This window comes from Alosa sapidissima, chromosome 1 (assembly GCF_018492685.1).
Source record: "Alosa sapidissima isolate fAloSap1 chromosome 1, fAloSap1.pri, whole genome shotgun sequence".
Taxonomy (NCBI): domain Eukaryota; kingdom Metazoa; phylum Chordata; class Actinopteri; order Clupeiformes; family Clupeidae; genus Alosa; species Alosa sapidissima.
Genome location: NC_055957.1, coordinates 29,896,414 through 29,966,100, shown reverse-complemented (window position 1 = coordinate 29,966,100; position 69,687 = coordinate 29,896,414). Strand labels below are relative to the sequence as shown.

Here is a 69,687-nt window from a genome sequence, read left to right as displayed (position 1 = left end):
CCACAGATTAGTCAATGTATGGGAAACACTGGACTCTGCTCATGAAAAGGTATCCCAATGCTCTGTATTCTGTTCTTGTAATGTGTTTTTCTTGCCGTAGCTGTGGCCTGGCACCCTGTTCATGAGGGAATGTTTGCTAGTGGGGGCTCAGATGGATCCCTGCTCTTCTGGAATGCAGGGTAAGAGTACTATAAACACGAGCCACACACAATTCACCTCATTATTCATCTTACGAACATTTCTCAGTCCTTCTCGTGTTGTTTTTGAATAGCTCAAGGTGTTCTTTTTATATATTATTTTGTTGTTGAGATAGCTGTTGGAACTGAAACTTGTGTTTGTGTGTTGCCAGGGTTGAGAAGGAAGTTGGTGGCATGGAGATGGCACATGAGGGCATGATCTGGAGTCTCGCCTGGCACCCACTTGGTCACATCCTGTGCTCTGGTTCCAACGACCATACAAGGTTAGTCCCAGTAGGTCTGCATAAAGCACTCAGTCACTGAAGGCAGTGCAATTTACTGTACTGATAGGTAGTAGGAGTATCTACTAATAACTACTCTTGAGAAGTCTTGGTAAACCACCAATTGATGTAAAATTGACCTAAAATTGTCTCTCTTGTCTTCAGCAAATTTTGGACCAGAAATCGCCCAGGAGACAAAATGCGCGACCGGTACAATCTGAACCTGTTACCAGGGATGTCAGAGGATGGCGTGGAATACGGTGAGTGTGTTTGACAGAGGTATCGCTGAAGGTACATGGACTGTGGGTGTATGGTGCCTAACCTGGTTTTCATTGGGTTTGCAGATGACAATGAACCCAACAGCTTGGCTGCCATCCCTGGCATGGGAATCCCAGAGCAGCTGAAAGTGGCCATGGAACAGGAGCAGACTAGTAAGCACTAAAGCACATTGTCATTTCTCTGTAGCTTTTGCTTTGTTTCTCTTTTTTAATGGCTCACATCATTTCTTTAATCATATAATCACCTCTGACTTTCATGGTGCTGCCAGTGCACAGCCATAGTCAGTCTAGAACTTGGACCATATCTTGACTAATCCAGAGAGCCTAACCTGCTGTTGTTTGCCATCTTCAGATAAAGAACCAGCAGCTGAGGCAGAGATGACAATCCCAGGACTGGACTGGGGAATGGAGGACCTCATGCAGAAGGACCTGAAGAAAGTTCCACAGAAGAAAGTGCCCTACGCCAAACCTATCCCAGCCCAGTTTCAACAGGTAAGAGTGCCAGAACCCCAACCCTCCCCGGTGCCTGTTTCTGTTTGGTTCTTTGTGTCCGGCTGCACTTGCTGCCATTGCTCTGAGGTATTTCTCACACGCTCCCACACACTCTGCTCCCTGCCAGGCCTGGTCAGAGAACAAGGTGCCTGCCCTCCCCACTCCTGAGATGCCAAAAGAAAGGAAGGATGAGAAGAAGGTAGATGGAAAAAAGAAGACCCAGGCAGAAATAGAGCAGGAAATGGCTGCTCTACAGTACACTAACCCAATGCTGCTGGAGGTGAGTATTCCACAGACACGCACACAGACACATTATTTCAATATGCAATAAACATTAATTATATTTATTTTATGCTAAACATTGAATGCTTCACTGCCTGATTTATGTTATGTGTTTGTGATAATGATGGAAGCCCTTGGGTTCTAATGTGACTCCTCTTCCACCCTCTTCCCAGCAACTGAAGATTGAACGGATGGCTCAGCTACAGTCCGAGCAGGGCATGCCTCCCCCTGGTGGTCAACCTGGGGCAATGCCCCCTTTCCCCGGCCAGGGAGGACCGATGCCACCACCTCCCCAAGGCTTTCCCCAGAACATGCCCCCACAGCAGATGCCCCCACCCAACATGCCCCCCATGGGTCCAGGGGGAATGCAGGGTCCCTTCATGCCGCAGGGCCCCAACATGGGGCCTCCAGGTCCACAGGGCCCTCCGCAGGGCATGATGGGACCTCCAGACTTTCATGGCCCCCAGGGCATGCAGAGGCATCCGGGGCCCCCCAGGAACATGGGCCCTCAGGGGCCCCACGGCATGCCTCCCGGCCCGCGGGGGATGCAGGGGCCTCCCCCCGGTGGGATGCAGGGCCCGCCTGGTGGCATGATGCCTCCACGGGGCATGGGGCCCCGAGACAGTCAGGGGCCACCACAGGGAGGCATGATGCACCAGGACATGCGGGGCCCAGCGCCCCACGGTAACATGATGGGCGGAATGATGGGGCCTCCAATGGCCAGTCCACCCAGGACTCATGGCAACATGCCCGGCCCAGGAATGGGCAACATGCATGGCATGGGCAACATGCCAGGACCTCCCCCTGGGGGAATGCATGGACAGGGACCTCCAGGTCACATGCAGGGACCCCCTGGGAATATGCAGGGCCCTCCCGGGAACATGCAAGGACCTCCTGGAAACATGCAGGGCCCACCCCCATACATGCAGCAGGGTAAACCAGGACAGTTCAATCAGGTAATCAGTCATGGGAAAGTAAGCCAGAGCCTCAAAGTAATAGCCTTGTGTATAAACAGTCGTCTTCTATAGCTATAGTAATTGCAGCCGTTGCTCATCTGTGTCTTGGTATCTTATATGTAAATTGTGTTTTTCAGGGAGGACAGAATCCCGGTCCACAGTCAATGATGCATGGAATGGCACAGCAAGGACCCAATGGTAAAGACAGTGAAGCTCTGTGGAACTCCTTCGTTTTTGTCCTGTGTTCCTTAGTCTGTGTGTACATGGTTGTAATGGACAAAAGTAACCAGTTTGTCACTTCTCCTATTTCCTATTGTTCGATCCCTTTCTCCCAAGGAGATGGTTCCCGGGGGCCTCCCAACCACCACTTGGGTCCGCCGCCTGATCGCCAGGGCCCCGGAGGCCCAGGGGGTCCTGGCCACGGCCCTGATGGAGGGGGCCCGTACTGGGGAGACTCCAGGGAGGGCCGGCGCGGCCCACCCGAGTTTGAGGGCTCCGACGGCGGCTTCCACGGGCGCGGTGCGGACGAGGGTTGGAGGAGAGGGGGCTCTGAGTACCAGGGCGACCCCAGGAGTCACCGCGGGGGAGCCTCGGGTAACTGGGAGGGCCAGGAGAGGTACCAGCGCGACGGCGAGTTCAGGGGTCACGACAGGTAGCTTGCATACTTCGCTCTCTTCTGTTTCCACTCGTAGGCCATGATGATTTGGAGTGTGTCACAGTCATGAGGGGGTCCTGTGATCCTGTTGTGCTACTCATCTGCTAATGTCACACAAGCACGCACATAGACACACGTAGGACGGCACATGTGCTGAATGTCACTGACTGCTTTGTGGTCTGCAGGTTTGATGTCTATGAGGGCCCTGGGGAAGAGTTTGAGCCGAGAAGGAGAGGCAGAGATGACGGGTCAGTTGTTTGAAAAAGACTGCTTTACCCCAGTCCTTCATTCACTGACCGTTAGCACTCCTCTTTTGAGACAGACTAAAACTGGGCATCCTGCACTGCCCATACTTAATTTACACTCGTAGTTCTCCCAGTCCGCTGCACCACCCTGACATTTTGGGGAGGTGTGGAACAAGACCAGTCATCACTGATCATTTAAAACACCGAACAGCTTCCTAATTTCCAGTTCAAGGCACAATTAAATCCCCCTTCTTTCTTTTTGCTGTGTGAAGTTGTAAATGTTTTCTAAGCGGGGTGCGGCTGCTCTTGTGCACAGGTTCCGGCGGGGAGGACCAGGAGGCCCCCAGGGGCGCGGTGGCCGGGGCTTCCCTGAAGAGTACGGAGGCGAGGAGGGCTTCGAAGCCCAGGAGGACGTTGGCCAGGGCTGGGAGAGTCGAGGACGAGGTCGGCCACGCGGAGGAGGACCACCCCGCGGAGGTCAGTTCACAAACACCACAAACTGCACTCTAGATCCTCTGTGACTTCTCCTCCTCCTCCTCCTCCTTCACCCCCTCACTAGGAAATCACGCAGGAAAGGGCTACCATTGGCCCTTTTCCACTATGGGGTAAAACCCCGGTGTCTGGGGTAAAGCCTCGGACTTCCTCTATTGAGGCCTCAGGTCGACCCTGGAGTAGGGCAGGGCCGAATTGGGGCTGAACCGAGGACTTTTGGAATTGAATACGATGCATCAATAAAATCGGAGAAATTTTAACAGACCGCTAGCATTGGTTTAGGGTTGCATAGCAATAGAAGTTTCCTTATCTGCTTATATTTGTGAAGAAAAACGATCTACAGATATATAAAAACTTTTTAAAAGAATGAAGGATACTGCTTCTTACCAATTCATGACTTGTTTAAATGTCCTTGTAATTCATTTTACGTATGCTCGTGGTGTAGTTGCAAAGCACTGTTTAGAAGTTTCTAGCATTATTAGCTAATGTCCCCGATGTTACAGCTCCGGAAACACAACACCAAGGCTACGCACCGGTGTTTAAGTCCGGGGATAAAGCCTTGGGCCACAGGTGTCCTTAACACCAGCACCTGTATCTAACTCGCGCCACAATAACCTTTTAACTCCACTCCGCGTTCTCTTTTTTTGTTTTTTGGTTCCCTTCTCCTCCCATCCCCTCATAGCTCCCTTCTGTACTTTTGCATGTTTGCTTGCCTTCAGTGGCCCGGAGTGTAGCGGCACATTCTTAACGGGTCATCTTTCTTCTCAGGAGGTGGAAGGAAGGGCTTGCTCCCCACCCCTGACGAGTATCCCCCTCACTATGAGGGAGGAAGAAACCAAGAGGGCTGGGAAGGGGGTAGAGACCCAGGTAAACCTAAACGCTAAGGGCTTTGTGCTGTGTGCCATAGTGTGAGTGCTAAAGACAGCTAACTTTTCCTTTTGGGGAGGGTGGGTAGTGTAGTAATGTAGGGGAGTGTTGATGCATAGATAAGGTAGTGTAGATAAGGCTAGATAAGAGAGGGTGTTGGTTAAGATAGGCCTGTATCATATAGTTTGTGCTTATGCTGGTGCTTTACTGAGACACAGGGTTCACCCTTGGAGTATGGAGTGCTCTGCTCTCTACCTGTGTATACTGATGTTGCTCCTTGTGTTGCATTGCTTTTTTGGCTACCAAGTCCTATGGAATTGAAAACCATCTTGTGTGTGTGTTCCGGCTGGATGTGTGTGCGTTTTTGTGTGGGCACATTTGATTTGTGTGTGTGTGTGTGCATTTGTGTGGTATGTATGTGTTTGGGTGCGCGTTTGTGTGCGTGTGGATGTTCATGTAGGTCATGAGGGCTACAGAGATGGGCCACGTCAGGATCACCACGACAGCCCATCGCCTGCTGGCCGAGAGCGCTCTGGTTCTCTGCAGGGCATGGATATGGCGTCCCTGCCACCGCGAAAGCGTCCGTGGCATGACGGCCCGGGCTCCAACGAGCAGGACTCTCCCGGGGCCGGGCCAGAGGACCGAGGAGCAGGTGAGGGAGACGCACCCCCACATAAATGTTCCTTTTCCTACTGGCTACCCCAAATGCAATCCCACTTAGGTTTATCCTTAATATTGTCTTGCTCATATGTTTGGAGGTTTAAAATAATGGCAGGTTAATAAAGTATTGGCTTCCAAAATAAGGCATTTTTAAGAATGCAGGTGGGGGAAAAAACACAAAAATATTGTAATTGAACAAAAAAAAAAATCTGGAAAAAAAAATTGGATTCTGTCTGATTAGACATGGAATGACCCGGTAGTCTGTATTGGTGATAGGGATGTAACGGTTACCGGTGTAACGATAAACCATGATCAAGTTCTCGACGAGAACAATTACCGTTTTGATTTTTAATTATCTCAATTATTGCGGTGCGGAAAACCTGTGTGGAATTCTTCCCAGCATCATCTGAGTCCCCCAAAGTAGGCGCACAGGTGCAGCATGCAACGTGGGCTTGTTATGTGTTTCAAATCATGTGCCATTGCTACGCATATCTCAGGATGACTGCAAACACAAATAAACCTAGCTATATGTGTGGATCTGTGGTGCATTTTCACAGGCCTACTCTCACAGGAATGGTTCTCTGTTGAATCTACCAAATGTATAGGACAAGTGGCATAACACTTTTGAACGTTTTAACTTTTTACCATTCGTCTATGAATGCACAGTTGCCTACTGCATCTTGAAAGTTTGTTGTGATAAACACTTGTGGCATCTACTAGGCCACAGCGACAACTTGTGACAGCCATTCATTCACGATATGTTGTAAAATATTGAAATTGTCGGAACTTTACATAGGCTAGTTTAAACTGTAGCCTAGGCTTTTCTTGTCACCCATGCCTGCTTCATTTATCCCAACCAGAAGGGACAAATGAAACATTACTCACATTACGCTTTTATTGAAATAATTCCTGAACGGTTTTGTTTAGAGCTGAAAATGCTGAATATATTTGACAGAGGACAGATGAAGGTTGCTAGTGACAAAATATTAACTTTCAGTGTGGCCCGATCTTTTTGTAAATTACGTTTAATTAAAAAGTGTTTCGATCATCCCGGCTCTCCCTTATGGTAGGCTAGTTGTGAGCAACAGGCATGCACAAGATATAGCTTCAGTCAAAGGAGTTGCAGCTTTATTTAGTTTCAACAATTCACTAACTTTACCTCAGTCGCCAGCCAATCTGACTTCCTTTTGCATGTGCGTTTTCTCACTCCCTCTGCACTAACACGCACCAAGTAACAAAAAGGGGGAGCCTTTTTCTCTTAAAGGAGCCACACCACTTTTATGACAAGACACTACGCTATTCTGTTGACTCCGAAACATTTTCAACACATTCGAAAATCATTGCGGTAATACGGACAACAGTGATCATTTTGGTCACTATAATCGTCATGTTAAATTTTCATACCGTTACATCTGTAATTGGTGACTAATTTGCTGATTCTCCTGTCTCAGGTCGACCGCCCCCACGAGAAGAGGGTGGCTACGGACCCCCGGGGCGAGGGGGCCGAGGAGGCTGGGGCCGGGGAGGCGGCTCAGACAGGGGCGGAGGCGGCCCCGGCTCGGGACCAACCACACGCCGCGGGTCCATGCGGGGCGGCCGCGGTCGATAGGACGGCGAGAGCCCGGGGCCCCTGAGGACGGAGGAGTGGACGGCGCTGAGAGGAGCCCGCAAGACTCCCGGACACCACAGACGCCCAGGGCTCTGACCACGGGTAGGAGAAAGGGTGTTTATTGGACATATGACGTTTCCCTTTCCCCGGCAACGTGATGGGCGTGGCCCTAACTTTTCACTCTGGCCGGTTCCTCACGTGAGGTGATGGGTGTGTCGGACTGCTGGGCTCCTTGGGCCTACTCGTGGTGACTGAATGAAGTGAAAAGCTGAAGTCCACTGCTCTCTCAGAGAGGAGTGGATGTCTGCCACAGACCTCTGGACAATGTGCACCCCTCACTCTAGCTGTTGGACTGATGGCTCCATGTCCTTTTGTTTGTCTTTCTTTTTTTTTTTTCTTTTCTGTGTGCGTGTATGGGTTTTTCAGCTGGTTGGTTATGGATGAGTGAGCCTAAATGGTGTGGTGCTCTGATGTCGGTCAGTCACACAATGGGTTCTTTCGTGTCAGAACTTTGTGTATGATGCAGAGCACGGCACAGCTCACGTGCCAGTCACTGTTCAACGTGCCCCCACCGGCTGCCGGCTGACTGGTGCTCTAACCCAGCCACCTTCTCCTTGGACTGATGTGGACCCTTCAGACCTCCATCTCTGGCCCGAGCCATGTCCATCCAGAGGAAAAATGACTTCCAGGCTGAACATGAAATGAAAATTCTGAAAACGGCCTCTAGCCACTCTGTCCCAGCTGGGGACTCTGTTCAAATTTTCCTTTTTGTGTAAAATAATGGAACAAAATTATTCTGTAACATTACCAGGCCACTCATGAGAATCGAGGCTGCTGGCTTTGTTTCTAAATGTACAGTTTGTCAAGAGATTGTCATCGTTTTTTTGTATGAGACAATAGAATTTGTGCAAAATTTGTATAAATTCATCAGTCTGGTTTTTTGTTGTGTGTATGTCACCAGATAAAAATGGTAATGTTTCATCATTGAAGAGAATCTATCTGTTAGCTGCAAACACACATGGAATATACAAACATGTTCCTCTGAGATGGAGAAACACGAGTTCACATTTTTGCACCCTTTTATGCATTGCATTCTTATGTTATAGTGGATGCTTAATTAAGATTTCACCAGATTAAGTGAAGAAGAAAAGATTGAATGAGAACCAGTAGGCATTTTGCAAGCGCCTTACATAAAAGCAGTTCACTTCATCCTTGCAGGACATCACCTATTGTACGACTGCACATGTAGAAAATAGTCAACACTGTAATTGGATTGTCAGAGCAATATAACATTTTCCGCAGTGCTCAAGTCTTAACTCAATCTGTTAGGTTTTAAAATAATTTGCTGCAGATCAGATTGAGTCTTGTAGTACAAAAGTTGTGAAAAGCATACTGAAGAATAATAAAACAAACTAAATATGTGTCTTTTGCAACAAAGTATGAACATAACTCCGATATAATATAGAGGGAATGCACAGCAGTCTGTAGAAAGAGACCTCTGAATTCCTGTAGCATAGCAGCTCTTTTCCATTTGATTGGGGGGTGGGGGGGGCAGCAAACACAGAAAGTTGCTAGGTTGGTAATCTCCGCTCAGAAAATGGCAGAAGTGTCGTTCCTCATGTTATGCGGTTATGTGCCATCAAAATGATTTTGGAAATGTTAAGGTAAAAAAAAAAATTTTGATTTTTAAGATTGTATTTAATGACTTCAACGACATTTCAAATTCCACTCAAAGACAAAAAAAGAGGACAAAGTCCAGGTCCAGCTGCCCTAATCAACAGAGTGTTGAGTATGTTTGTTGCAAGATAGCCCTTTTCTACATGTTCACAAAGAATGAGAACTTTGACCCAAATATGAGGAGGTAAACAACAGCGGTGTATGATGAATTATAATCAAATGAACGCACATCATGAAAAGCCTAGTTTAACAGTGAATAAGGTGCTTTCTAACCTCTTTGAGTGAAAATAGACTTGTCGATGTAGAGGAACACACCTCTGTTGATGTGTCAGAGTTTGGTAAAGCAAACCAGAAATGCCATACAGGTCTGTTTGGGGAAGTCTTCATTTTTTACTGAAATGAGTCATGTCACTCAATTTTCTTTGGCTTCCTACTCCACCATGAAGTACAACATAATTATTTCAAGCATATATCTAGTGGTCTATTTTCCCCTTGAGTGGGCAACAGAATGTATGCACAAGTAAGACCAGCATTCTGAAACTAACTTTATTTTCTCACTCCAGTATTCAGCAACCCTAAACTGCAGCTTATATTACTGAGATGGTGCTGAAAGATTCTATTATTTAAACCAGGTCAGCTACAACAATTCAAAGAAAAACACCAGGAAGCTTAGGCAGTCAGACAATTAAGCCTAATACAAACAGTAAATAACTCATGAATCTAGATTACAGCATTTCACTTCGAGTGATTGCGGAGGCATTTTTCAGAAACTGATCATTGCAGTCTTTATTATATCAACATGCTCTCAAAAGGTCACCACACTGAGATTCAACTCGTTTTCACATTGGCGGCCTTATGTCAATAGTAAGGCTACATGTAGGTAGGCCTAATGGTTCAAACGAAAGTTTCCTTCCCTTCAGGAAATGCAGTTTTAATAGTTTATGGAATGTCACTTAAAAGGAGACATCACAGTTTCTACAGTTCTTGCACAGGATTGAAGTCCGTAGGTCTAACATGCTGGTCACACTTTTTTCAAAACATGGTCCCTTTAATAAGTGGAAATTGCCCCAGAGTCAGTACAGTAGCGCAAGGGTATTACAAGTTGCTATGAGAAAATAGGTTATTTAGGTCTAGACATCGGCGTTGTTTCCCTGCGATATAGGGCTTTGAAAAGAGTCCCAAAGTGCCATCTAAAATAGCTTAGATCAGAGCGCACGGTACGCATCCTCCAAATTAGTCCACAACCTCATATTAAAAATAGGTCAGATTGGCATGGTTTTGCCGGTTACAGTTCTTTTGATGGCTGACGCTGCCATTCCACCAACAAACCGCATGCCTGCAGTCCCACCAGGCAACAAGGCAACCACATAACCCACGATTGCGGCTATCTGAAAGGCTGCTCCCAGTGCTGTGAGTATTGTGCTATGGAGGCTGAGCGCCGCGTAGAGAGTACCTCCTAGAGAGCAGAGGTAAACAACTGCTCCTGGCGTCGGTGTTGCAATGAGCTTGCTTGGTCCTCGCAGTATTGCTGCTCCGAGGAGAGCAAAAAGGGAGCCTAGAGACCAAAGAAGCGCAAACTTCCGTGCTTTCAGCAAGAGTAAAGGCGCATACAAGGCTGAGAGTCCAAAGCACAAAGCCGAGAAGAAAATACAGGTCCCAAAAGCAATGAGCCTCTGCGAACGGCTCATACCCGGCAAACAAGGGTCTGGTTCGGAGGACCATGGCCAGGAAAATCCGCTGCTTGTCCCTTGGCCTGTAGATCCGCGGCTACTAGAATTGGAAAATGGACTTGACCACTTCCCAAACCAACTCCCGGGAACTGACGCCGATTCATCTATGTCTATTGTTGTGCTAGAACTGGACTGAGATATCGTTTTTGCACCTTTTGACTGCGCCAAGTACTCTTGTAGTTGTCGATTCAACTCTGCCATGTTTCCTCAAGTTGCTGTAGGAGGTGCATGGATGGAATGATAACAGGAAGTTGTCAGCTAATGCACAGTCAGAGCAGAGCCCGAATGTAGCAGCGTGAACCTAGCGAAAATAGAATGTTCGTGCCGGATGTATCTATTGCTAGCAAAGGCGGCTAAGAGTTAGCCATTTTTTCAAAATAAAAGTCCCGCTAACCACATTGGGTTTAATGGAGATCGTTCAGAATAATGAAACAAACTTTTGATTTGACTAACCCTATAACATGTGAATATGAAATAAATAATTATAAATATTATAAATGTGAAATAAATAATTTATTAGGAAAAAACTGGTTAAATGTTCAAAAATACGTTTAGTTTATGAAGCTTCTTATGTGTTATGATTTGTATAGTATTATTTATTGTTTATTAGGTTGTTAATTAATTAGACATTGTTGTCAAGTTGTTGAGCTAAGAAAACTAAGTCTTGTGCCCCCTCAACATGGGGGTGAAATGGCATCCTCACATCATCAGCTTTCAGAAAATATACAATTTATGTCTACTGAATCGCCCGGGCGGCGTACGGGCATCATCATGTGCCAACCACATCACAAGCAATGGAATGGTATAGTGACATTCAAGTTGTTGAGCTAAGAAAACTAAGTCTTGTGCCCCCTCAACATGGGGGTGAAATGGCATCCTCACATCATCAGCTTTCAGAAAATGTACAATTTATGCGGATTGAATCGCCCGGGCAGCCTACGGGCATCATCATGTGCCAACCGCATCATAAACAATGGTATGGTATAGTGACATTCAAGTTGTTGAGCTAAGAAAACTAAGTCTTGTGCCCCCTCAACATGGGGGTGAAATGGCATCCTCACATCATCAGCTTTCAGAAAATATACAATTTATGCGGATTGAATCGCCCAGGCGGCCTACGGGCATCATCATGTGCCAACCTCGTCGTAAACAATGGTATGGTATAGTGACATTCAAGTTGTTGAGCTAAGAAAACTAAGTCTTGTGCCCCGTTAACATGGGGGTGAAATGGCATCCTCACATCATCAGCTTTCAGAAAATATACAATTTATGCGGATTGAATCGCCCAGGCGGCCTACGGGCATCATCATGTGCCAACCGCATCACAATCAATGGTATGGTATAGTGACATTCAAGTTGTTGAGCTAAGAAAACTAAGTCTTGTGCCCCCTCAACATGGGGGTGAAATGGCATCCTCACACCATCAGCTTTCTGAAAATGTACAATTTATGTCGACTGAATCGCCCGGGCGGCCTACGGGCATCATCATGTGCCAACCGCATCACAATCAATGGTATGGTATAGTGACATTCAAGTTGTTGAGCTAAGAAAACTAAGTCTTGTGCCCCCTCAACATGGGGGTGAAATGGCATCCTCACATCATCAGCTTTCAGAAAATGTACAATTTATGCGGATTGAATCGCCCGGGCGGCCTACGGGCATCATCATGTGCCAACCGCATCACAATCAATGGTATGGTATAGTGACATTCAAGTTGTTGAGCTGAGAAAACTAAGTCTTGTGCCCCCTCAACATGGGGGTGAAATGACATCCTCACATCATCAGCTTTCAGAAAATATACAATTTATGTCTACTGAATCGCCCGGGCGGCGTACGGGCATCATCATGTGCCAACCGCGTCGTAAGCAATGGTATGGTATAGTGACATTCAAGTTGTTGAGCTAAGAAAACTAAGTCTTGTGCCCCCTCAACATGGGGGTGAAATGACATCCTCACATCATCAGCTTGAGTGTGTGTGTGTGTGTGTGAGAGAGAGAGTGATGACATGACATGAACTGATAACATCAAGTGTGTTTGTGTGTGTGTGAGAGAGTGACAGAGAGAGTGAGAGTGTGCATATCATGCATTGGTTCACATGCACAAGTGACATGAACTGACAACATCAAGTGTGTGTATGTGTGTGTGTGTGTGTGTGTGTGTGTGAGAGAGAGAGAGAGAGAGAGAGAGAGAGTGAGAGAGAGGCTATGCCATGACATGAACTGACAACATCAAGTGTGTGTGTGTGTGAGTGACAGAGAGAGAGAGAGAGAGAGAGAGAGAGAGAGAGAGAGAGTGCATATGTGTGCGAACATTGGTGGTTCACATGCACAAGTGCTATGACATGACATGAGCTGACAACATCAAGTGTGTCTGTGTGTGTGTGTGTGTGTGTGTGTGTGAGAGAGAGAGAGAGAGAGAGTGTCTGTGTGTGTGTGTTAGTGTGTTTGTGTGTGTGTGTGAGAGAGAGAGAGAGAGAGAGAGAGAGAGTGAGAGAGAGGCTATGCCATGACATGAACTGACAACATCAAGTGTGTGTGTGTGTGTGCGTGTGTGTGTGTGAGAGAGAGAGAGTGTGCATGCATATGTGTGTGAACATTGGTGGTTCACATGCACAAGTGGCTATGCAGTTGCTATGACATGAACTGACAACATCAAGTGTGTGTGTGTATGTGTGTGTGTGAGTGAGAGAGAGAGAGAGAGAGAGAGAGAGAGTGTGTGTGTGTGTGTATGTGTTTGAGAGGGAGTGTGAGAGAGAGAGAGAGTGTGCATGCATATGTGTGTGAACATTGGTGGTTCACATGCACAAGTGGCTATGCAGTTGCTATGACATGAACTGACAACATCAAGTGTGTGTGTGTATGTGTGTGTGTGAGTGAGAGAGAGAGAGAGAGAGAGAGAGAGAGAGAGTGTGTGTGTGTGTGTGTGTATGTGTTTGAGAGGGAGTGTGAGAGAGAGAGAGAGTGTGCATGCATATGTGTGTGAACATTGGTGGTTCACATGCACAAGTGGCTATGCAGTTGCTATGACATGAACTGACAACATCAAGTGTGTGTGTGTGTGTGTGTGTGAGAGAGAGAGAGAGAGAGAGAGAGTGAGAGAGAGATATATACTTATACTTATACCATAACACAGACCTATGGTGTTGGGACGGTGTCCACTTGAGTGATGACAGAGGCATGCTTGTGTTGGTGGACCTTCTGCAGTGTGCTTCGTACCTGCACCTGAACCCCCAACACCGCCTCCAGCCATTGTATCAAGGCCAAGGTCCGTGTCAAGAGTAGCCCCCCAGATTGTGGTCTAACAGGCCTTCTAAGTAATGTGTACTTTGCAGTTCCTGCTGGTGGTTTCTATTGTGTAGGTCTGGTGTCCTTTGGCATGGATGACATGTTGTTAGACCTTGTCCGAAGTGCTTTACACTGCTGGACAAGGGTACGCTTTAGGGTAGACTAGACTGTGGTGTTTTCATGCTCCCAAAATATGCAGTACACTAATGTAGTAAACTGATGTTAGAGAAAGCATTGCACATACAGTAAGTTATAAAAAGCAATGCATCCATCATGATTTTAACAGTGTTTTGCGTTTTTGGTGTGGCTGCTCTGAACGCTCACTTGAAAAACTCGCATCGCATGTGTAAGGAAAAATGAACGCCATGTATGGTACAGGATATCGCCACCGTCCTATGCAGTGGCCGAGATCTGAGCTCACAGGTCACTGCCACAAGATGGTCTTTCCAGACCCATTGACAGGTGAGTTAAGTTAAGTTTAGTACTACTTCAGTTAGGATAAGTTATAAGTAATGCAATTTCAATCAGGGTGCCATACGAAGATCGCTATAGGTTTTTGCAGTCTGACTATTCCATTTAGGACTTATAATTTAGAATAAAGACATTGTAATTAGTGCCTTGCCACTAAAACTAAATTTTTGACAACTGGTTGTGTGAGCTGTTTGACTTGTCATTTGCAAATGTATGCATTTCTTTAGTTTGTCATGGTATTTGGGGCTTCCCATCTTCGATGTCTGGTAGATGGGATTGTGACCATGCCGGTCAGCGGTCTGACCTTCAGGTTCGACAGCACGCCGGGGGCTGCTGCTAAGGTTACAGGCAGTCACCATGCCACAGACTCCTGACCTGGTATGTATTACGGCTCCAAGTAATAACATAACTTGGAGTCGCACAATTGAAAAGGCCGGGAAGGTTTTGAGGACCTTGTCCGAAGTGCTTTACACTGCTGGACAAGGGTAAGTACGCTTTAGGGTAGGCTAGACTGTGGTGTTTTCATGCTCCAAAAATATAATTGTAATTGTCAGGCTATGTGTGATGTGAAAAAGATTGCTGAATTCCTGTAGCGCAGCAGCTCTTTTGCGTTTCGAGGTCAAATTCTTATTTTGTAGCACTGTACATCCCTGCTGTTGGGTGTGGTGATACCTGTTGAAAGGTGGTGCAAGGCCATTTTAAAAGTAGATGTTGTCTAGCGATTAAAACCACACTCATCACAGAGCCGACATTTGCCTCAGAGTTATGTAAAACTCCGGCTTTGTGCTGAACAAAATAATACGATAGAACAATATTTTAGAGGGTGTTTCATCTATCCATCTAGGTAACCACAATGATCCAGCAGACCTTATGTACCCCATACATTTAGGCCCGAGAAAGGCAGTTTTGTGATAAAGATGAAAACAGAACAAGTTGAGACAGAGCCAGAGGAAGGCTGGAGTAAAAAACCGAGTATTCCACAAAATTTAAAAAGGTCTTATCAGTCTCCACCGTCACCACAGACAAGAATGTGTGGGTTAAATGAGAAGCAAGCGCATATAAGGCTTAGTCGAAAAAGAAAACTTTGCCCCAAATCTGTCCAACTTGTAACAGATTTGATAATCGTATGAATAATTGCTGGTTTAATGCTGTAACGCAAGCAATTTTAAATGTAGGTGTTGTTATCCAGCACCTTAGAGCGCACCCATCACAGAGCCGACATTTGCCTCAGAGCTATTTAAATCTCCTACGGCTTTGTGTTCAACAAAATAATTGTACAATCAACATGTCACACATAATGCCCGTGTTGGAGGACATTAGTAGGCTGTTCCCATCTATCGATCTAGGCAACCACAATGATCCGGCAGATCTCGTGTACCCCATAAATTTATGGTTTAGGGAGAGAGATTTGTGTATTTGTGTAGGTTAAACATGCATTTCAATGTGGTTGCAAGTAAAGACACCATACGTTTTACACACATTCCTGACATTTTAATTGTAATCATCCCCAGGGCAGGTAAGAAAACAGTAATTAGGAAATCCGTGTCATACATCCATAATGCAATATCAGTCAACTGATGTGACCTATGATCTTAAATCAATAATATATCACAGGGGAACACCAACACATGGACATTATTGGACCATTCTTTGCCATCGAGATCTGGGTATAAAGGCAGACGGTGTAAATAAAGAGATCATAACACGCGATAAACGTCATTATAAGGAAGGTGTCATTTCAATGAGAAGCAAGAAAGCTCAGTGTGTAGGCTTAGTCGAAAAAGGAGACTTTACGCCAAATCTGTCCTATCATTCAACCATATGAATAATTGCTGGTTTGATATTGTAACTCAAGCCATTGTAAATGCAAATGATGTTATCCAGCACTTGGCGTGCCGTAACACTGTGCTGTGGTCAGAGGTAGACTATCAAACTTCTGTTTTCATGTGCAGTTATACATAATACTTATGTCGACAATGGTGAGAATGTATGATCGCAAAGCCATACATGGTTAGTGTAACGGTCAGTATTTTGTAAAGGTCAGCTGTGTGCGGTGTGAAAAAAAATTACAGCGCAGACAATTTGAGGTCAGTAGGGTGAGTAAAAATACAATGTAGGCTATGCAATGTTCTAACTTTCCAGCATGGCAAAGGAATTGTTTTTGTAGGGTTCGAATGGTGGCATTGTTTACCACCTTCTGGGTGTAGATGTGCTCCGCCATCCCTAAGCATTAACTGGGCAGAGAGAAGAAACCATAAGGGGAAAAAAAGGCATAAGACCAGACAGTCAGGATAGGAAGATAACAGGTGTAGGAACAGTTGGAGGAAGGGCCAGTCATACATGGTTACAAGTGTTTTGTAATTGTCAGGCTATGTGTGGTGTGAAAAAGATTGCTGAATTCCTGTAGTGCAGCAGCTCTTTTGCGTTTCGATGTCAGACACCAACACATGGACATTATTGGACCATTCTTTGCCATCGAGATCTGGGTATAAAGGCAGACGATGTAAATAGAGATCATAACGTGATAAACGTCATGATAACAACGGTATCATTTCACCTATGATCTTAAATCAATAATATGTCACAGGGAAACAAATCCCAGAGCGTTAATGTGAACATAGAAGACATCCATGTCTGCCTGTTAAATGAAACCAGCATAAGCATAGGCTTAAATATTCTACAGACTTAAGGAAATATGCAACGTACCTGGCGATGTATACTATACTATACTATTACCTACCTTAATATGAATACTCTTTTTCTATCTGAATACTCTTCAATACTCTGGTTCAGTGTGAATTAGGCCTATGTGATGCAGACACTTGCCACAAGTTGTACAGAGTGTCATGAGTGGTAGCCTAGCACTCTCAGGTCACATATTTGTATTATTATTATTGCCTGAAAGTGTATAACTGCCTATTCCCTGCGTTAGCAGGTTAGACATGACGCTTCTCTGGTCCTCCCAGCTGGTGAGACAAGGAATGGACTATGTAGTTTATTTAGACATCATTTCTGAAGTACATTGTATTTGTTTAGTGCCAGTTGTATGCACTGTAAGGTCCTTCAGCTCTCGGAATAATGTACTAGGCTATGTTGGTAGAAACTTGACTTTAAAGCTACCAAAGGGTACCACACACACATTTGCATGTTATGTCCATGTAGCTTCTTATCATATAATGTCAGCTTAAACACAAACAATTCAGTTTACTGATTAATGTCTACATTTGAAGGCTAATTGGTTTCGTTTTCCCTGCATTACATATGTATGTCATTAATTAGCTTAACACTAGGCTTAATTGTATCATATTGTGTGTAATGCAGGTTTTGCTTTTCCCTACAAAAAGGCAAAAAATGTTGGTGGTGGCACTTCTGGTTTTACCAGGGTGGGGTTCAACTCCCCATGGCATTACCTTGTGTTGGTAGAAAAGTATTTGGCCAATTGGGTCACTAATTGGCTAATTATTATGTATTTTTTTGGAAATTATAATGTACTGTAGGCAACTTTATGTACCATTTACTGAATTACCTGGTAAACTGCCTTAGTGTTATTTTAGGCGTAGTGTCTTTTGCTATATTTAACTACTGTTAACCGTTTTGTACTTTCAGTGCTGTATGACGTTACTGTGACTTGACCCTCAGATTTTGAATATAATGCATGTGTCTTCTAGCTGTTCACTGTTCCTGAAGGATGCACCGCAGGATGAGAGCTACGACTCCAGTGCCTGAGTTAGGTCATCATCATTGACCAAGCATCTGCATAAGATGACCACAAATTCGTTATTACTGAAGTTGTGTGGATTAACAAAAGTATTGATTTTATACCACTGACATGGGGTTAAAACATCAGCTTAATTAATACATGTGCATGTTTTGTACTGTCTCTTCTGTTTTTAAACTACTCTACATTTCAGTGCTGTACGACGTTACTGTGACTTGACCCTCAGATTTTGAATATAATGCATGTGTCTTCCAGCTGTTCACTGTTCATTGGGGTTAAAACATTAGCTTTATTAATAAATGTGCATTCTAAATTGCGGCATTGTATCATTAATTCTTCAGTATTTATGTGTAGCCTAAATAGGCCTAAACAAACAACTGATTGTTGATAAGGAAACAATGAAACTACTCATGCAATAGAATTACACATTCTTAAACCTATTAAATATTTATTGCAAATTAAATGAAGAACAATAAAATTAAATTTAAACAAAACATTTACCACATTTGTTTCGCTTATTTTTTATTGTTAGGCATTTGATTTCTGGTCTTGTGTCCTGTAAACAGTAAAGCATATTAAATGGATATAAAGCAAATCAAATGGACCGATATTCTGTATGTAATTAGTGTCTGCACGGACCCGTTTGGGTGTTGCACCTAGTGAATCAGTACGTTATGAAGAATTACGTGCAGACACTCAGGATAGCGACAGGTTCAAAATTCTCCATTTCATCTGACAAGTCAATCGAACTTGAGCAATTATACACGGGTTTGCGTACCTACAAAGACCGAATCTGCTAAAAAAACAGGTCTAGAACACGTTGTGTATTACGCGACTTTTATTTAGCAAATTCTGCTCAACCGGAAGTCTTATTTTCGCTGAACAATCGCTAATTTCGCTAGAATAACGGAACCCCCGAATGTTCCTACTCTCTGGTCAGAGCGACCTCCAGTGGGGGTTAGATCATAGACAGTAAACGAAAGGGTTGGATAGATCCTATGGATAGATCCGGTTAGATCTTTCAGCGCACTTCCCCTAGCAAAAATAATTGTTAACCTAGTTAGAGAATGTCTACTAAGCGAAACCAGAGAACCAGAATAGGACGGGCTCTGTCGAAACTAGAGAAGGGGTTAGTTAAGGGCGATACATGGCCTATTCCACACACAAAACAATAAAATAAAAAAGTAAAGGAGAGATTAGATTTCTCTGCATGAGAAACATTTCAAAGACCTTGCACCTTTATTTTGACGACAACCTCAACTGCAGATTGCCCATTGATCGGAAGTAAGAGCCGGAAGTGGAGGTCAACAACGAACGATAACGAATTCGAAATCGGGCGGTCTAAGCTCAGGAATGTGGTCACTGTAAACTTTCTAAAACATAATAATGGGAAATTCTGAAGATTTTCAGCGTCAGTTTGCAGCTCTCATGAAGAATATTTTACATTCTGCGGTTACTGAAACGACAAAACTTTTCGAGAGCGCAATGCATGAAATGAAAACAGAGCTCATGTGGATAAGAAAACAGAACGATAAAGTTACAGATAATGCTACTATTTGCTCAAAACAGGGGGGATGCATACCAAACTGTCAAGGAAATCCATGCAAACGAGATATAGGCGTACAATGTGGTAAGTAAGCTTAGCTGATCAAAGTTAACTCCAGTTTCTGTAGCCACTGCTAGTTAAAAGGCTTTAGCTAGCCGCTCATTAGCTTATCATGTCACTAATGTAACATGGTTGGTTAGTTGTCACAGATTTTTAGTTAAACATTGTAACCACAATGGAGTCAGAAATGCATGATATTTAACATTGCGAAGGTCATCCACGTCATGCTGGCCAACTTGCATACTGATAAATGCATCTCTTGAGACTGGATTGATACTGGAATGCTAGTTGTGATGTGAGGACAGCACATGTTGGAGATTGTGGGTGTCTGTGGTTACAGTGTCAGGTCTCTGGCATGCCTAGCTAATATGTGACGGTTTGGATAAAAACTACTGCAAATATACCATGGACAAAAGTATTGACCTCGAGACACTTTATAATTGAATTCATTTGTTTCATTCAGACTTGCCACAGGCAAATCAATTAAAGTACCACAAACATGAGAAACAATGTGCCATTCTGAAGAGCTCAGTGAATTTCAAACATGGTAAACCATAAAGACACAGTTGGATGAGTTTGGTGTGGAAGACCTTGACTGGTCCGCACAGATCCCTGATCTCAACCTCATGAAACACCTAAATTGGGATGAGCTCATGGAGATTGCCAGGTCTTCTCATCTAACATCAGTGCCTAACCTCACAAATGCTCTTATATCTCCCACAGACATTCTCTTAAATCTTGTGGAAAGCCTTCTGAGAAGAGTTGTTATAGCTTTATATGCCTGCATTTACTATTCGTTGACACAAACATTTGGGCATTTGTAGGCGGTATGCCATGCTGTTGGAGGTGCAAACAAAAGCTGAATCACCATTGATATCACATAGAAAGGGGTCAAGGGTATAAAGTATTTTGTTGTGTTTATTTGTATAATGAAAGCAGTTTTATAGCTATCCATGTGTGTTCACGTCTGGCTCATTGGCTATCATTTTGGTAACTATAATGAGCTATTTGACTAAACATATCGGAAGGTGCCTAATGTTGAGTTACTCCAGGCTAGATTCAGATGTTAATCACTCCTATGAAATATTGATATTGTCTATCCAAAGTTAGGTGCCTGTTTCGAAGTTAACTGATAGTCAAATTAATCAAAACTCTATTTTTTGCACCTCCAAAATTATAGCGTGTTTTTTTTAGTGGTCTGTGTCGTGAGCTTGTGTGAAAGAATAGGGTGTCATAAAAGTTCCTAAGTAAGCATTTAATTGTCTCTCTCACGGGAGAAATTTGTCTTGGGCACACAAGGAGCATTGGCGATACATACACAAAGATTTTTACATAGACATACATAAAACATGAAACACATGGTACCCCACCTCCCTCCACAAAAACCCTATAGGTGTAAAGGACAGGTGTCCTGATGTTTTTGTAGTGTAGTAGTATAGTTTATAATAGACTTAGTACTGTACACTATACATTAAAGTATACATTATAGTATATACAGTAGTATAGTGTACACTTTATTTTAGCTGTGTGTGTAATGGTGGCCAGTTCTTAAGATAGCTGCACATTATGTGTTAAGCTAACCTCCCTCCCAACACCTCCAGTAAGGGATGCTGTTGTCCTCAGTACGACTAAAATTAAGGCAGTTGTGTAATAGTTATTTTCTCCTTTGACAGCAACACCCACCCTGGTGGAGGAGTCCAACAGCTCTTCACAACATGAAGATATAGACAAAAACAGACTTTCAGATCTATTCCCAGGTTTCCTGCAGGATGAAAACCAACAATTTACATTGCTTTTTATTAAGCCAGAGGTTAGTTGTTCTGTTTAGTACACAACCTGTAAATACAGTGTATAAGACTTAATTTAATCTATATAACTTAATTTAAACAATGATATATTAGAATACTCAGCATCAAATGCATTTTACCCCATAGTAAAAGAACAGTTATTCACTGTGTTGATCTATGTGTGTCTGTCTTTTCTGTGTATTTTGAAGGAGCCAGACATGTGTGATTACACCCCTGCGTGTCTCCTGCCAAAGCTTGCAGACAACCAGCCAAGGCCCATTCTGGTACAGCACATTGAGGCCCCGATTATGAATCAAGAAACTGGACTGTTGTTAGGCAGGCTGTCTCCATGCCAGGGCCTTACAGATAATCCCACAGCCCCATCTACCCATAATCACACTGCTTCCCCACCTCAGTCTGTGCAAGAGCCATCTGCACCTGAAACTCTACAAAGCCAAAAATTAAATCCTTTACAGGAATTCCATGCCTCTGTAGACCCTTTGCCTGACAGAGTGGAGGAAAAGCCTGTCCTGCTGCTGCAACCACCCACACCTACATCATACAGTACCCAGAGAGATGCAACCGATGGAAGCATATCTGCTGCACCAAAGGATGTAGCTAAAGTGAGCTATGGAGATCAGCCCAGAAGGTTAAGTGCTAGGAAGTCAAAGTCAGTATACCGCCGTGCAGTGGATCTAGAAATCCCACAACCCAGTTCAGAAAATATCCCACAAGCAAATGACGCCATTTCCCCCACACGCCTTGCTCCTGCTGAAGTTCACAAGGAAACGAGCAAGAAGAGTTCCAAGCAGCTTAGCAGGAACCAGATTGATAAAAATCAAAATGACCGAGAACAACATCGCACAAACAAAAGACAAAAGAACCAGTGTGAAGTGTGTGATCTTGTTCTCAGCAGTTCCTCTGCTCTGAAGCACCACTGGAAAGTTCACGGAGCAGAGAGAGACAGTGTCTGTTACAGGTGTGGGAAGATTTTTCCCAATGATAGAAGCCTCAAATGTCATCTGCGTACTCACACATTGGGCAAGCCTCAGTCCTCGGAGGATGTTGCTACTCTAGAAATAGAGCCAGCTGATAGTGACATAGATCAGGAAAGCTTGGGATTACACCAAAATACACATCAAGATCAGCCTAGACGGTTAAGTGCTAGGAAGTCAAAGTCAGTATACCGTCGGTTGGTGGATCAGGAGACGCCTCAACTTCGTGCAGAAAATACCCAGCATAGGAATGACACCAGTGAACCCACATGCCATGTTCCCACAAAGATTCCCCAGAAAACAGAGAAGAATTCAGAGCAACCTAGCAGAAACCAGCTTGACAAACATGAAAATGAAAAACCTGACATGATCAAAAGACAAAAGAACCAGTGTGAAGTGTGTGAGCTTGTTCTTAGCAGTGCCTCTGCTCTGAAGCATCACTGGAAAGTTCACAGAGCAGAGAGAGACAGTGTCTGTTACAGGTGTGGGAAGATTTTTCCTGATGATAGAAGCCTCAGATGTCATCTACTTATTCACACATTGGGCAAGAGTAATCAGCAGCCAGAGGATGCAGCTACACCAAAAACAGAGCCAGCTGACTGTGAACTAGATCAGCAAAGCTTGATATCACTTCAGAGGGTTAATCAAGATCAGTCTAGAAAGTTGAATGCTAGGAAGTCAGTATATCGTCGGCTGGTGGATCTGGAAACTACTCGACCCAGTCCAGAGAATATCCCGCAATCAAATGAACCAAGTGCTTCCACTTGCTATGTTGCCACAAAGGTCTACAAGAAAACAGACAAGAGTTTCAGACAGCATAGCAGGAACAAATCTTACAAGAACCAACCTGGCAGGAACCACAGACACAAGAACCAGTGTAAGGTGTGCGGCCGAGTCCTCTGTAGTGCCTCTTCTCTGCTGCACCACCAAAGAGTCCACAAAGGGGAGAGACCCTTCGCCTGTGACGAGTGTGGGAAGGCTTTTTTTGACAAGAAAGGCCTCAGACGTCACCTTTTTATCCACACATTGGACAAGCGTAATCGTTGCTCGGAGGATGTAGCTATAACAAAAACAGATAATGTTGACTGTGAAATAGATCAGCAGAGCATGAGATCACTTCAAAAGACTAATCAAGATCAGCCTAGAAGGATAAGTGCTAGGAAGTCAAAATCAGTATACCGTCGCCAGGTGGATCTGGAAGCACCTCAACCCAGTTCAGAAAACATCCAGCAAAGCTCTGCTCTGCTTCACCACCAGAGAGTCCACATGGACAGACCTTTTGTCTGTGACAGGTGTGGGAAGACGTTTCCTGATGAGCAAGGCCTCAGACGTCACAGTGTTATTCACACAAAGAGGCGTCACCAGTGCTTACAGTGTGGTAGAACATTCCTCTATCGCTACCTACTCACCCATCATCACCAGATTAAACACACAGATGAAAAGCCGTCTCCCTGCAGAGTCTGTGGCAAACGCTTTGCGTCCAAAGCGTCGGCGGCCGCTCACATACGCCTGCACTCAGGAGAAAGGCTTCACAGCTGCATTGTGTGCAGTAAGGAATTCGTAGAAGAGAAGTCGCTGAAGATTCACATGCTGAGACATGGAGAGAAGTCGTACAGTTGCCTGACTTGTGGCAAACGGTTTGTGAACCGCTCCGATCTGAAAACGCACGAGCGCATACACACTGGGGAGAAGCCTTATGAGTGCAAGATATGTGGCATGTCATTCAGACAATCATCGCACCTTCGCTCTCATGTCAGTAATCGACACAACCATTTATGACGAGTATCATAGCACAGAAAAATCATTAGAGCAAAAATGTGTAATTAAGACATTCCGTGTAATAATATACACACAAACACAATGGTAAAAAATTGATACCCATTAGCTCATGCCCAACTTAGTTTATATATACATACAGCTAAAATCTATTTTAATTTTATTAAACTCTAAATGAAATACACCCATTCTTGTTTTGTTATTTGCATTTTTAACTTTTGTTTTATTAGTTGTTTTTGAAATGGACCACATGTGTCTGGATTAAATATGGTTTGATGATAAATATGTATCACTCCTTTCATTCTTTCACGTAGGACATGTGCATTGTAGTAACTATTCCTTCTAACAAACAGTCTACCTAACTATATTATGGATGTAGGAAGTTGGTTGTAAATTCATCATTGGTCTGTAATAGGACATATGCTGCAAGAGCACTAATTTGACATTTAAATTGGATTTGTCAAATAATTTAATATATATGCATGTTTATTTGTATTTCACATGACAACACATGATTGCAATTTATTGATGTTAAACAATCTAGCTATATAAATATATATAACATTGTACTGTTACTTTGAACTTGAAAAGCCCCTGTAGACATAAAATATAGCATATTTCTGATTTGGTTTCTGTAGCTGTTCAACTAAGGTTAGGCCTATATTTTCAGGGAAATAGCTCTGTGGATACTTCTATGCTTAGTGTGTGTGCTTTAACCAAATTTACATTTTTTGAAATTATATTTATAAACACGTAGGCCTAGTGGATATAACCAGCAAATTGTTGTTGCTGTGACAGTGCATAACACTTGCCTATAGCTTAAAAACAAGGTATTATCTTTTAATATAGTTTTGTAGCACATTCTGATAATTTATCAGTTTCTCAAATATCACACACAAACACCTCTGTATGAGGTAAGCCTCACTGATTCCCGGGATGACTATTGAGAGACCTTCAAAGGTGCCATTCACAAAGGGACACAGCCTGAACGTCTGATCAAAACATACAAATTTAGCCTATGCTCCTTGACAACATTTTTACTGAGACAGCTTGTCCACTTAGCCCGATTGATGTAGCCTTCCTAAAACCATTGTGCCAGCTGTATCTCTTCAGCTGTTAATGAAATTAAAGAGTAGGCCCAGAGCCCTATAGTAGGCCTAGACTACTAAGTGTTCAGCTGCATTTTTGTTATTAATTACAGATGATAAAGACGCTTCTTGCCATTTCGTCAGATAAGCACTTCTACATTCGCTGGAAATAAACGTTTTTATTCATTTGATGATTTAAATTATTAAACTTTGCAACAGGTTTGAGTATGAATGGATCCACAGGTGAGTTTTCATTGTTATTAATTGCGGGATAGGCCATTTTGTCTTCGCGGAGACTGCGCTCTCGAATGTCCTTTTAGTTAGCATATTAAAATGAGCGTGATTGAGGGTGGAGTGTAATGCACGTGCACGTGTCCTTAATTTCACGTTAATTGGGATGTACAAAGAAAAGCTGCGTGGAATGCTGAGTATACGCACAGTTTCATACATCAGGATTTTTTTGTGCGTACGCTACTTTTCAGGTTTGCGCGTACGCAATGTTTTAGTATGAAATCCACGCAAGTCTTTGTACATGAGGCCCCAGGCCTGGTGGGTGGACAAAGCAGCATTGATGACTTTAGGGCCTGGCATCATATGCAACCAAGTTTATTATGTACTAATGACCTCATGAAGTTTTCTGCACAAGGCCCTGGGTGCTCTTCCCTTTTGTCATTGATCACAACAAATAAAGGGTAGCTTTACCCTACACCTTAAATGTAGATTAAGGGGTTTACACTTGCACCTTAAAATGGCATTTTCAAGTCAAATTAAGGGCCACTTAATGAAGTGGTTTTGGTATGTTTTCAGAGTTGATTTGAGGTAAATTTGAGTATCACGTTTCGTAATGAATCAACAAAACCAAGAGAATGCAAAGAGTAAATAAAAGCCTTTTTTTCCTCTGTCTTGCAGCCACTTGTAGATGACTTAATTTGTAAAAGTAGACCTGTTAAAATCCATGGTTTGCTTTATAATTATTTTAACATAAGAGAATGTTTGATAAGGTTTCCTTTGCTATATTAGGACGTTTTAGCATTGTCTGCATGGAGCAAGCTCATTTAACAGTAGTCTAGATCCTGTTTTAGTATTCTCTTGCCTTCTATTCAGGCTTTTTTGTTGCCATACATTTCATGAATTGATTTCAGTAGCTTGAATTTACAGTAACTTTCCTGGCTGAAGTCCAGTCGACTCACCACAGGGGTGGAGGCACAATATTTCATCGTCTTGGTGTAAACTGTGTGTGGTGTTGTATGTATCCCCATATTGGGTCTAATGGTGAACATGGTAACAATTACCTACCAGTTGGTCCCTTGCAGATGGATCGATATGTGTGTGAGGGCATAGGAGGGCCATAGGCTACTGGTTGTATATGTAATGCTCTTAAACCAGAAGAGTTGAAGAGAAGCAGAAGAGAAGTTGGGCAAAAGGACCAAGCAATTTAGCATTTCAATTCATGTGGGACAAGTGTCAGTTTTGTTGAGCTTGGTGTATGACTACATCATTTTATATCTTCCTCCAGGGCAATAGCCACTTGCTACAGATGTTGTGGCACGGCAATCCAGTAACCCTCTCTTGTCCTGTATCAAGCACAGACCAAGCCTCTCTAGTTTTATCCACTACTCCAGCTCCAACTACCGAAGCACCTTCTACAGCTGCTGAGCTTCCTCCACAGAATCAACAGTGGATGCATCCCCTCTTTGGAGGCTACTACCACCCTTTAATCCCTGTGAAGATTCCTCCTCAAACTACTGTTGCGCCAACTACAGAAGTGCCAACTACTAAAGCGCCAAGCACCTGCCACAGCTGCCGAGTTTCCTCCACAGAATCAACAGTGAATGCATCCCCTCTTTGGAGGCTGCTATCACCCCTTAATCCCTATAAAGACTCCCCCTCAAACTACAGAAGTGCCAACTACTGTTGCACCAACTACTGAAGCGCCAACTACAGAAGCCCATGCCACAGCCGCCAAGCTTCCTCCGCATAATCAGCAGTGGCATCCCTTCTTTGGAGGCTACTATCACCCCTTAATCCCTGTGACTACTCCCCCTCAAACTACTGTTGCACCAACTACAGAGGCACCACCTACAACTACAGAAGGTAGGGCGGTGGTAGTGTAGTGGTTAAGGAGCTGGGCTAGCGTGCAGTAGCCTGAAAGTTGTCGGTTCAATTCCCGGCTTCCACCGTTGTGCCCTTGAGCTCCAACTACCGAAGCACCTTCTACAGCTGCTGAGCTTCCTCCACAGAATCAACAGTGGATGCATCCCCTCTTTGGAGGCTACTACCACCCTTTAATCCCTGTGAAGATTGAGCAAGGCACTTAACCCCAAGTTGCTCCGGGGAAATGTGATCCCTTGTAATATAGCTGACATATGTAAGTCACTTTGGTCAAGAAGTGTCTGCTAAATGTAATGTAGTAATAATAATAATAGAAGCGCCAACTACAGAAGCACCTGTCACAGCTGCCGTGTTTCCTCCACAGAATCAACAGTGGAAGCATCCCCTCTTTGGAGGCTACTACCACCACCCTTTAGTGCCTGTGAACACAGAAGTGCCTTCTACAGCTGCCAAGCTTCCACCGAATCAATGAACCACTTAATACAAGTACCATCAGTACCTTTTTCAACAGCACCCCAAAACAGATTCTCTACTCCAAAGCTTTTATTGTCTAACTCCACAGTGTCTCGATATTCCTATGTGTTATTTAATACATATATTAAAGTGTATTTGGAATTTACGTTGTCAGAGTTCATTTTTCAAGCTACTTGCCATGAGTGGTTTTACTGAAGTTATTGAAGTCTCATGATTAAGCCAAAACTGGAAGTTTAAAATTCTGTTTCTACTCAATGTGCCACAGGTGGGGTAAGGGTTTTGGGAGTGTGCTCTCATCCTTCAAATTCTGTTTAGTTCTCAATTTCTCTTGAGGGTAAAACAAACAGAAGATGGGTCCTGTACTGATGCCAAATCTGTGCAACGCATAAGTAAGTAATGTAAAGATTTTTTTAGCTTTGGTGTGGAGGATTAAGATATCAACGGTTAGGATATTTTTTACATTTTATCAAAACTTACTGATTCTTTTGACTTGTGTCATAAAGAATTTGTCATATGGAACTTTGTACTGATTAATGCAAGCCTGATGTGAGGCCTGAAAATAACTAGCATCACCTATGCCAGCAAATTTGGTAGGAATTTTACATTGTTCTGGAAATTGCCCATGTTATGCTGGGAAAGACTAAAATGCACACAATGGTTAAAAATCTAGTGTTAATGGAATTGGGCAACTGAACAGAAATGTAGTTTTCATCCAAATCATTCTGAATGATCACGTCAATGGTCTATCAGTGAGGGTGTTTCAGGACCAGAGAGGCACTAAAATAGTGAGGTGTGTGACTTAGTGATGCGGTAGGCCTACCTGTTTTACCTATATTTGTCTCAATATGTGAAACAAGGGGATATAACTATAAATATACACTACCGGTCAAAAGTTTATGATCAGTTAGAAATTTCCACTCCATTATAGACAGAATACCACCTAAGATCAGTTGCATTGTTTTTTAATCAGGGCAACAGTTTTCAGATTACATTACATGCATATTTGCATAAAGAAATGTTGCCCAACATAAAACAAACAATTTGATGTAGTTTAAATTAAAATGTATCAGCAACTAGGGCACTTTTTGAGTGTCTTAGTTCTATTGGGTTAAGGGATATTCTAAGTTTAAGTGTAACCTGCGTTGTGTTGAACCTGCGCGATTCAGCCCTGCACACGCCCGGACTCGAACCCGCGAACAGCAGCACCTCAGATCAGGAGGCGAGCGCACTAACAATTGAGCCAATAGCCCAGGCTACTGGCTCGCATGCCAGCAGCACTCTTGAGGCGTCGGGGAGTGAGGTTTACCAACGTTCCACAAGCACAGCTAAGCTAGCTGGCATCCGTTACATAAGCATACTCCCCACAGAATGCACTGAGCCTGCTGGATATCCTTGGGCATTAGGAATGGGTGACGTACTAACAACTGTTGCTTATCACCAGCCCTGAGCACTCTCAGGGGTATAGGCCTACCTCTGTGTTATTATTGGTTGGATGTCAGTGGTTCAGAGTTGAAGCAATGAAGCAATAGTAGTGAGTAGTGATTTTTCTTGAAAAATATTTTACCGTAGAACTTTGGGAAATCCCATTCAAGCCAATGGAGCGTTCTACTAGCATTGTCAAAAGCCGTATAATAAGTAAGGGATAATGTATAGAACGCCGGTTATTAGGGGTTTGCATGGCATGTCATCAGATCTGGACATCGCCATATTGGAGATACTCGCGTCATTAGAAAGCAGGCACTGAAGTAAACCCCTAACATTGTCAAGGAAAATGGTTAATTATTGCCGTGTTTTAGGTTGTACCAATAGGTCAGACTGAGAAAAACATCTGGTGTAGGTATCGACTTCCAAAAGTTATTAAAAAACCAGGGAGAAGGGACAATAATGCCAGAAGTTATCAGAGGAAGGGGGGCGCTTGTGGTTGAACTTGGTACTTCGTCTCCCTCACCCAACTCATATGGATCTGCGCTGCCAATAATCCGTAATTTCTCGAAATATCGCACCTTTTCTTGTGGTCCAAGTCCTGCCCTATATGCCTTTGCATCTTAGACGCATTTTGATGAGCTTTTCTGTTGTTTAGACACAGCTACAATCACGTAAAATATCCAAAGTGCATAATACTCCATTGTACTTCATTCACTGAGTATCACCAATATGGCCGCGCGTGCTGGGTTACTTTACCGGCCAGAACGTGACGTCGGTGCAAACCCCTAATTATTGGGAAAATAAGTCCCGACAGGGCCTGAAGGGACTTATTTTTCCCCAATAATGACCGGCGTTCTATACATTATCCCGCTTATTACACGGCTACTTGCCAAAACGAAATAATAAACTTCCCACGATATTATTTTAGCCTACATAGCCTAACCTATTTGTTACCGTTCATCGTGGCATCTGCTGAGAAACATAGTTTGCAACAACAGACGCTGCTGAACTTGAATCGAAGATCCTCAACCGTCTCTGCTTGAATCAAACATTCTTTAGAACACAGCTGATCAACCATCTGCTTTCACGTTTGAATGAAGTTCCAGTCCTTGCATAGTGATATGAAAGACTTTTCAGAAGCACAAAACCCGTTGCCATTGACAGCGATAATTATATGTTTGCAGCGGTAATTACATGAAAATATTTTACCGTAGAACTTTGGGAAATCCCATTCAAGTTAGCAAGTTTTGTTGGTAAACGGGAAACCCGTGTATAAGTAAGGGATAATGTAGTCTATAGAACGCCGGTTATTATTGGGAAAATAAGTCCTGACAGGGCGAACTGGTCTTGTTTCGCCCTGAAGGGACTTATTTTCCCATAATGACCGGCGTTCTATACATTATCCCGCTTATTATACAGCTACTTGCCAAAACGAAAAAATAAACTCCACGATATGTCTCTTTACACTTATTTGTTACCGTTTCGTCGTGGCTTTTGATGAGAAACAAATAGTTTGCAACGCAAGCTGAACTTGAATCAAATCTTACGAGGTTTAAACGGCCCTCCTCTTTGCGTCGGGGCCGTTTTACAACCTCGACCGTGCATTAACTTCTGTGAACAGACCACCGTGTCGTCCATTATCCCTTACTTATTTTTATAACTGAATTTATGAACATTCCAGACACAGTGATCACCTCATAAGAGGGAGTCCAGCAAAGTTGAGCATATGGGAGAATGGGTTTTAACTGCATTTTCTTTTAAGTCAAAGTCTGCTTTATTGTCAATTTCTTCACATGTCAAGACATACAAAGAGATCGAAATTACGTTTCCCACTATCCCACGGTGGAGACAAGACATATTTTACCAATTAAGTCCACAGACAAACATAACATTCAAGTAAACAATATAAAAAGTAAATAAGAAGGCACATACAATGAAGAAATAAGAGCAGCAAAATTTGGGTTGAAGTTGTGCAATTGTGCATACAGTAGACAGTCAATATAATAGTGCAAAAGTCAGGCCAATAAATGGCTGAGGTGGTTCTGTTTGACCTAAGTATGCAAGTGGCATAGTGGTGCAAGTTATGTAAGAGCAGCATAAGTGTGTTCAGAAGTGTTTTCAGGACAGGACAACAACAACAAGTTGCAAAGTGTGCAAGTGTACAAGTGAAGTAGTGCAAGGCAGCCATTGTGGGTCCAAAGTCCAGGATGTTATGTAGCTGAGGGTGGAGGGGGGAGAGAGTTCAGCATCCTAAAAGCCTGGTGTATGAAGCTGTTGGTGAGTCTGGTGGTGCGGGAGCGCATGCTTCTGTACCTCTTCCCAGAGGGCAGTAGATCAAACAAATTGTGAGTAGGGTGACTTGCATCACTCACAATTGTGGTCGCCTTGCGGGTGAGGTGGGTGGTGTAAATGTCCTTCAGGGAGGGGAGTGAAGCACCAATAATCCTTCCAGCTGTGTTCACTATGCGCTGCAGGGCTTTCCTGTTGTATTCAGTGCAGCTTCCGCCCCACATAGCGATACAGCTGGAGAGGATGCTCTCAATGGTGCCTCGGTAGAATGTGGTCATGATGGCTGGTGGAGCACTTGCTCGCCTGAGTTTCCGCAGGAAGTAGAGGCGGCGCTGAGCTTTCTTTGCCAGTGATGCAGTGTTGGTGGTCCAGGAGAGGTCTTCACTGATGTGCACCCCCAGGAATTTGGTGCTGCTCACTCTCTCCACCACGGCACCATCGATGGTCAGTGGCAGGTGTTGGGTGTGACCTCTCCGGAAGTCAACAACAATCTCTTTGGTCTTGCTGACGTTCAGCAGGAGGTTGTTGTCCCTGCACCACGTGGTCAGAAGGTCGACCTCCAACCTGTATTGAGTCTCGTCGCCCTTGGTGATGAGACCCACCAGAGTTGTGTCGTCAGCAAATTTCACTATGTGGTCGTTGCTGTAGGTTGCAGTGCAGTCATGCGTCAGCATGGTGAAGACCAGCGGACTGAGCACGCAGCCTTGGGGGGCCCCGTGCTCAGTGTGATGCTGTTTGAGATATTGTTGCCAACATGTACTACTTGAGGCCTCTGACAGAGGAAGTCCAGTAGCCAGTTGCAGAGGTAGGTACTGAGTCCCAGTTTGTCAAGTTTGCAGATGAGTTGTTGTGGTATTATGGTGTTGAATGCAGAACTGAAGTCTATAAACAGCAATCTCACATATGAGTCTCTTTTTTTCAAGTGGGTGAGGGCTGGGTGGAGGGCAGAGCAGATTGCATCCTCTGTGGACTGTTTGGCTCGGTATGCAAACTGGAAGGGGTCCAGGGTGGGGGGGAGAATGGATTTGATGTGTGACATGACAAGCCGCTCAAAGCACTTTATGATGATGGGTGTCAGTGCCATGGGGCGGTAATCATTGAAGCAGGATGGAGCAGTTTTCTTCGGCACAGGTATGATGGTGGCAGCTTTGAAACATGATGGGACGATGGCTTGCTTCAGGGAAGTGTTAAAGATGTCTGTGAAGACATCCTTAAGCTCCTCAGTGCAGTCCTTCAGCGCGCGACCTGGGATGTTGTCTGGGACTGCTGCCTTACGGTTGTTGATAGCAGCAAGTGTCCTCTTCACGCTGTCGGCAGAGAGGCACAGGGGCTGCTCGTGTGGAGGGGGAGGGGTCTTCTGTGGGCAAGTGCTGTTTTGTGCTTCAAAGCGAGCAAAGAAGCGGTTCAGATTGTTGAGCAGAGGGATGTTGCTCTCACAGCTCTGTGGCGTGGGCTTGTAGTCCGTGATGGCCTGAATGCCCTGCCATAGGCTTTGTGCGTTCCTGCTGTCTTTGAAGTGGGTGGTTATCTTGTGAGTGTATTCCTTTTTTGCTTCCTTGATGCCACGGGACAGGTTGGCTCTCGCTGTTCTCATGCCAGCTTCATCCCCAGCTCTGCAGGCTTTGTCTCTGGCCCTCAGCAGCCTGAGGACATCCCCTGTCAGCCATGGCTTCCAGTTAGCCCGAGTGATGATGTCTTTTGTGTGGGTCACATCATCGATGCACTTGGTGATGTAAGAGGTTACAGTGTCTGTATACTCCTCTATGTCTGTCTGGTTGTTGTAAGTGGCTGCCTGCTTAAACATTTCCCAGTCTGTTGTGTCAAAGCAGTCTTGAAGAGCATCGGAGGCTCCCTGATAAGGCCAAAAATGTCCTCTGACATACCAGTTGTTCATATGAGCCTGACTGGCAGGGACAAAGTAAAGACGAATAGGCTACAAAATTTAGGTAAATCATGGCTATCAGTGAGAAATTGATTAGGAGTGAGTATCGGATCACTATTAGTATGTATCATAGCTTCAAAATGGCAGTTGTGTCATTTGCCATCACATAGGCTTTCATATACAAGTAGAATCAGTAAGCAAATTAATAGTCTGTCTATAGCTAACATCAGTTGATAAGCAGATGTATATATAAAGAGCAAATGTGTGATAGCCCATATAAACTGATGGTTTTATAGTCAGGTCTCTAAAGCAGGAAGCATATATGCCCGTTGTTGGCTGAACACAGACTAATTAGTTGCTTACTGATTCTACTTAGTTTAGGCTATATAATGGCCTGTATGTGATGGCAAGTGACACAACTGGCATTTTCAAGCATTGCTACTTACCCATATCCTCTTCATCACATTTTAAGATCAATAATGGTTGCCAGTAAAAAAAAAATGTATCAGGATATTTTTATGTCAGGCAGGTAGTAGACTCTAGCATGACACACTGGAATGAAGTCATGTTTTTGGCCTCATCAGTGTAAAAAAAACCTACTGTATGATCCCTTATCCCATGTGTTTTATTTGACCAACTTTGCTGGACTCCCTCTTCATCACTGTGTCTGTAATGTTTCCTGGAATGTTCATAAATTCCGTTATCAAAATAACTGTTTTGTTCAAATCACTACTCACTACTATCTTGCTTCATGTCTCTTCATTTGTCAAAAATGTTTTTTAACCTGCCATATACACTTTAATGTACTTAATATAGTTGCATGGGGAGAGGTCTGACATTTGTTTTCTACAGGATAAATTAGATACAACCAGATGTGTCAGGTTCAGACCTGTTTTTGTGTGTTATTCTATGGTAAAATTTTAATTCTAAGTAAAATTGTTCTTTTCCTAATATATTTAGCCTACTTTTTTAGATAGATAGATACTTTATTGATCCCCAGGGGAAATTCAAGAATTTTATAAATTCTGTTCTCAGGTGTAAATGGATGTAAAGAGCCCTTTGCTGGTAGTTTCATGTGTTTCATGTTAGAGCCTGTAAAATTTGAAGACCAGTATAGCCTCCTATTCAATCTCCCCTTTAAATGAGTACTTTAGGCATTCACAGCTTTTCCAAAGAGCCCATTGTGTAGAGTGTGCTCATTTTATGTCTTAACAATATCCAGATAGGCCTGTTAGGTAGCCTAATGAGTCATTCTGATGGCTCAGTTAGCCCAGCACAGTGGGTTTTGTAAGTGATTTTCTTTTGTCTTTTTTGTCTGGCCTTTTTCAGCAGTGTTTGGTAAATAATTTGTAGGACCTCAGAGCACCGAATCACACCGAATTTTGTGGGTATGAAGCCCCATTAGGCTGAATTCATGACATTTTTCCTCTCAAGACATGCATGTGCTTGGGCCACTGCATGTGGATGTGCATATGTGAATCTGTAGGCCTAAGCCTAATTAAAGCAGTAGGGGAGCAGTTTCTAGCATGCAGACTTAGCCTACTACACTCACATGCACAGCCTGCACACGCAGACAGACACACACAAATCCACACTCAGGCACAGACACCTAAGCACACGCACAGACGCCTAAACACACACAGAGATATTCAGAGGCACGCATCCCCCCTCTTACCAAATCCCAGATAGCAAGAGGCTGCGCACTGTCAGCCCTGGGGGCAGTTCTATTTAGTTTATTCAGTTAAACTTTATCCACCATTGAACTAAGATGACATGTCTTCTCTTAATATTTATGACAAGTTAGGCTAAATGTACAGTGGTCCAACGGCGGACCACAAGCGGCACTCCACCGGCGGCCCGCTAGGCATATTTGCCAATCTGATTTTGCTATCTGGGGTGTAGGCTAGTAGCCTACATGACTATAAGGTGTAGTAGTTATTTTTCTTCTTCTTCTTCTTTTGGCTAATGGCGGTTAGTAGTTATTTTTAACGTTGCCTGTTGCTTTTTTTACAATAGCCTACCATAGCCTACAATGGTGAAGTATGAGTGGTGTAGGCCTAGGGCCCGTTTAGTGAGTGTAGAGGAGGGAGTGGGCTGACCCATTTCAGTTCCCGTGGGCTAACATCTCGCGAGTAGGTTACTAGGACTACGTGACAAGAGAGCAGTAACGTCAGCAGGAAGTGGTAGACATCAACACAACTTTTCAAATCCCCGAGACCATAGGATAGGACTGGACCTAGGACTCGATTTAAAACATCGGAAACGTACTAAAAGCTGTAAAAATGATAAATCATGAAGACTTTCAACGACAATTCAAATCTGTTATGGAAAACCTTTTACATGCAGCTGTTTCTGAAACGACGAAACTCTTCGAGAACACTGTGCAAGAAATGAAAGCAGAGTTGCTTCGGTTGAAGAAACAGGACAGTAACTTCGAACAGCAAATTTCTTCAGAAGACAATCATATTCCTATATCTATCAAGAATCCATGTACACGGGATGTGGGTATACAGTGTGGTAAGTACTCGATGGAAATTAATTTAAGTAACAGGGAAACTATAGCTTCGTTTCTGGCTAACGTTACACATGAGACGTAGGCTAAGCTAGGCTAATCTTAGGCTAGCCTAGCCTACTACTAGCGAAGATAGTAAGCCATTCTCAGTTAGCCCAAACATTGTAGATATATCATTTGCGACATGGTAACGAAGGACCATGCAACACACGATGTGTCTGTAGAGTTTTGTTTGTTTGTTTGCCTGCCTGTGCACAGGTATTCGAATCCACCACTTGTTTCGATAGAGGTTTAAGTTTATGTATTTTTTTGTTTATCAGGATTATGTGTTACGGAGCCCTCAAGGGGACCAGTTCCACCAGTTCGTACATTCGTGTTTTTATTAAACGATGATCTGTCTCACCTTCAGTAACACCCACCCTTTTGGAGCGGTCCTGCAGTCCTTCCCTACATGGAGAAAACGACAAAGATAGATTTTTAGGTTTGCCTCCAGGTCTTCTACAGTATGGGAACCAACAGCTTGCAGTGCTTCTTATCAAACAAGAGGTGAGTTATATTCAGTCATGGCCACAGAATATTACAAGCAAGTATTAGAGAGCATGTTAAGACACACTCTTCCTTAAATTCACTTTGTTGATCTGTGTTCATGTTTGTCCGTCTGCGTGTTCTGTATCTGTTCCACAGGATGCAGACATGTATGACTACAGCTCTGCGTGCGTCTTCCCGAGGCTGACAGGTGACCAGTTAAAGTCCTGCCTGGTGCAGAGGACTCAGGCACCAGTTACATCTCAAGAAGCTGACCAGAGTCCATCAAATGAATCCACAGCTCTGCACACCCATAATCCCACTCCTTCTCCATCTCAACCTGTGCAAGAGCCTGCTCCCTCAGCACCTGTTGAAACGGCTCAAAGTCGGGAATTTAATCCTTTAGACAGTATCCAGGCCTCTTTAGACCTGATGCCTGATATACCGGAGGGAAATCCTGCCACGCCATTGCCATCACCACCTGCACCACCCACATCAACCAGCCCCCAGACAGATGCAGCTGATAAAAGCACACCTGCTACACCCATGGCTGCACACAAGGTAATTACCTTGAAATTAGAACCAATTGATTGTGAAATAGATCAGTCACATCCACTGACTCACCAGGACAAGCCTAGACGGCCAAGTACCAGGCAATCAAAGTCAAAGTTTTGTCATGTGGTGACTCTAGAGACAACCCAATCACAGGCAAAAAATCCCCCTCAGGAAAAAGCTACAGACAATTTGATATTCCAGAAGCGGCAAGCAGTGGTCACTCTGACCCACTGCGATACTTCTCCGAGGCCTAGCAAGGCTGTAGCCCAGAAGAAACCACGCCACCCAGGTGGGGGCCCTGTCGGTAAGAACCAGTGTGAGGTGTGCATGCGCACATTAAGCAGTGCGTCGTCCTTGCAAAGCCACCGCTTGTTGCACACGGGCGAGAGGCCATTTTCCTGTGACCGCTGTGACAAGTCCTTCACCAGCGTGCGTGGCCTCAACCGCCACGTGCGGGTGCACTCAGGCGGTAGGCCGCACCAGTGCGCACAGTGTGGCAAGTCATTCGTCTATCAGTTCAACCTCACAGCGCACCAGCTCACCCATGGCAGCAAAAAGCCGTACGGCTGCGGCGTCTGCGGCAAACGCTTCCTGTCCAAACCAGAGCTAACCACGCATTCGCGCGTGCACACCAACGAGAAGCCCTACAAGTGCACGCTGTGCGGGAAGAAGTTCAAGTACCGCATGTCGTACAACACACACATGCGAGGACATCACGGAGATTTGCGCTACAAATGCACAATCTGTGGCAAAGCCTTTGTAGACCCCAGCAACTTGAATACACACAAGCGCATACACACCGGGGAGAAGCCATACAAGTGTAAAGAGTGTGGGAAGACGTTCACACAGTCAGGCCATCTCAAGAAGCATGTCACGACGCAACATGCATAGCTATCAAATTGTCAAGCTCTGGGACTAAAATTTTTTATCAAGTTAGCAATGTAGGTTGGTGTAGTAGACCTACACCATGCAACAACAAATCAATTGGGATTAATATGAGTCCATATGATGTGCCAGTGTGTTGATTTATATCAGGGATTCTCAAATCTACTGGACTTTTTGCAGGCTCACATATGGTGTTTTCATGAGTAGTCAACTCATTACGGTTATGCTCAATAGTGTGTCTCACACTTTTCAAATATTTGGTATGAAAATCATGTATAGCATTGCTACATATTTAGCAATTCCAGTGGCACAGATGATCAATGTACACTTCTTGTAATGTATTATATGGGGGTGGTTACTGTGGCAGTAATTAGTTTAGACCATGGATGTGAAATGAAAATGTTTAGGAGAGAAAGTTTCACACAACTTATAAGGTTGTAAATGTATCTACCTTCTTACTCATCTGTGAAATATTTTAGATATGAACGCTGAAAATGTGTATGTGCTTTTTTGTATACATTCATGTTTATATCGGATGCTTCACTTATGTTGCTATTTCTTTTTTATTCATCATGTCATTGTATGACATAGATTTTTAATAAAAGCTTAAGAGGAGGAGTTTGACAGATGTCCATATGAAACTATGAGCAACTTACACTGGAAAAATGCACCTATTTGTAGATTGTGAATATCAGCCTATATTATAAAACACTGAAAAAGGTCTATCTGAAGTTATGAAAAACGATTTTCCTCAGCTTTCTGTTAACTACCACTGGGTGGAGGTGAGCGTAAAGAGAATTGTTTACACCAAAAACTGCATTTGATTCAGCATTGTAACAATGATGAGTTATATTGATTTGCCTATTTCTATATATTTTTTTATTTCGGGCAACAAATGTGTAGGTTTGTTAGGTTAATAGCTGCTCAAATCATTCCATGTTAAGAATCCCGACCACAGCCATCCATGTCAACACATCGGCTGACCCAAATGTAAATCCAAAGAAAAGCCAGGTAGGGCAGATTCAGGTGCTGACAGTCATCACTATCAATTAACATGAATGAGCTGCACCATTGGTAGTTTTGCCTCTCATTCCCCTCACCCCCCAAAGGTGAGAAATACGTTCATCACCACAATGTACCTTTTGTGGTCTAGCAATGGGAACCATTCACACGCTATTCAAGAGATTTTCTAACTCAGGTAGACCCTTATTAATGTCTGACTGCCTACTTCACAGTGCGGCATTATGGACTGTACAAAAGACAAGGGTGGCTATTGACAGGTCTATTGTTCTGAAGATGGACAGCCATTCTCTATATCTCACTAGGTGATACCCATTCAGACGTCTACAGAGTTGCATTACAATACATCTGGTCTTATGCAAATGTTACGTTCACATGAGACATGTACAGAAAAGTGTGTTGTGTGCTTTCTGAAAACTTATATGTGAAAGCAACTCAAAGGCTCTCAAAAGATCTGTTGATCTTCAGCTTCCTATCTGCTTCCTTCCAGATTAATGCAGCTGAAAGTAAAAAAAGTAAAGTAGCCTAAAGAAGTCAAAAATACTTCTCATTGTTGTCATTTTGCTTCTTGGAAGCAATTGGCACTTTTCATTCCCTGGCAGTCAATGGTGATGTGGTTACATATCTCTTGATTCTATAACAATCCACCTTCAAAAGGATACCTCTGTTCACTCTATTCACTTTGTATTGAAATCACAGCAACTCATCAACCGCACACACAATATCCCACTCAGCTGAAGTCATGGAACTGTCCTGCACAGAGATCATCTAAAAACATCTACAGTCATTCAAAAGTTTTATAGGCAAAAGAGGTCCATTTAGTGGTTTGAGAGCATCACTGTATTTAGGCCTATCACTTTGACAAAACAACATTTTCAATGAGATCTGGGCCATTATTCACAAAGCATTTTATTGTAGCCTCTAGCCTACTCTATTCTATCATACTAAATTGCACTAAAGGTTTTAACAAAGATTTCTCTTAAAACCCATGATGCTGAAATATGCAAACGGACCCTAACTCATTCCTTAATTACACAAACTCATGAACCACTGGCCCATGCTGAGTGTTGTCTGTTAATTTCAGGATGTGCCTGTGCCTGTGTTGGCCTCATTGGCGCAAAGGATGTAGCCTATACAGGACACAACCCTGAGGAGAGCCAGTGGAGAAGCACTGTTTAGATAGACAGCCATTAACCCTCACCCTTTGGGATCCATTTGTTAAAAAATGATCTTTGATCAAGTCTAAAAGGCTTTTCTCAAGCTTGAAATCTTAATTTTCTACCTAAAATATGGCTGAACGCAAATGAAAAATCCAGAAGAGCCTGGCATATGTGGCAAAATCCTCTAAGTGATCATACAGAGGGTTAAGTAGCATGTTGCCTCCAGGCAACATAGCCTAATTTGGCTTGTTTGAACAAAATGAAACAACCATTGGATAATTCTTCAGCAGGGGTGGGAACCTCTATCCAATGCAACTGCAAAAAAGATGTCACATGACTCATAGTCAGTCAATTTGGTTCCTTATTCAGGGACTCTGCAGGCATTTCTCAGTACTTTCCTTCCAGTAAATCATAAAGAAAATATACGAGTAAGCTTTATTGATAAGTAAAGATGTATTATTGACAACTTTGCATAACATATCAATGTAGGTGCAGGAAATTACAAAAAACTGCATGTTGCCCTGAGGCAACATTGTATCATAATGGACTTGGCATATGACCTTACAAAATATAATGCATTCATTTCCCCACTTATTATATTTTAGTAAGTAAATTGGCAAATGTTTTGCCTGCATTTGTTAATATGCTCAAATAACTGCATTTGAATGAGGTACACTAATCTGAATGAACTAAACTAAATGGACATGTATTTTACATTGATTTAGATTGTAGTTCATATATGCTTATCATCTTACTGTTCTATACATACTGATATATACAGCAGAATGTACATATTTCCTTGCATTCAGGAGATCCCAACAGATGAGTTATTGGTGGTGTTGTCCATCATATTCAGTGAGAGATCAACCTCATTCCTTCCTCTTGAACACTTGTATGCAGACCTTGTCCTCACATGTCAGCTCCTGAGAAAAGAGAGGTTACACAAGGGTAAGAAGAAAAGTAAACATTTCAGGATAGGGATGCGTGGGCAGGAACATTTTCTCAGAATTGAGGCGATTCAGCTGCATTTCCACTTCTGCTGAGTGGCAACAATAGTCCTTTCTGATTACAGTGGGATCAAAAACCAGTACCATTACCTGTGCATCACACTGCACACACTGTCTCTTCTTAAGTTCCCTGTACTGGCAGAGAAACGTATGGTCACAGCGTCACAATATAGACACTATTTATTCAAAAATCCCATTAACAGCACAAATAACTGCATTTTGAATGAAGTACACTATTCTGAATGGACTTGACTGAATGTATATCTTAACGTGTTTTACAGAGCCAAATAGTAAACAGCAAGGTGATGTTGGTAAGCGGAGCAAATGTCCTTTTAAAGGCTCATCTGCTTGAGATCACCATAGCAGTGGGTTAGACTACACTGAGATGCTTGGAATGCATAGAATTAGTGTGAAAAACATTCTTTTCAGCTCACATCCACGCCCTTAAAGTAATGGTGGCTACAGAACCAAATGCATTTGTTTACAAATGTACCCGTGTTACAGCAAGAGTAAAACCAGACAAGCATCAAACATTTTTTTAAATCATATTTTTCATTGTTTGTATCAGTGAAACTAATAAGGTGTTAACAATTGTAACATTAAGTGTTTTAATTTATGTGCATAATAGAAGAATGATAAACTACTTCACTACAAGACAACATATTAACATTGCGTTACTTTGCTCAGTTGATGAACATGAATGTCCCTTACCAGATACAGTTTACCATCATCTATCCAGTGCTTCCAGCCCCGGTTGGCCTTCTCCCCCTTCTGGGTGCACACCAGTCGGTCTCCCTCCCAGTTCACCAGGGCCTGTGGGGAGTGACAGGTGCGCTGCTAGAAAATGTGGGCCCTATCACAGACATTATTATCGGGGGGTCTCTCTGGGGGAGACTCCCCCAACCTCGACACCCCCCCACCCACCCACCCTACCCAGCAGCGGCGCCCCTGGGGGGTGGTACAGTGTGGAGTGATGAGACAGGGTGGGCCCACACGTGATCTGATCACTGACTCGTTGACTCATAGTAACTTGAGTGAAAGAGTTCAGGAGGAGTGTGTGACCTTGGCACAGTTAACATTTCAAAAGAGAGAGAGGGTTTAGGTACAGAATCCCTTTGCTTGCAGTTTTACTCAATCTTATCTATTTTTATTGTTGATTGTAGATCTATATATTCTTTTCAGTGACCTAGGGCATATATTGGTAATATTACATGCTGTTTAACAAGAAAAGGATTAATCACAGATCAATATCTACACATACATTTAAACAGATTTAAGACAGGCATCTAAACAGATTTAGGGTAGTTTCATCCAGACTAAATAGAAATTTAGACAAAGAGCTAACTGAACAAGAAAAATTTATGTAGAACACACATAGCAGGAGGCCTAAAGGAGAATATATACTCGGAGATAAAGGGAGAGAGAGAGTTTTATCTTTGCATCCTCAGATTTTCTACCTTGACCACCCTGTTGTCCAATCCTTTGGTGTGTTCGTCCATCTCTACTCCGATGGTGAAGGTGAGCTCGTAGTTTCTGAAAGTGCTGAGGGTCTTGATTGTCATTTTGTCGCCTTCCTGAATTAAGACTTTGGTCTGAGCAAGGGCGCATGCAATCTTGCGGGTGGCAAAATCAATGTCTGTGAGGATGATAGTGAATTGTTTTCGAATTGCACATTGAACACACGCAAACACACAGAAATGGAGAGAGAGAGAGAGGGGGGGGGGGGTAAACTAATCTAGCAAAAAATCAGGTTAGTTAATCAATAAAAGTTACACAGACACAAGCCTATACCCAAATCAGTCCATTATGCACGTTTCACAGTAAAGACATTACCACTCATCAGCTATAACCTGTTGGTCTAAGTGCTTAGCCAGAATTAGCTGATGTAGGTCTGGTCCAGACTAGGCCTCTGTGTAAGTAAGTAAGTAAAGCCAGAAAGGGACAAATTGAGCTGCTGCAATAGAGACCTGCTGTCTGCTCTTACTCAGCGCCTTCAGGTAGTCCTCAAAGTTGTCACTCTTCTCCATCTCCCAGGTCCCATTGAAGTCCACCGGCATGGCTCTGCTGTGCTGTGCTCTGCTGTGCTGTTCTGCACCGGGCTGTGTGCTGGGCAGTGTTGTGTTGTACTGTGTGAAATCTGGACTGGACTGGACTTTGTGATGGAGCGGGTACAGAGCGCTCTGGTCTTTTATATAGGGCAGAGTACTATTGATAAGAGGGGTTACTGGGCTAAGGGGGTGGGGGGTGGGGGTTGCTACCAGCAGAACCCCTGGTGATGCATGGACAGGGTCACGACATCAGGCTGCAATAATAAAACACCCAGCAATAAAATCCCATCTGCAGAAATGGGGGTTGGGGGAGGGGGGCGTCAAACAGTCCGTTCACAACATTTACTGTTGTACTACTATGACTACTACATGATGGATAGATGTTTGAGAGGGGAGCGGCTGTACCATATGAAGGTGTGCACTCAAAGTCCATTTGCCTATATAAATGCAGACAAGAAACGGCCTGTGACACGTGGACACATCTGCCTCACAGTGTAAATATGCTTTACGCACTCTGTCAGAGTGGAATCACCCTGTGTTTGCTCATGATCAGGCAAGCAGGAGTGAAGTTAGAGACGGGTTCCGGGCCAGATCTGGCCAAGATCGGGTGAGGAGTCAGGATAGAGAGGTCTCTGATCAAATCAGCACTGGATCTATAAAGGAGCCATAAAGACTAGTGGACCAGGGTGAAAGAGATTAATATAGAGCTGTGTTAATAAAATCCTCTGATTTGCTATACAGTATAAACAGTACAGTAATTTGCCAATACATGAATTCAATTTTTTTGTTTGTTGATGATTTATTCAAATTAAATTATTAGATAAGTATGCATGTATTATTACACCATCAAAGGTTTGAAATAATGGCACAATAAAAGTTCCAAGAACGAGAGGACACAAAATCCAAACCATTTTCTGAAATCAGATATGATCATTTAAAATATTCCTTTCTTATCATTTGCAGTTTAAGCTGAAATAGAAACAAGACAAACAACTCAGGAGACCATATAATAATAACATTTATTCATCATCAGGTACTCACAGTCTCTTTATGATTTGCATCCCAAGTATTGTTTGCTTTTATTTGTTTTTACTAATCAAATGTATGTTTGTATTGCAATGACATAATCATGATACTTCTCCATGTTCTGTGTGATTAAAAGGTGAGTGTACAAGGGTGACAGGTAGTCTGCCTGGCTGCCTCCTCCACCTCTCTTGCGTTTCACATGACAACCCACTTAATTCACACGCTTTGGTCATCTTTCATCAGACAGAGAAGAGAAGAGGGACTCCATAAATCCTGTTAGACTCCTGCTTTTTGTTCTGTATGGTTGTTAGTGGCGATAACTCATTCCTCACTTAATGGTTCTGAGGTAGATATAGTTTGATGATTTAACATCCTAGCTGCAGGTTCAGAGTCGAGATGCTATCATCTGAATATTTTGTCTTTCTTCAATAGAGAGAGAGAGAGAGAGAGAATTACAATCAAGGTACATGTTGAAAAAAGTAAAGGAACATCACTGCCAGACATGGTTCAAAACACACTGAAATGTCATCACCACTTTAACTTTTTTCACAGGATTTATAACCACTAACATACATAGGAGGTTATCTTTTCACAGGATTTATACCCTCTAACATACTGAACATAGGAGTTTTTTTTTGGTTTGTTTTATTTGTTTGTCTGAAAGCAGGATTACACAAAACAAAATTTTCATCAACCTTTGTTGAGAGGTGCAGCAAGAGTCAAGGAAGAACCAATTAAATGGTTTGGCGGACTTGGATCAAGAGTTTTTTTCCCTCTATCTTTTATCTTTGTGATAAGGCATATTGGCCAATTGGCAGAGGTCTAGTCTGCTGTTTGGGTGCCCTTTTATTCTCTCTCTCTCTCTCTCTCTCTCTCTCGCTCTCTCTCTCTCTCTCTCTTCATGACTGTGGCTACAGATACGAAGTTCTCAGGGTGTGACAAGAGATTATAGTATTTTATGCAATAATTCATTTGTCATCCGATGTGGTTATTTTTCCAGTGGAGATTAAACCTAGCAATCAGAGAAAAATCTATATTTTCTGTGTGTTGCTCTGCTTTAAGTGAGTCAGTGTTCTAAGCCAATTAAAAAAGACAAAACCATGTACTAACTGCACATGTGTATTAAACACAGTGCCCAATAGCCCAGTGAATCAGAATCAGATCAGTGCTTCAATCAGAAGAATCAGAAGAATGAAGAAAAGAAATCCATTCCCATGTACAACCCGTCCCTGCGTATTAACACTAAATAATTCAGTTTGTATGTTAATTTGTTTTATTTATATGACTATATTGGAGAGAGAGAGAGAATTGTTGTGAAAGGGAAACTGCAAGGGGGCACATGCCATACCCACACCACATCCATTCAGCCCTGACTTTTGCTTTAAGCTCATAGTGTACAGTGACCTCAAGATTTTCACAGTGAGGAGATGCTTTATCACTTCAGATGTGCATTCGGCACAAACGCCTTCAGTATCATTTGTGATGTATGCATGGGACAGCGTTAAATCCCATCACTCATGAATGCTTATTCAGTATAATCCCATGGCTAATAGGATTACGGGAGCATGCTTAAAGATGGCTCAGTCATCCCAGGTTAAAGATGGTTTAGCCATTCAAGATTTCACATTAAAAAATGGCTGTCTAAAGCATCAGCTCTCAGAGTCCCCTCACAATGCACTATTTTTGATAGAGTGGGGAAACCAAGTTGCAATTTTGGATCAATTTGTATTTAATGGCTACAGCCCTGAGACATGAGAAGGGATATACAATGTTGTTTAATATGTTTCATAAGCACTAGGAAGGTGTATGTTACGCTACAGATGGTCTAGAATGTGTAAGGTTTTCAATCAAACAAAAAGGGCAGGTTACCCCACTGCTCATTGAGCTCCATTGGCTACCCTTGGCTTGCATCAAATTCAGGTCACTAATGCTTGCCCACAAAGTGATCCCAGGTCCACTTCCACTTACTTAAATGCTCTTATAAAGGGTTATGTCACTCCTCAGCTGCAGTGTGTTTCCATGGAACGCCTTCTGGCGGAAATAAGAATTTCCTTTGGTCTTATTACACTTTCTAACTTGAGAGGAGACAAGTTTTAAATAGGTAAATTACCGGAAATCTTAGTCACTTTTAAACATGATGTTAGCAGGCGAGATGCTAATGGTCTAATCCGATTCAATTATCTATGCTAGGCTGGAGCTAAAAATGGTATTGCCAGACTCAGAGAACGTCTGGATGAACTGGAGAAAAGTACAAATCAATTGTTTAACTCAAGGGGAGGTGGAAAATGAGTGTAATTCCCCAAATGGTGGAATATCCCTTAAAACTTCAGTCATGTAAACTATATTTGCAAGGTAGGCTAATATTTATGTATAAGGTTTCCTTTCTTACACATCTTAATTTTCTTGTCCTATGCTGACCTAGAGAGCGGTGAATGTGATGCAACTGACATGAGATGGACAATTGCGTTGTCTCCTCTGTGAGAATGGTGTCATTATGATTCAGACAGAAATGCTTTGAAGAATGACATATTCAGAAACATTTCCCTGAAAGATTAGTTCATTTTCTGGCTTTGACATGTGTATCATTTTTGATACTCTACAACCTTCAACAGTTAGTTAGGCTTAACCTGATAAGTTCCTGACTTGATACTCTGTGGATGCCAATAGGTCTTTTGCACTGTACAAAATATACCCTTTAATTTTCTTTCCTTCAGAGAATGAGACATATCACATAAAAGGTCTGTCAATTTCACTGAATGCCTTAGAGGATGGGTCTAGGCCCAGATAGCAAGAGGCTGGCGGACCACTGTCGGTCCACTGGGGGCATAGCTGGCGGTCCGCTGGCATTTTGCTCATCGGTTCTCTGGTGGGTTGCAGACAAAGACAGAGACTTTGAGGCAACACATGTTTGGTTTTAGGTTTATTTATTTAATGGTATTTCTGTCATTGATGGTACATTGTCATAACATCAGGGAAAACATAACCCGAGTGGCTACCCGCCCCCTCAACTAGACTATAACTGGACTCTGGGTTTGACCTCCAGGGTTTCCACAGTCTTGCTTTACTGATTACTGATCACCTCTCTCTGTGATCTCTCTCTCTATATATCCATCTGCCAGCACCATGAGAATGCAGCATCACTACACCTCTGTCTCTCTCTTCCACTCTGCATAGTTGGCTTATGGCTGTTTCTCTCGCCTGTGCTATTAACTCTTGCTGTCCTGCTATCTCACACTTTCTGCAAGAGGCGCTAAACATACAGGAACTCTGCTCTACTTTACTGAGAAAGGGGATGGACTTTGCTCCTAGACTTACTAATTAAAGATGCAAACACACACAGCTGTGCGGAGGCAACTGGTAGATTCCTGACGGCAGAGTAAACAAAACAAACAAACAAGTCAAGCAGTTGTAATTTAACCGCCTGTTTTTTTTTTTTTTTTTTAAATCAGGACTTCTGAAGTGAGAGCGGACGGACCCTTAAACCACTGCCAAGGCAGGCCCCAAAGGTGGACCCAAACCACTCGAAGGGAGTGAGGGGTATATGGTAGGGGTAAAGTACATCAAGTAGAGGCACGAAGCAGCAGCTTTGCCCAGAGCAGTGTGTGTGTGTGTGTGTGTGTGTGTGTGTGTGAGAGTGTGTGTGCAATCTGTGTCTGTCTGTGTCAGTCTCCAGTTGGCACTGTGCTGTGAGGCCTTTGCAGCAGATTTAGGTCTTCTTGAAGACCTGCTTGGCAACAATACCCTCCACTCTCAGCTCCTGTTCAATGAGAAAGAAGGAAAAGGAGATGGAGAAATGAGATGGTCATTAGTTAAAACAATCTCAAATAAACATACTATTATACAGATCATACTACAGTGCTACTACAGCAGGACATGTAGGCTAAGTGACAGACATCCAGGTGCACCTCTCTAAGCATAACTAAAATGTGAAGGGAATGTCACTAGCTATATATTTAGAAGTGTGAGCGTGTCTAGCTGAACCTTCAAGTCAAGAAAGGGTTACAGTATCGAGCTGCAGTTCCTATAATAGCCTATGGAGGGAGCTCATGTGCAGTGTATCAGATGTAATGGTGGTGCTCTTCCTCTCATCCACAAGCAGATGACTAGCATATGTTGTTTTCATTCATAGATCACGTGTAAATCCAATGATCTTTACCAGCAGGCCATAAAAATGATTGTAATGGTACTACAGCATCGTTATAGTAATGTGTTTTACTGGCACAGTAAAAAGTACATCTGCGGCCAGTTGTATCCTATACAAAACATATCTTATACATAAGACAAACGTATCCTATACATAAGACAAATACAGTATATTCTATACGTAAGACAAACGTATCCTATATGTAAGACAAACGTATCCTATACATAAGACGAATATATCCTATACGTAAGACAAACGTATCCTATACATAAGACAAACATATCCTATACATAAGACAAACGTATCCTATATATAAGACCAGGGCCAGTGGCAGTGGACCTCTCAGTAAAGCACAGAGGCAGCTCTGGGTGGAAATGACATACAACTCCAAACGACAGGGTCTGTTCTCTCTCTGGGTCTGACCCAGGTCAGCAGAACGGTGGACTCCTCAGTCCCAGTCTCTGCTGAATGCTTGAGAGACATTAGCCCCTCTAGGCACTATGAATATGTTTGCTACACTTTGATTGGTAAATTTAGGACCAAAGATGGCAGAAAATGAATCTGCAAAATTAATTAATTTAGAGTTCTGCGATGTAGAATTTTGTTATATTGTTGTTTTTGTTATTTACCTTTACTGTTTTTCAAGTGTACATCACACGGCCTACCATGCAACAAAACTCATTATTTCCCCATCTAGACATTTTTCACATTCAGTGCCTACTGATGAACTCACACATCAATCCTCCAACAACACACACACACGCGCGCACACTAGCACTCCCCCTCCCGGCTGTTGATAGACTCACCAGGTGTAGCTCGTCGCCCTCGATCCAGTGGGTCCAGCCTCTGCCCTCTTTCTCCCCTTTCTGCACACACACCAGCTTGTCTCCATCCCAGCTCACAGTAGTCTGGGGAGGCCAGCCAAAGACAAAGAAAGAGAGGAGAGACATTACGGACACAGGTCTGTGTATGTGCTTGTCTGTGACTCTCTCTCTCTCTCACACACACACACACACACACCAGCTTAACTTGATCCCAACTCACAGTGGTCCGAGAAGAGTAGGCACACACACTCACACACACACACACACACACACACACACACACACACACACACTAGGTCAGGCTTATCACCCCATTCACAATGGTCTGGAAAAGCAGGCAAAGAGGAGAAAAGATACTATGGATACAGGCCTTCAAGAATTTTTCTCTCTCGACTGAAACACACACACACACACACACACTCTCCCTCACATGCAAACACACACAATTATATGTGGGCGTATGTGAGTGTGTGTGTGTGTGTCTCTCTCTCTCTCTCTTTCTCTCTTTCTTTCTAACACAGTCAGTTAAACAGACTGAAAGCGTCACTACAGGGACAGGTGCGCATGTGCGTGAGCACACACACACACACACACACACACACACACACACACACACAGACACACACACTCACACACATGAAAGAGAGAAGACCTGCAACACAGCATTAATGAGATTCACACTTCCAATTACATGCAACAATACTGGGAACTGGGGTGGGAGTATGTGCCGCTTGGTGGTTGAATCTTGTGGTGGCAGTGATGGCAGTACGGGTGGTGGAGCACCATGGTGTGGCGTGGCGTGTGTTGATGCTGACGCTCCAGCCTGTTTAATTAAAAAGCAAACCGCTCACTGGGCAGACTTATGAAGCCCACACTGGCGTGGTGCAAGCCATTAGCCTTGCGGGCGCCTACACATTTCACAGGCCATTTCACCACCGGGCGAACAAAGGGTGCCCTTCGCCGGGCATGCTATGTGGCATCCGTCCACATCGCCGAGGACAATACCACCCTGACAAGGTGCCATCATGAGCATGAGACGGAAAGAGGACTGATAGGCCTGTGTGTGTGGGGGGAGCCGTTAATGTAGTGTTATTACTTTAAGATGACTTAAATTAGTTTGCTGCTGCTGTTACTGTTTGGGAGGAGAGGAGGAAAGATGGCCAACTATACAGGCATTGAGAGAGATGTACATAAAGAAGGAGAGTAAGAGCACCAGTGTGTTCTGAGAGTGAGAGAGAGAGTGAGATAGAGAGGGAGTGAGAGGGAGAGAAAGAGAGAGAGAAAGTAATCATTAGAAAGAGAGACACAAAGGAGGAGCCAGAGCGAGTGGCAGAACAAGAGAAAGATGTCTGAATTGCACTAGTAAATTAGCTCCCTAAAAATGCTGGTTTACCTTTGAAATAATTTGTGATGACACACATATGTCAACATTTCTTTCAGTTTAAATTTCTCCTATTTCTGCTCAGGCCAAATTAAATAAAATAATAACCTTGTGTGGGACACACACACACACACACGTGCGCGCGCGCGCACACACACACAGTTGAAGACCGGGGATCGAGCTGGTACAACCCGTGCGCATGACTACATAAACTCACCGGTAGATACTCCAACCTGTGGCCATGAGTCACTCTTAAGACAGAGGCTTACACTAAGGTGAGAGTGTGCCAGTTGGTCTGTATGTAAGCAAACAGCGTTGACACTTGCAGTGTTCAAAGAATGTCCCCACTATTAATTACACGCACTAAAAATACTACTACCTGGAGTGGACGCAAAACTTGGTTGGTCCGACATCGCCTTGCGCGCACATTTCGTTTCGTTGAATAGTGAAGCGCACAGCTGTGGTGTTTGCACAACTTAAACAAATCATTTAGTGAAGCGAATGTGAAGATTTTTACGACTACTTCCAGCAGAGTGCTGTGCGTTTGGAAGCGATGACATACCATGCATTTCCTGTCATCGATGCCACTCAAATCTTCCTCAAACTCCTTGCCGACCTCGAAGTCCATATTGTAGTTCTTGAAGGTGCTGAGCGTCTTAATAATTATGTGATTGCCGTCCTGGGTGATCTCCTTGTCGGGTTTCAACAAGACGGCGATTTTCCTGATGGCAACATTAACATCTGCAGGATTTGGATAATAATACAGGAAGAAATTATTTAAATGTCAATATGACACAAACCGTTATTGGGTTCTGGTAGCCTACTATTCTGAATATGGCAAACCTGAGATACGCCAAGTATCTAGGATAGCCTACTTCTGATGTGTACGCTATACCTTTACAATAAACAGGCCTATTACGAGTCAGACAACAACAAATTGTTACAATAAGTACATTATCGTTCTAACACTGAAATAGGCCTACACAATTCGGTTGCCTTATCCTTTTGGTGCACATGCTATGAAAAATCCACTTGGCAAAAGTAGCCTACCTAAAGTAGCCTACCCTGCGCTGTTTGTTGGGACATAGACCGATCAGAAACTCACCAAGACCCTTCAAGTACTCCTCGAAGTTGTCATTGACAATCATTTTCCAGTAGCCGGAGTAGTCAGCTGGCATTTTGAAAGTTAAGTGTGATTCTTTAGTCCAGTAAAAATTGAGAGTAGCGGAGGTCCGATTGCCTACGATCGAATACCGGACTGCTGTCAGACACACCTGTTTTATTCAGAACGATTTAATGCGATTATGTCCAAGTGTCCCCCCTCTTGATGTAATATGAATGGGTAACCCACGGGTCCCGCCCACCCTGCAGCATAACCACTTGTAAGCTATACATCAGTAGGTAGCCTATGGTACATGTCCGCACTTGGAACCGTGCCCTTACATCACGAGGAAGTACAACCTTTGTTCAAGCCTCAGCAGTTATTCAATTTATGAACATGGATGGACAGATTAAAAAACATCTTTATCCATCTGCAGCAGAAATAACCCTTTTATTTGCTTAGACAGATTGGCAAAATGTGATGTGTATAGGCCTACATAAATAGACATAGTAGACAATATGCAATAGCCTACTGGAGATGCATTTGCTTCCAAACAGTGGTGTGTGTGTGTGGGCACTATAAGAGATGGTGTGAAGTAAGCAGAAATTAAAATAAATGAAACGTGAATGTCAGTGTAACACTCTGAACATCAGCCTGAAAATAAAGCAAAGAGTTGGCAAATTAGTGTGCTTCCTTTCACCATGGAACACAAGGTTTTACTAATGAAGCTATCAGTCTCCTTATCTGACAGCGAATGTGCTCAGTTTTGTCCTGGTGCCGCAGTTACACATACACAATGCCAAGAACTGCAAGAATGCAGGCTTTCCTTCCCCTGAAAAAAAAAGACATTTGGCTAATTCAGAGTGATTGTGGGACAACAAAATGGAGAATGCGTTAAAAACAGAGTGAGTCAGAGATCCACTCCAGGAGGGCCCCAACAAGAGAAACTTCACAACAAAAGGGGTCCTGCGGTCCAGCAAAGAATGACAGTATAGTATCTGTGGGAATCAACACAAGACACAAGACTCTTCATTGTTTTCCTGCTGAAATTCAATCTGCTTTATTTGATTTATTCTCAAACATAGAAGGTCATTTTCATTGTGTGAAAAAAGAAGAATAACCTTCTTTGAAGTTTCCTATTGTCTTGGTTTTGTTCAATAAACATATGACGTATTAGAAGTGTTAGTTAACACTAGGTGTTGCCTGCTGGTGTTGTGGTTTTCACTTCTCCTTCCTTGCTCCCAGTTATTTTTCATTTTTCAATTCTAAGCTAAAACAGCCAAGAGTCGTTGACTTGACTGGTTCTGTAATTTCACACAGAATGGGAAAAACTGAATGCTTAGTAACTCTGTATGCAGCTGACTTTCTGGCCCATAGGCACAATGAGCATCGCTCCCATCTCTACGTGTCCATGCTGATGAGCTTATGGTCTGTTGACAATGGCCATGAACAGCAAGTGTGCTTTAACATACAAATGTAGCTTTCCAGTCTTCGCATACAAATTAATCCTTTCAGTCTGTTTTGTGATGTGATCGGAAGACAGAATGGGGTCCTGGAATCACATTCAGTCTCGGCTTTCCAGACTTTTCTCTAATCTGTTATTATACAGTCAGTGAGATCAGTCCAGGAGTCCCTGTTTGGTGAGCGGGCGCAGCTTGATGCCCTTGTTCTTCAGCTCGGTCTTGTGCGTGTAAAGGCCGTGTGCATGGATGTACTCGATGACGTCGTCGGGCAGCAGGTACTTGACGCTGAGGCCCCGGCGGAGCGCGCGGCGCACCTCGGTGGCGCTGGTCTCGTTGCGCACCCACTCGCGCACCATGAAGATGTTGGCGCGGTGCCGGGAGAGCAGGTCCGACTCGTGCACGGCCTGGTCCGGCTGCTGGCGCCCGCGGCTCACGCACACCAGGCCGAAGCGGCCCACCACCTCCTCCACGTGCTCGTCACGCCACAGGCCCGGCACGTGGAATGTGTCCAGGAAATCGGCACCACAGAGGAGCTTGAGCTGAGGTTTACCTGGAGGAAGGAGGAGGGGAGCACATGAGGCAGGAGATGGGGAAGATGGGGGCAGTTACAATGGTGAACAGGGAATATGGGTATAAGTCAGACCATAAATAATAGGGGGACGATGGGGGTGTCTTGGTGGGTGGGGATTGATAGGCAGTAAATATTGGAGATGAATTGTTATAAGGTTGAACGTATTGGACATGAACCTAATGTATAGGGCTACTGAGTGACAAGTGTAAGCACAAATAACAGGAGTAGAGCTAGACCAAAGGTACATGGGTTGCTAAAAGTCTTTGTCACCATTTTTTAAAGTGACCATAATCATTTCTTATAATCATTAGAATCACATCTGAAAAAAGACAATTGAATAAAACTAACAGAAATGCCATACTCCCACTATTTGTGTGTATGGTTGGCACTGTAAAAGTGTGATGTTAACACTCTAATATTCCAACATGTAACTCTGTGTCATGCATGGTCCATACATGGTCAATTATATGATCATTTTGTTAGTGATTGATACAGTTCGATAATTTAACATGAGGGCTGCATACAAGGATTGATGTTACTCCAAACATAGTGATACCAGAAAAGAAGAAAAAGTTGAGTGACTAAGTTCTAATTCTGGCACAGCAGTCTGAAAGTTTGACAGGACTATGAATAAAACCCAGTCTCATCTTACCTCTCTTTATGCACCAAGAGACACGTATTATTATTTCTAGCGAGGACTGTTTTGGACACCAATATATTTTTTTCTCTGATCTGTCTGTTTACTCCTTCCACAATTTGACTGGTCACACCCAGTAGCGAGAAATTGTGAGTGGTGACAGGTTGCACTTCAGTGACTTCAACCTTATGATTGCTGCCTCTGGTCCAAGCCAAGAATGCATTATTGCAAAGGCATTCAGATATATTAAATGTCAAAGCCTTTGTCTGCCTGGCAGTCCAGCTTATACAAGTCATAATGACGCAAGTCAGTAAGCCGCAATACATATTTAGCTGAGAGCTGTACATTTGTCAGCGGTTGTTATTTTGAGGGTGACTGTGAGGCTTGGTTGAACAGATTTGTGTGAGTACTTGTGGTGTGTGTGTATGAGAAAGAGAAAGTGTATTAGCAAGTGTGAGCAAATGTCTGCCTATGCAGTTTTGTTATCATATGTGTGTCTACGTGTATTCAAATGAGTGTGTTTGTTTACAGTATGTGTGTCTAGTCTACTATACGCGTGTGAGTGCGTGTGCTTGTTTATGTGTGCATGTGTGTGTGTGTACTCATGTAAACTCTGTGAGGCCATGGCTATGTATGAAGGCTCCTCTTTATTGGAGTGGATGCCACTGACACAGAGCTAGCCCGTGAACTTTGACCTTCACAGTAATGCTCCTTCATATGGAAGCTTAGGGTAATTAAACATACACTTTAAGCACCAACACACTTCATGGGATTGTCCAAATCCCCTCTATCTATACCACAGAGAGCACTATGGAAAGAAAGGAGAATTCACTGTTTTCCACAGCCTGAATAATGACTCATTTGTAGATCCCGTGGTGCAATTAGTACACTATCATTCATCTTTAAAAACAAATCGTGTTTACACAAACAATGAACTGCGCAAAAACACGGCCCAAATAAATGAAAAAACACAAGCTCATTCTTGTCAAGTCCCTGTAATTAATGCAAATAGACTGAATTAAACATGGGCCTTTTCTAAGTGCAAGTGATAGTCTCTAATTGCTTAATAATAGTGTGAAAAAAGAAATCTAAAAATGGAAATGTTCACTATTGCCATGAGAGACCATGAGGAATGGGCCTTTGCATAATGTACCATTTCACACACACACACACACACACACACTGCATAATGTGCAATTTCACATACACACACCCCTCACTATGCTCATTCTCATTGTCGCTCTTCATCATTCTGGACAATGAATGGTAAGTGTGTCTATATAGGGAATGCATTTTTAGCACACAAACTGGAGGCCAAAAAACAACAACAAATCAACAGAAAACCTGCGGAGCTGTAACGTAGGTTGGGTGCACATAGATGTGAGGCTGGGTGCCTATGAACATGTGCATGTGGTGATATGTGTGTGTGTGTGTGTGTGTGTGCTTGTCGGAGTGGGGGGTGTAAGGGGACGTTTTGGTCTTTTATAATTGCTGAAAATCCTGTCATTCCTGTAATTTATGAATGTGTGGTCATTACAGGCTTCCTTATCTAATTCCAGATCCTTTCACAGTTATCAGTTCTTGTTTTACCGAGGCTGTGAGGGAGGGAGATAAAGCAGACAGGCAAAAGTGCCAGAGAGATTTAAAGACAATTAAGATAAAACAGAGATATCAGAGACAGAGACATGTCCTTTGGTATGATGGAGGACACTATTCGTCCACTGATTATGAAGATGTATGTGACCAAAACATTATATGACAAAAAAAAAAAACCCAGATACATAAAAAATGTATGCATTCTTACACAAAGCTGATTCCTGAGGCGCGTTGTTAAGTGCTTCTATCCTGCGCTGGTACTGTTTGGCGATCTGCCCATAATGGTACCTGGGGGGAGAGAAACGTAGAAGAGGTGGTGAAAGAGACAGAGAGTGCGAAAGAGAGAAAGAGATGGAGGGAGGGAGAGTGGGGTGGGAGAGATTGAGTGAAAGAAAGAGAGAGGGAGAAAAAAAGAGGGAGAGGTAAGGATCAGTAATGAGAGGAGATCAATGAGTCTACTGTTGGGAGTAATCCTCTTCTGGAAGCTTTGTGCACATATTCAGTTTAGTTGATCCGGCTGGGGAGACAGCCTCCACTCGGCCTGGCAAACATATGCACACAACACACACACGCACAAACTTTCTCTTGTCCTACCCCTACCTCTCTCTCACACACTCTCGCTTTCTGTTTCTCTCTGTGTTTTTCACTGATTCTCATTCTGCATGTCTCTTTCTCTCTCTTTTCTTCCATTTCTCTCTCCTCTTTTCACAGACAACAGGCTACCTTATGAGTTAATCTGTTGGGTTCTTACACAAACCCCAGCTTAAGACGAGAGCTTCCCTCAAGGAGATTACTGGGCAGTAGAGAGCAGAGCAGGGTAGAGCAGAGAAGAGGACAAGGAGAGGCTTGTGTGTGTGTGGGGGGGGACCTTTAGCCAAGCTGTGTGTGTGTGTGTATGTGTGTGTTTGTACCATGTTTATTACAGGACCCGAAGCACAATATACTGCATGTTCCACATACATGTGATGTGTTTTTGCATGTGACTGCCAATGAAGAGTTTGTATTTACATTATGGCATCGATGATCTGCTTTGCAAAATGTACAGGGGTAAACTGTCTCATTTTTGATGAGATGCACTGATATTAATGGGACAAAAATGTTGATGTAGTCAAGTTATGACTATGTGTGAAAGAATGAGTTTGTATACCTGTGTGTGTGTGTGTGTGTGTGTGTATAAGATGAGTGTGTGTTAGTGCCAATGTGTGTGTGTGGTAAGGCTGTGGCAATGAACTCCCCAGTGTCTGATTTCTGTTCAATATGTGACACGGGTGAACCCCTCAAACTGCAAATGTGTAGCTAATACAATCAGGCAGCCTCATCCACGCTGACCCGTGCCGAGACAAATCCCTGGCAGCCCTCCAGGGTGGCGCAACTCCTCCACAACTGCTGGCCCTTTTTCTCCTGACCCATGCAGGTCTGCCAGCTGAGTATCAATAGCCATTGTCTTGGCATTGAGAGCAGTTGGCATTGCAGGGAGTAAGGGTACGGGGGTGATGCCGATCACTCCTAGCGGGCCTCTTTCAGTCCCTCTGAATGCTGAGAGCTTTCTCAACAATCTCATACACACAGGCACAGCGGTGCGTCATTGGCACCAGTGTGTGAGGGAGACGGGCTTTGGGCTGCCTGGTGTGCATTGGACAGCACTGCCGTCTTGGTTCAGGACAGGAGGAACTTGGGTGTCCTGGGATACACTGCTACCACAGGATTCCAATGGAGCACCGTTTCTATGACGATGGACAACAAAGCTGTAGATTACTAAAGGCAAAAAAAAAAAAAACACAAAAGGGGACCAAATGAGGCTCTCACAGTGGACCACCATCAAGAGCTGGACTGTAGGAATACCTGAACAAACCACTTGCAACACCACTCTGAGGAATGGGTCATTATCAACTTTGAGAGCCGGACACAAGGTAGCCAAAAGGAGCAGAGGCACTCATTGATTCTTCTTCTGGTACAATGACACATCTCAGAGTCATTTCGTACTAACTCTTCTCTGTCATTTTATACTGCCGTTACATTATCGACTTTTATGTGTCGTGGTCTGAAATGCAGCATGGGAAAATGAGGTCTCTGCTCGCAGCTGCTATTGTGGACGTCTGTCATGCTAGTTTGTACTTTCATGTGGTAGTCTAAGTATAATGACTGTGTTGTAATGGCAAAGTAGTGCCAGTGGCGGCACTACTTTCAACTTTGCCATTTGAACTCGCATAAAACTGCTCAGCTGACTAAGGGTATCATAGCAACACAAGATCCCCGAGCAGGTCCTTTAACTCATTCTCTCTCTCTCTCTCTCTACCTCACTCTCACACACATCCTTCTCAAATGTTCTCCGCTGAGTGCCAAGCCAATGAATCAGTCAATTAATCCGTTTCTCAGTGGCTACACACTGCATTTACAGGTGTCTAACTTCCTAAAAGCACTCAGCTTTAAAGACTCCACTCAGAGAGGAGCATGGGCAGCAGGCTGAAAGCGAGAAATAGAAGAGATGTGTCTTTATTTAAAAAGGCCCCTCCACATCTTGGGAGTAAATCAGAGTCCCGTGGGACTACGCTTGGGAGATAGCGGCTGTCAAAGTTTGGCAGCAGTCTTAATGTCTCCACTAAAGAGCGTGCCCCAAGGGGAGCTAGCAGAGACAAGGGTAAACTAGACAAGGCAGAAGAGAAAGGGAAAAAAAACAGTATGTAGTCAGGCTGAGGATGAAAACATATTAGAATAGAGAGGGTACATCTCTGGCTATTATTCACTGCTCCTGTCACAGAGAGAAAGAGAGAGCAGAGTCCAATGACCCAGAATGAGTAATAAATCTACCTTATCTGTGCGATAGGCACCAGACCAGCTCACTGGACCTGATTAAATCAGAATATGAGTCAAACGTCATAAGAACCTGACCCTAATGTGACCAGGTACTACAGACATGGCAGTGCTTGGCCGATCGATAACAGCCTAGCATTTATGGCTAGTCTTGCAGCTATAGTCTTTTTACACAGCTCACAAGCACTCCGGATTTATTATTTAGCTATTAGTGCTGGGAGTCTATCAGCACTGTTCAACACAGTCTGCTGATTCAGAGTCTTAGAAATGCTGACAGCTGACACCTTTCTGAAATACCAAAGACAACTGGCTTTACAGTCTGATAGCTTTTATAGAAATCAATATTTTTTATAAATGGAGTGATTCAGCAGCTAAAACCAAAGCCAATTAGATAACTTTCAAAAAGACTGGACACTCTTCTTCTAATGTTATATATTTTTCTATGTTTGGCTAAAGATAATACAGTTTCTAGTAGGGACAGTAAGAGTGATGGGTGAATGGTTCTTTCAAGGTTGAGTCAGTGATTCTGCTGATATTATATTTTAACTGTCAAAGAGTATGCACTTCTCATCTGTCTTCCTGAGTGGTTGTAAGTCATTATGGCTTGGCTTCCCATTTACAGAGCTACTGTGAGGAATGATCTCTCTGCATCTGACAAAAAAAGTGTACTGGACTAAAATAGTGGACAGCACCTTGAGTCCTGTACTTGTGTGAAATGTTGTGAGTGCACACCTCATAGTAACGACTGTCTCCGTCCAGTCAGGCTGCTGACTCTCCCAGTCACCCACGGATACCCAGTCAGAAGTTTGCAGGGCCACCTTTGCCATGGCAACGCGGTGCTTTGCAGAAACAAGGCCCTGTTTGCCATATCCGTCACCCACTGGGGATACGATCCCACCCACCACCTGGTACTGCCCTACAAACAGGAGCAGCATTCAGAGAAAGAGAGATAAGAGAGAGGATAAGTCCATGTCGCTATGTGGGTCATGTCTATGTAACATGGTAAAAGTATTTTAATTTCTGTAAGCTAGTTTCTTTTGTCAATAGTAAATTATATATATTGTTGAATTGGTGCAATATTGTTGACATTTACTATGTAGCATCATGGGGATTTTTTTTTATTAATTTATTTTCTGGTTATTTCAGGGAATGTTTTGCCATTCACATATTTCTGATCCTTACATGTAATAAACTATATTGGACGCAAACAGTCAAGATGCAGAGGAATACTGAAAACAGTTTGACATTTTCAATCCAAGCTCCACTATTCTGCTTAAGTGAACCTTATACAACATCTCAGCAAAGGAAGCTGAGAAACTGCTGAGAACATACAGAAATAGAGACTCTACATTATTATATATTATGTATATATATTATGTTACGTATCCCTAATACATACTGTACCATGTACTTAGCCTATACAATGGGCTTGTTATTTATGGGTGGGATTAATTGCAAGTGTTGGAGTTGGTTATGTATACTTGAGAGGTATATAGTGTTATTATATATTTAACTACCCACACTTAATTATTCCAGTTTGGTGCTATATTTTGTCATAATTGTGAAACAATCTATAGGAAACACTGCTGTTACAAAGTTTATTTCCTAACTGAAATATACTCGGGTCCCCTGTCTCCAACTAGGCCTGACTAGATGTGCTTGGTGTGCCTTTACAGGATAATTGGGTTATTGTTTGTGGACCCACCAGTTAGGTGCATGTGATCCCGGGCCAGCTCGAACAGCCGCATGTGCTGGTTGGTGATGGGGTTGAAGGACCCGCAAGCCAGGAGTACGAGAGGGATGCGGGCAGCCATCTCAGTGCCTGATCACTATGTGCCTCTCCTCAGAGAGAATCTGTAAGGAGTTGAGAGAGCAAAGAACTAAGCAGAGAGTGCCTCAGGCCATGCACTGATTAAGCTCAACATTATGCACCCACATATACTGCACATCAGAATAATTTCAAACCGCCATCGCCAAGGTGAGGGAGTGTTAAAATCCATGAAGGTCACACTGTTTTTGGTTAACGCAGAGATTCAATACGAGGTGGTTTGCTGTCCAAATGGTGGTAGAAATACATTTATGCATTGCTTTTTAGGGAAACAAGATGCACGCTCTGGGAAACCAGGATCTAGCCGTAATGAGAGCACTACCTTGTTAGTGAAGTGACCCTGTGATAAGAAAAATGGTGACTATCCTCGCTTGGAGAAAGGATTACCTGACCTAATACTCATAAGGTTGTTGGTGACCTGATATTAGGGGTTATGAATGGACCTGCATTGTGCTGAATGGAAATCCGCTGACAGGGTAGATTTTGCGTGTGATTTAAGAAGGACTATGGGAAACTCATTTAAGGGGCACACAAGATGTTTCTATATCTGGGATTTGATTTGGGTGGTGGGGGTTGGGCAGAGCACATGCAAAGGGATATATTTGAAAAGTATTTCAGATATGTATTTATCTATTAATTTTTCCCTGCTAGGGAATTATCTACTAATAAAAACATTTTATTATTAGGGGCCCCTGAAGACTTACTTTCAGCATAACCCAGGCTAGGCTTATATTATGCTGAAACAATGAATCAATGAATTTACAAACATCGACTCATTTTTTTATTGAATGGATACAAAAATCTGTGTGGAATGAGGTGAAATGTTAATGAAGAAAAACATTTCTTTAAATTATGGAAAGTCAATATAAAACATCTTGATGACTGGCACAGACCAGCCGACAGCAAGTGCATCAGACAGTGCTTCAATCTTGTAGACAGAAATACGCAACGTTCGTCCCAATTTCTGTGAGTTGAAATAAAACATGATTGAAGACCTCTTTTACACAAAGCACTTCATTCACAAATTTGGTATAGGCCTAAACATTACATTACATTACATTTGGCTGACGCTTTTTAACCAAAGCGACTAACAACATGGTAAACAGTAAGTTTTAGAACAATTCTCACAATTTTAGGACAGTTTAAAAAAACATTAGAGTACAGTAAGAATAAGTGCGTCGGTGAGTGCTGTTTTTAACAGTTACTTGTCAGTTTAAAATGGCTGGTGAGTGCTAGGATCAGTAAGACTTGTTGTAAGTGTTGCTATGAGAGTAGATGTTCTCTAAAGAGCTGGGTCTTCAGGAGTTTTTTGAAAGTGGAAAAGGATGTCCCTGCCCTTGTAGGAACTGGCAGTGTGTTCCACCAACGAGGAACAACAGATGAGAAAAGTTTGGATTGGCTTGAGCGTACCGGTGGTAGAGCTAGACGTCGTTCGTCAGAGGAGCGCAGCGGTCTGGAGGTAGTGTAAGTCTGTATGAGGGCATTCAAGTAGGTGGGAGCAGAACCGGAGACTACTTTGTAGGCAAGTGTTAGAGACTTGAATTTGATGCGGGCCGCCATAGGTAGCCAGTGTAGCTGGATGAGCAGCGGGGTAACATGTGCCCTTTTGGGTTGGTTGTAGACCAGGCGCGCCGCCGCGTTCTGGATCATCTGAAGTGGTTTCACTGTGCAGGCTGGGAGACCTGTCAGGAGGGCATTGCAGTAGTCGAGTCGTGAGATGACTATTGCCTGAACCAGAAGTTGGGTGGCATCTTGAGTCAAGTAAGTCCTGATTTTCCGTATGTTGTAGAGTGCGAAACGGCATGACCGGGCGACTGAGGCAACATGATCTGAGAAGTTTAGTTGGTTGTCAAGAACAACTCCTAGATTTCTTGCAGTCCTGGTCGGTGAAACAGACAGGGAGTCAAATTTGATGTTGATGTCGTGGTGTATTGTAGGTTTAGCTGGGATGACCAGCAGTTCAGTCTTTGAGAGGTTCAGCTGGAGGTGGTGTGCCTTCATCCATGTAGCTATGTCTGAAAGGCAATCCGAGATCCGTGCTGAAACCAGGGGGGCGTCAAGTGGAAAGGACAGATAGAGCTGTGTGTCGTCTGCATAGCAGTGGTATGAGAAGCCGTGCGAACGGATAATCTGTCCCAAGGAGGTGGTGTAGATAGCAAAGAGGAGGGGGCCCAGCACTGAGCCCTGGGGGACCCCTGTGGTGAGATGGTGAGGTGCGGATAGCTGACCAAGCCATGATACGTTAAACGAGCGTCCTGTGAGGTAGGATTCAAACCAGGAGAGAGCAGAACCGGAGATTCCCATGTCAGCGAGTATAGAGAGAAGGATACGGTGATTAACCGTGTCAAAGGCAGCCGATAAGTCAAGCAGAATGAGTACTGATGACCGAGCGGTCGCCCTGGCTTCTTTTAAGGCTTCTGTTACAGACAGCAGAGCCGTTTCGGTAGAGTGGCCGCATTTGAACCCAGACTGATTTGGATCCAGAAGGTTGTTCTGTGAAAGGAAGTCAGAGACCTGTTTGGAGACTGCTCGTTCAATGCCTTTGGATAGGAAAGGCAGTAGTGAGACAGGGCGGTAGTTCTCGACTTGAGCAGGGTTGAGAGAAGCTTTCTTAAGTAACGGTGTTACCCGGGCCATTTTGAACGCTGTTGGAAATGTGCCAGAGGTTAGCGAGGCATTGATCACATGTGTGATAGCTGGAGCGATGGTCGGGCTGATGGACTGAAGTAGGCTCGTAGGTATAGGGTCCAGCGAGCATGTGGTAGGACGGCTGCATGTCAGGAGTCTGGACACTTCACTCTCGGAGAGAGGCGTGAATGCTGAAAAAGATGTTCCAGCAGTCCCTAGAGGTTGTAGGAGTGCGGTATCTGAGTCAGATGCGTTGAGTGGGCATGTAGAGAATTGACTGCTGATTGCCGCCACTTTGTTTGTAAAAAATGAGGCGAGGGTATCTGCAGTAAGGCTGGATGGAGGAGGAGGCAGCTGAGGGTTGAGTAGCGATTTGAAGGTTGAGAAAAGTTTTCGAGTGTCTGTAGCGCTGTTGATTTTGTCATTGTAGAAAGCAGTCTTAGCAGCAGTGATGCTGGCTGAGAAGGAGGTCAGGAGTGTCTGGTAGTTTTTGAGGTCGTCAGCTAGTTTGGATTTGTGCCATTTCCTCTCCGCGGCTCTGAGTTTGGTGCGCTGCGATCGGAGGGTATCATTTAGCCATGGATGAGAATGTTTGGATCGAGCTGGCCTTGTGGTAAGAGGGCACAGCTCGTCTAGACACGAGGTCAGTGTGGAGCAGAGCGAGTCAGTGGCTTCATTAACCTCCAGAGAGGAGAAGGTGTTGAGTGGAGGTAGAACGGAGGCAACCAGAGGAGAAGTGCGTTGGAGACAGGTTCCGGATGTTGCGGCGGAACGTGACCATCGGCTGAGGAGCCGGAGGCTGTTCTGACAGGCTGACGTTGAACTGGATGAAGAAGTGGTCAGAAAGATGGAGAGGCGTCACCATGAGGGTGTCTGTGCTGCAGTTCCGAGTGAAGATCAAGTCAAGCTCTTTGCCAGCTTTGTGAGTCGGTGGGCTTTGAACCAGTTCGAGGTCAAAGGAGTGGACCAGGGCCAAAAAGTCCGCTGAGCCTGGGGCATCTAAGTGGATGTTCATTCACATTAGTGAGCACATCAGGTTCACATTTACCATGGCCAACAGCTCTGAAATTCTGCCATCAGCATGCCACCTAATTGCATGATCCCTTAAAGGTGCAGTCAGCGATCATACACAATTTCAAGCCCATAACATTTTTTGGCACATTCAGCAAACATCTTCTCACGATCTATTAGCTGCCTATCCTGTGAGTACACAACAAAAAAAAATCCAGTGTGTGGGGCAGCCTGTCCCCCAAACTAAAATTGTGTGGAGCCTCTCTGGAAATACTGAAGGGATGGGTGAGCTACCTCTCAGGTGTGTTTTATTAGGTCATTTGGAACAAGTGTCTATAAAGGAATTTAAGTATAAACATAAACAAACGCGACGTCATGTACACTGACTGTACTTAACCTTGTGACATCAGTGGTGTGCTGTATAAAACACGTGTAGCCTTTTGTCGTGACCAGCTCAAAATTATGCTTTTAGGTCAACATCTTTTGATAGGCTACAACTGAAAGGTGGACGTAGCCTATTGTTGGCAGAGGTCAAGTGCTTACTAACATTTTAGCAAATTAGCGAAACTGCACATTTGAGAGAAATAATGCTTTAATGTGCATAGCACAAATCTTACATATTTCAGTTAATGAAAAATGGGGGCAGGGCAAGGGCAAGTGCGTGTGACCATAAACAAAAAAATGCTTTCAAGTAATCTGCTATTGCTAGATATATATCAAACTACGAGTTTCTAGTTAGTTCGGCCGTTAACGTTACAACCTACACTTGTTGTAGCCTACATGCAGCCTCCTACAAGCGACACTGCACATCAACGTGTTTCATAGACCATGCACAATGGAAGAATTTTAAAAACACAGTCAGTCAACCTCAGTCACGACTGACTGGCAACTTTGCTAACGTTAGCGAGGTAACTACCTTGAGTACTATGCAAGCAGCCTAGCCTACGTCAATGTGTAATTGCGGCATTTCCAGAATGTATATGTTGTACAGATGTATACGATTATTTTCGATCAGAAAAGCGTTGCTATCCTTAGAAGCTTGTTATTGAAATAACGTTTACCTTTTCGAGGCTTTGCATAAAGTGCATGTGTTACACTTTAAGTGTTCCCCGGCCGGAACGTCAGACTGCCCGATTGCACCTAGAACATGAGACAACAGTGCATACTAGTGGCGAGTTGTATTTAAAAAGTCTGCCAAACAAACTGTAACAGAGATTATTCGTTCAGCTTTGAATGAATTTTTAGAAAGTGAGCGAATATAACCTTGGGGTTAATTTGATATTTGAAAGTGAAGGAACAAGTTTCAAGTGTGTTCTTAATGAAGAGATAAGTACCGGTATGTGCCCCGAAACGTCCTCTCAGTGAATTAATGCAATCAGATCGTATTTACATTTTTATCTATCTTGCCTGTCTCACTTGACCCCGCTCTCACGCCTTTGGCTTAAAGGACTCACTTGCCGCAGTACTGAATGCTAGTTTCATAATAGGCTATAGCCTGTTCTATATAATAGGCCTGTTCTAGCCTAGTTAAAATGGTGTTAGGCTATGTTGTTTTGTTGTTGTTGCAGACTGGAGGCAGTTGTTGTTTTGTTGTTTTGTTGTTGTTGCAGACTGACGTTGATGCATCTGTACACTAAACTAATAGGCTACATAAGTGGCTTGTACATTGTGAATGTAGACCTGCCTCTCCTACAGCAGTCTCCTTAATCTTCCCCTCTTATATTAGTCCTTCATGCATTATGCATTAGCTCTTTAACATAAATATGCAACCTGAGACAAGGGGAGAAAGCTTTTTCTGATCACCCTTCAAGGAGGACGACTTTCTGTTACCCTTCAAAGACACATTCTGAGAAGGGTGTCTTAAATGGAAATTTGATGATCTCCATCATGTTTTTTCTTTTTTGGGGAAGACTGTGATCGGGGGGGGGGGTAGGTTCTGATTTTTCCGAGAGTCTCCAGTTTCTCACAACACCCTTGCCTGTGATTGTAGGTTGACGGTGGAGGAAAAGGCACAGGGTCACCTTCAGGCATAGGCCCCGGTGATCCCATCATGTCCCACCACACACACACCTCATGTTCACAGGCAAGGACAGCAGTTCGATTTTGTGGGATCAGGTTATCAAATCTCCTTGAATATGGGAAGGATGAGGTTTTCACCCCTGCACTGTCCTGCTGCCTCGCTGCTCACTGTAATAGAGCACAGAGGGCAAACATTTTTTCCAGATGGATATAATGTTCCCTGGAAAGCTTAGTTGGTGAGAGCTTACCTTTGGGATGGATGTGTCTGTTGAGGCTATTATTTTGTGTGTGTGGTGGTGGTTTCTGGTACTCTGGATACCCCTTTTGCTGATTGGCTGAAGAAGTTTTGTCATAGATAGATAGATAGATAGATAGATACTTTATTGATCCCCAAGGGGAAATTCAAGGTCTCAGTAGCATACAGACATCACACACAACATTCACTAACAGCAGAAAAAGTTATTAAAAGTGTATAATATATATTTAACAAAAAACACAAGTAAGCAATAAGTACAGTAGAAGATAAAGAATATACTAAAATACAAATTATACTAAAAGACACTAAATCTAAATCATGGTTGGACGGACAGGCTTGCCCCACTTTGTTTCTGGTTCACAGATCCAGGGCTATGTACAAAGACAAACATTTTTTTTCAAACAGTTTTAACACGGAATTGGTCAGTTTGGGTCATGAAGAGATAAATTTACTGGATGTGAGTGTTATACAGTATGTTAGAAATACTGTATCTTAGGACCACTGATGGTTATTGCTCACAAGGAGATAATTCTCGTAATAGACTCGTTTCAAAGTTTGTATTACTTTCACATAGCCAGGATGCTTGTCTTGGGCAAATGGAAAAATACATTGCTTTCAAGGTAGGCTTTCTGTTGAGATGAAGAGTGTTTTTTTGGTGTTGAAAGCCTTGCAGATTTGACTCTTGCAAAATCATCAGTTATTTAAGTTATGTGTTATAGCAGCAATTTCGGATATAAAGTCTAGGCCTACTTAATTTTATTGAGAATGAACAGCAGCTGTATTTGTCCTTGCTTTGAAATAGGCCTAGTTTGAATTTCATAACTTGATACACATTCCTGAAAATATGAAATGACTCCATGGTTCCCTCCTCTGGAGAATCAAGAGTACTGCCAGAAGGTGTGGGTGCTCTCCGTGGTCCTGATTCCACCAAAGACAGGTACGCCGAGTAGCCGAATGATACATGCAGCGCTTGAAAAATGCCCACTTTATGAAAGAATTATAAGAAATGTCATGAGACAGAACTCACATTCTGGAAAATAAAAGGCTTAGTCTTGCTATAGAAGACCATTGACTTCATTTGAACAGATTGCCTTCATGAGATTTTAAATAGAATTTGAATTAATAATTCATAAACCACCATTATGGCTAAAGGGACAGCTAAGATGAATTCTTGTCTCCGTCTCTTGAAAGTTACAGAATACGGTTAGACCACTGCAAGAGACGCTGGGGCTGTAGAAGGCCAACGTCTGATTGATTACAATACTCTTTTTAAAAGTGTTTTTTTTTTATAACTTGCCATGACCCAGACAGTGGCATTTATTTAGACCGGCCTACTTGGGATCTGCAATATTTAGCATGACTATCTTGCGATAGCAATGCGATTAGACTTCAGATAATAGCCTACATATCATGCATAGCTTTAGCTTGCTTGGTAACGTTTTGGGGAACCTGTCGCAGTTTGCAACGCTCTTATACCATCGCACTAGGCCCGACGAGTGAGAGGAGAGATTGTCGACCACAGAGCAAACTGAGCGCATCCTCGAAATGCAGCAAGCAGAGAGACCATAATGAACGACTTCTATAATAGCTTTTCCAATCTATCGGCAGTGCATGTAAATTAGGTTTCTGAAAGACCCGGGAAATAATATGGCATTTCAAACCACCTCATTTTATTTTTCAGGAAACTAAACCGATTATCTGAACTTCCCCGGGGCTTTCTGGAAAATTACATTTAAACAAGAAAAAGAGGAATAAAACCTTGGCAGAAAGGACTGATGGAGTTGAATTTCAAGCGGATTCAAAAAGTCGGGTATTCCACTGTCATGGAATGTCAACTTCAACACAATTTTTTTTAAAGGCAAAGTTAACAGCAACAAACCAGAACTAATCTCTTTTTTATGCAGAATGGATATACACTACGAAGCATCCAACAAAAGTCCATTGGCAAAATCAGCATGACAAAACTGTGTAGGATATCAAATGTGTAAAGCATGCGTCCCATTTGTAACCATGTCTGTATGCATTAAAACAGATTCAAAGGCCATTGTGGAGGCCTATGTGTTAGTGATGGGAGAGTTTGACAACACGAAAGTCACTCGTGGCGCACAACCACACAGTATCGACTATGACTTTGCTCTGACACCTGAGCAATTTGAATTGCTTTTGCCAAAGGGTATGTGTTGTGATCCCAAAAAAGTACGACTGGCATCTTAAAACTCTATCTCTCGATGGAGATGCAACCCTGATCGGTCAAAATTTGAAACACAGCACATACCCGAATAAGGTTCCTGGCATAGGTTACGCTGTGATTCTTTCCAAAGACCAGTGGAGACACTGACGTAACCATGATAAATCCAAGGAGACCTGATGCTGTGGACCAGAATGATGGATGAAGCGTAGCCTCTGTGAGCAGGACTGGCCCTCAGAAGAGGAGATAGGCACCGAACACGTGGGGAAAGGGAAAATTACGATTCTCACCGAAATAAAACACTCATATATTTCTAAAAGGAGAAACACTCAAACAACATAAGGAAAAGTGCCAGTACCTGTTCAAAAAGCTATAATTAACAACAGTGTTCGTTACTGGAAAAATGAAAAAGCATGGACTAGGCTGCAATGTTAGTGATAAAAAATGGAACAAAGGCCCTCGAGGCGGAGTTTGGCTATTTAGCCTTTCCTAGATGAACATGTCTATGACCCGAAATGACACGCTCTGTAGATTGCAGAAATCGTGAAGTAATTGATGATCTTAATGGTGATAGTAATTAGAAATTAGATAACGGAACAGAGTTCTTGGCTCCACTGTAGCCTAAGATGTTTAGGGACCAAAATAGATTCCGAATGTTGCTTTTCACTTTTAAATAAATGGCTAGTCGCCGTCGATCAGCGGGGCACTCCAGCGTGAACGATAGGCTATTTGTTTAATGAACTGAGACCTATCCAAACGCATGTTGATGGATTAATATTAAAGCATCCTTGCTATGTGACGTAGTGGTCTGTTCCCGAGGTGCTCTCATCCGCGGTCCCGTCTAGTAGCCGTGTCAAAGCGCCCGCCTCGCTCCGAGCGCGAACGGAGTTCAATTCACGAGACCATCAGTTCGACATTCACCTCCGCACTAGACGGTTGGCAAAACCGGCGTCGCGAATCTTCAACACTGAGAGTAAGGGTTATCAATTGAGAGGAAGATAGGCAGAGAAAGACACGCACAGGTTATCCTGTCCTGACCGATATCCTCACCATGAAGAGACTTATTTTACCACTGGCGCTGATTTTGCTGGTTTTCGGGCAGTGCGGCATTCTTGCTGGTAAAGGTAAGTAATGTCTGAGAACTTGAAATCAGTTCACCGCATATCGTGGTGCGTATATCGTT

The 69,687-nt window shown here is 43.4% G+C and overlaps 7 protein-coding genes across 13 annotated transcripts in view; 4 read left to right on the top strand and 3 right to left on the bottom strand.

Moving 5' to 3' along the window:
• The window catches only part of wdr33 (WD repeat domain 33), a 19,246-nt gene extending 11,274 nt beyond the window's left edge, over positions 1-7,972 (top strand). The window contains exons 10-23 of one of the 7 annotated variants that reach the window (XM_042098904.1): positions 101-179; positions 350-460; positions 623-717; positions 802-888; positions 1,088-1,227; positions 1,355-1,507; positions 1,683-2,465; positions 2,603-2,663; positions 2,805-3,117; positions 3,306-3,368; positions 3,656-3,842; positions 4,626-4,724; positions 5,185-5,376; positions 6,836-7,972. In XM_042098904.1, the coding sequence (XP_041954838.1) occupies positions 101-179; positions 350-460; positions 623-717; positions 802-888; positions 1,088-1,227; positions 1,355-1,507; positions 1,683-2,465; positions 2,603-2,663; positions 2,805-3,117; positions 3,306-3,368; positions 3,656-3,842; positions 4,626-4,724; positions 5,185-5,376; positions 6,836-7,018 (2,546 nt within the window). In that variant the 3' untranslated portion in view covers positions 7,019-7,972. Of the gene's footprint in view, positions 1-100; positions 180-349; positions 461-622; positions 718-801; positions 889-1,087; positions 1,228-1,354; positions 1,508-1,682; positions 2,466-2,602; positions 2,664-2,801; positions 3,118-3,305; positions 3,369-3,655; positions 3,843-4,625; positions 4,725-5,184; positions 5,377-6,835 lie in introns of all 7 variants that reach the window. The other 6 variants (XM_042098913.1, XM_042098895.1, XM_042098929.1 and 3 more) reach the window with 6 other exon arrangements.
• A 1,068-nt stretch (positions 7,973-9,040) lies between these two features.
• sft2d3 (SFT2 domain containing 3) lies at positions 9,041-10,682 on the bottom strand. The gene has a single exon (XM_042099651.1). It carries the CDS (start codon positions 10,599-10,601, stop codon positions 9,933-9,935), a length of 669 nt encoding a protein of 222 aa, XP_041955585.1. The 5' UTR covers positions 10,602-10,682; the 3' UTR covers positions 9,041-9,932.
• An 8,112-nt stretch (positions 10,683-18,794) lies between these two features.
• Positions 18,795-24,248, top strand: LOC121713919 (zinc finger protein 420-like). The gene is made up of 3 exons (XM_042098975.1): positions 18,795-19,503; positions 21,153-21,289; positions 21,476-24,248. Exons 1-3 carry the CDS (start codon positions 19,260-19,262, stop codon positions 24,038-24,040), a joined length of 2,946 nt encoding a protein of 981 aa, XP_041954909.1. The 5' UTR covers positions 18,795-19,259; the 3' UTR covers positions 24,041-24,248.
• An 11,228-nt stretch (positions 24,249-35,476) lies between these two features.
• On the top strand, positions 35,477-38,408 carry LOC121714030 (zinc finger protein 135-like). Its single transcript, XM_042099166.1, has 3 exons — positions 35,477-35,824; positions 36,229-36,365; positions 36,504-38,408. Exons 1-3 carry the CDS (start codon positions 35,590-35,592, stop codon positions 37,788-37,790), a joined length of 1,659 nt encoding a protein of 552 aa, XP_041955100.1. The 5' UTR covers positions 35,477-35,589; the 3' UTR covers positions 37,791-38,408.
• A 1,977-nt stretch (positions 38,409-40,385) lies between these two features.
• Positions 40,386-43,123, bottom strand: LOC121714646 (retinol-binding protein 2-like). The gene is made up of 4 exons (XM_042099664.1): positions 42,956-43,123; positions 42,429-42,607; positions 41,683-41,784; positions 40,386-40,887 (listed from the first exon to the last, which is right to left on the bottom strand). The coding sequence occupies exons 1-4, from the start codon at positions 43,026-43,028 to the stop codon at positions 40,834-40,836; spliced, it is 408 nt and encodes a 135-aa protein (XP_041955598.1). The 5' UTR covers positions 43,029-43,123; the 3' UTR covers positions 40,386-40,833.
• Positions 43,124-46,952: 3,829 nt separating this feature from the next.
• Positions 46,953-65,191, bottom strand: nmnat3 (nicotinamide nucleotide adenylyltransferase 3). The gene is made up of 9 exons (XM_042064950.1): positions 65,103-65,191; positions 60,280-60,428; positions 59,307-59,490; positions 55,972-56,051; positions 53,117-53,509; positions 51,500-51,676; positions 50,957-51,135; positions 48,996-49,097; positions 46,953-47,802 (listed from the first exon to the last, which is right to left on the bottom strand). The coding sequence occupies exons 2-9, from the start codon at positions 60,386-60,388 to the stop codon at positions 47,752-47,754; spliced, it is 1,275 nt and encodes a 424-aa protein (XP_041920884.1). The 5' UTR covers positions 60,389-60,428; positions 65,103-65,191; the 3' UTR covers positions 46,953-47,751.
• A 4,174-nt stretch (positions 65,192-69,365) lies between these two features.
• Positions 69,366-69,687, top strand: part of clstn2a (calsyntenin 2a) — a 241,428-nt gene continuing 241,106 nt past the window's right edge. Inside the window, exon 1 of the mRNA XM_042098987.1 lies at positions 69,366-69,628. Within this exon, the coding sequence (XP_041954921.1) occupies positions 69,556-69,628 (73 nt within the window). The 5' untranslated portion in view covers positions 69,366-69,555. The remainder of the gene's footprint in view (positions 69,629-69,687) is intronic.

What these genes read in the sequence shown, in the direction of transcription:
- LOC121713919 (XM_042098975.1), top strand. Translation starts at nt 19,260, where the DNA reads ATGGGAAATTCTGAAGATTTTCAGCGTCAGTTTGCAGCTCTCATGAAG. An exon ending in AGATATAGGCGTACAATGTG is followed by an intron (nt 19,504 to 21,152) that starts GTAAGTAAGCTT and finishes CTCCTTTGACAG; the next exon opens with CAACACCCACCCTGGTGGAG. An exon ending in TGCTTTTTATTAAGCCAGAG is followed by an intron (nt 21,290 to 21,475) that starts GTTAGTTGTTCT and finishes TGTATTTTGAAG; the next exon opens with GAGCCAGACATGTGTGATTA.
- sft2d3 (XM_042099651.1), bottom strand. Translation starts at nt 10,601, where the DNA reads ATGGCAGAGTTGAATCGACAACTACAAGAGTACTTGGCGCAGTCAAAA.
- nmnat3 (XM_042064950.1), bottom strand. Translation starts at nt 60,388, where the DNA reads ATGGCTGCCCGCATCCCTCTCGTACTCCTGGCTTGCGGGTCCTTCAAC. An exon ending in GAGACAGTCGTTACTATGAG is followed by an intron (nt 56,052 to 59,306) that starts GTGTGCACTCAC and finishes CTCTCCCCCCAG; the next exon opens with GTACCATTATGGGCAGATCG. An exon ending in TCGATGACAGGAAATGCATG is followed by an intron (nt 49,098 to 50,956) that starts GTATGTCATCGC and finishes TGGCCTCCCCAG; the next exon opens with ACTACTGTGAGCTGGGATGG.
- LOC121714646 (XM_042099664.1), bottom strand. Translation starts at nt 43,028, where the DNA reads ATGCCGGTGGACTTCAATGGGACCTGGGAGATGGAGAAGAGTGACAAC. An exon ending in GGACTACCTGAAGGCGCTGA is followed by an intron (nt 42,608 to 42,955) that starts GTAAGAGCAGAC and finishes TCATCCTCACAG; the next exon opens with ACATTGATTTTGCCACCCGC. An exon ending in ATGATGGTAAACTGTATCTG is followed by an intron (nt 40,888 to 41,682) that starts GTAAGGGACATT and finishes CTCTTTTCTCAG; the next exon opens with GAGCTGACATGTGAGGACAA.
- LOC121714030 (XM_042099166.1), top strand. Translation starts at nt 35,590, where the DNA reads ATGATAAATCATGAAGACTTTCAACGACAATTCAAATCTGTTATGGAA. An exon ending in GGATGTGGGTATACAGTGTG is followed by an intron (nt 35,825 to 36,228) that starts GTAAGTACTCGA and finishes TCTCACCTTCAG; the next exon opens with TAACACCCACCCTTTTGGAG. An exon ending in TGCTTCTTATCAAACAAGAG is followed by an intron (nt 36,366 to 36,503) that starts GTGAGTTATATT and finishes TCTGTTCCACAG; the next exon opens with GATGCAGACATGTATGACTA.